Here is a 60,151-nt window from a genome sequence, read left to right on the forward strand (position 1 = left end):
CCCTTATTACATGGATGTTTATTCCAGGTCTGGCCACTTTAAGAAAAGCCAGATTCAAGATCAAATTAATACAATAGTCCTGGTTTTATAGAAAATTTCATGCTGGGTTTTTCACTAAAGCCACTTTCCCTGTTGAATGTAAGTGGATTTGATTTGCAAGTTTGAATTTCCACTGTTTTTGAAATATCAGCTGAATAAAGTTGAGATTTATTTTATTTAGAAAATCATACTTTGTAAAATAATTTGACATTGTTATCACTAATAACCTTTTTTATGGTTCCAGGACAGTTTCTTAAACACTGTTCCATGGCCTAGGACTGGGCTGGCTGGCTCAGAAGCAGTTGGGAACTTTTTTTTTTAAAGTACAGATTCCTGGGGCCTATTCCAGACCTGAATGAGAACATTTTTTAAGTCTCTGAGGTCATTCTTACATGTGTATTTTGGAACCACTGTCTTGCAGGAGGCTTTTGTCTTTATCAAAGGTGATAGCATTTGAAAGTGTAAACTCAGAATACATGTGTGAAGGAGCTGTGGGGTGGAGCTCGGTGGTAGTGCACCTGACTAGCATGAGTGAAGCCCAGCACCAAAGAATACATGTGTGAAGAGCAAGACCCATCAAGTCCAAGAATAAAGTTATTTATAGCCTCCTTTATTCCAGAAGAGAGTTGAAACAGGAAATAACTCAGGCTGGGGATGTAGCTTAGTGGAGTAATCCCCAGGACTGCTGGGGCAAATGTTGAACAAGAATATGGAAAAAAACAGTGGAAAAAAAAATGAGGATCACAAAGTCAAATCAGTGGAATGTAAGTACAGAGAAAACCTCAAATGCAAGTTGAAAATCCTTCAGATGCACTGGGGAATCCCTCTTGGGACTCTGAGCCTTGGTAGAACAGCACAATTCTTTACTGACTGGTGGGATGGGGGTGTCACCTGTTTTCAGGGAAAACCCAGAGCCTTACTACTACTGGCTTCCGCTGAATTCCCCATAGTCCCTACTGGAAGTCAGGCAAAGTTTTTTACCCTGCCTCCCCATTAATTTTCACAAACTAAAGTACGTCCTGCTACTCATATGTGCAAGCAAGAGGGCTGAATTTTAGTGACTTTCTAAGGGCCACGCAGAGTGGTGACTCCTTGTCTGGCTGTCCCACATCTCCCAAGATCTGCATCAGCTTGCCTACCACACTTCTTGGAGATGCTCAGCTGGGGTGTAGGAATCAACCACAAGTGTGTGGGGACTGAGGTGGCCTGCTGACACTACGTGCAGGTCAAGCATTTGTTGCAGACCATTTAGACTTCACATAGCAAATTCTTTGTTCTAGAACATTTTCCCAGTGGAAGGGGAAAGCAATTTGGGGGAACTTCTGAAGTGGGGGGGTGAAAGCTGTACCTGCACTTTGCCACCAGAGGGTGGCATAGCCCTTCTAATGGCTGGTCTGTCGGAGTCCTCGGGTACTTTTGACACTGACAGATTTGGATCCAACTTTTTAGATCCAGCTTTTCTTGCTGGGCAGTGGCTTTGGGCTACTCTTGGAGCTTTCAAGAGTACAGCCAAAAATGGCCTCCAAAACCCTAGCAAGATTTCATTTCCAGAACTCCCTTTTCAGTCCTTCCTTGGTTTGTGGACACTGCAAATGTGGGAAACGTTTCTCAAGGTGTGGTGGTCATTCCTCCCTGCCTTTCTGTGTCCTTTCATTTTGTGTGGTGCATGGGAAAAGAAGGAAATGGACCTCTGCAACACTTCCTCCCCACCTCATCCCTTTGTCCCTCTACTATCTGGCTGTACATTGGGTTCCCCTCAGGAGCTTTTAGAAATAGCCATGTGAGGGCATTTTACCTTGACCCCTTCTGATTAACTGGCCCAGAGTGGAGCCTGTGCATTGTGTGCTGCCCAAGTGATTGTAATGTGCAGGCATGACCTAGAGCAGAAAAGAACTTCAACCCAAGAGCAGGCCATCCCTGTGAGTTTCCCTCTGTCTACACTGGTGTGGTAGCCTTTTGTAATTGTGACCAAAATACTGACAGGAAAAACTTGGAGGAGGAAAGATTAATTTTGGCTCATGGTTTCAGGGGATTCAGTTTGTGGTCTGCCAGCTCCATTGTTTTCAGCCTGAGGTGAGGCAGAACATCATGGCAGAGGGCATGGTGGAGGAAAGCTACTCAGTTTCTGGTACCCAGGAAGCAGAAGATAAGCTTTTCCAGGGCATGGATCCTACCTCCCAGTGGTCCATCCAGCTATCAATGGGATAATTCACTGAGGAGGTCAGAGCCCTCAAGATCCAACTATTGTGTGAAGGCCCCACATCTGAACCTTGCTTCGTGGGGCATTAAGGTTTCAACACATGAGCTTTGTGTGTGTGGTGTGTGTGTGTGGGGGGAGGGGGTCAGATCCAAAAGATAATGATGGGGAATCACTGTTCAAGGCTAGCTGGAGGGGAGAATGGAGACCTAATTCTCTCAGCTGGTTTGGGGAGAAGCCAAATCTATCTTGGCCAGTGGGTGCCCCTCATTTTATAAGGCTGCTCTGTCTAAAGCAAAGCACCACAGTGTGACAGGCCAGCCCTTCCTGCCCTCCAGGGAACCTCCCAGCCTTCCCCACCATATCCTGCCTTGCTCCATGCTCCCCGATTGCTTGATCTTGGAACATGTCATGCTTTTCTGCATAGCTGCATCTTTGCACAAGATGTTTCCTTTGTCACATGTCAAGGACACTCCACAACCCCATGTCACCTCCACGAAATCCCTCCCCCAACCTCTAGCCTTGCTGTCTCCTGGAGAATGATAGTTGTTTCTCCCGCAGGGACCCTTGTGTATCCCCTACTTTGTGCACATAGTAGGTGGTCAGGAACATGGGGTAAATGGCCTTTGGGAGGGTGCTTGAGTCCAGCCTTTGTGGGTAACAGAAATGGATGCGAAGGTCCAGTGAAGTTGTTGTAATCGGACTCAGGAAGCCAGATAATTCAATGCCCCTAGTGTTCAAAGACTCAACAACAGCGATGGCTAAAGTAAAAGGGGGAGACCCCAGGAGGGAAAGTCAACCAGGATTGGAGAGAGGCAGGAGAGAGACCATCTTGTCTGAGATCTAAAGTGGAAAGGCCTGAATCCTGGGAACCCCTCAGTCTGGAGTAAACATAATGGCTGGATCATGCTAGGTAAGTGTCATAACTAATAAGTCATGATTAATGCAGGGTGCCCAGAGGGAGGGGACTGGCCTCAGAAGCTAACTCCTAACTCAGTCATTCCTTTGGTGTGATCTCACAGCCCCTCCTTACAGGTACCTGTGACATGAGACTCCTCCTGGAGAGCTGGTGGAGGCTGAGCAGGCCCAAGTAGGCAGTCCTCCAACCTTGAAAGAGGGCCATAGCACTAGGCAGGGTGTTTGCCTTTGTGTGTTCAGTGCTTTCGTGCCCTGCTCCCAGGGCTCTGCATGCCCAACACTGTGTGAGCTGCTCCCTGCAAACCTGCCCTCTGCAGTCTGCAGTGAGCACAGAGTGAGGCAGCACTGCAATCCCCAAACCCAGAAGACAGCCCTACCAGTTGCAGCCACGTGGCACATATCCCTCTCAGTCTCAGCTTCCTCCTCTTAGAATGGAGCAACCTGTCCCACATCCCTTTCCAGGTGGGCCTGGCTCAAATGACCTAGTGTTTGCAGCAGACTCCAGACCTCTGAAGAGGTGGTTCTCAGCTATGGCTGCTTCCTGGCATTACCTAGAGTTAAAAAAATTGACTTTGGTCTCACCCCAAGAGACGCTGGGCTACTTGGTCTGGGACCTGGGCTTCAAGACTTTTTTTTTTTTTTTTTTAACTTTCCAAGGAATCTCTTGCTCGAAATGCCTTCTAGGTGTGAGGGACTATTTTTCCTGTCCAGCTGGAGAGTTGATCCCTGTTCATATGAAACAAAGTAATGTGCTCCATCTCCACAGTTGAGGGACAATGGCTCAGAGCAACTGTCATGGTAGGGACATTGACTAGGAAGGGCTTTTCCAGTGACAGGCGCTGGCTGTGTTCAAAGGAAAGGAAGAGTGGGAGAAGCTGAGAAGAAGGGGTGAGGTGGAGAAGAAGCTCTTGTCAGCCTCTAGCTGCTGAAGGCGGTGAGAGAGGGCTTATGCCATCTGCCCATCGTCTCCATGGCTCACAGCTTCCTGGAACTAGCTCAGAGCCCATGGAAGAAATCGTTGCTGCTCAGAGGCCCAAGAAACCTGAAATGGAGCTAAATTTTTGGAGTGTGATAACTCATCAGAGTTATAGGCCTGAGTTATGCAGAAGGAAAGAAATTTCTCTCCTTGTTCTCTTTTCTGATCAGGGCAATGGGTGCCACTTGGACAAAGCCCACCCACTGGCTCTGCTTATCTCCTGGCACCTTTCTGCACCCTCTGCTAAGAATTTCCTGTGCCCAGGATATGTTCAGGGACTCAGGCAAGGGGTCAGGGAAGGGAGACTTCTGTGGGAGGGCAGAGTAATCACCACTCACCAGGGACCTCTGCAGATTATTGTGAATCTCAAGATAAAATGCTGGAAATGAAGCCCTGGTTGCTCCCAGGTGCTGTCCAAATTCCTGTTGCTATATGCATGGAGTGAGTGTCCATGGTGATTCCTTTCAGGAAACCATTTCTTTTTTCCCGCTTGTGGCAGAAGGCAGCCTCTTTTACCTCAGCCTGGGGATCCTGGGAGATCCTTCACGGGCAGCCCCAGGAGCTGAATTCCAGAATGGGAGCTGTAGCCATCTCCTTGGATGAAAAGACACTTTGGAATAAATATGTTAAGTTCACCCATTTGGAGGGAACTGCACTTGATTAATGATGGGGGAGGCCTGGAATATTCACTTAAGGAAAAAGTTTAAGCCTGGTTCACAGCTTTTTTTTTTTTTTTAATTGTAGATGGACACAATACCTTTATTTTATCCATTTATTTTTATGTGGTTCTGAGGATCGAACTCTGCCTCATACGTATAGGCAAGCGCTATACCATTGAGCTACAACCCCAATTACAAGCAATTGGGGCAGCAATTAGGTGCCAGGCAAGTGGGATAGATACTGGAGGGTTTTGTTCAGAGGGAAGAAACTCATCCAGGGCAGCAAGAGTGAGCAAGGAGGCTTCCTGGAGGGGAGGCTGGAGCAGGCTAGAGGGCAGAATGGACCCATGTTCCTGGGGAGTTTGGGGAGGGGAGCTGGATTGAGAAGAGGAGTGGGAGCTCAGTTCTTGGTAGGCTGGGTTTGGGATGAACTGTGCAGAGTAGGGAGTATTAGAGGGGAGTTGTAGAAGTGGGAGAAGGAAGGCTGGGAAGCCCTGGGGTGAATGCAGTGGAGGAATCCTTAGGTACCATCCTAAAACCAGAAGGGAAGAATCCTGACTCATGCCCTGCATTCCTTGGCCCCAGGAGAGCAGCCTCTTCTTTAGTGTAAACTTGCAAGGAAGAGGATGAACTGGGGTTCTACCAGTCTCCCCCAGGAGCACCCATTGACCCAGACTCTCCCCTTCCAGACTGGTGAAGTCCCGCTGGTCAGAGGCATGAGGGGGCAGAGGCTGGCACTGCCAGGTAAGCTGAGAACTCCCCACAGTTCACTTTCATGATGTTGACAAGCTGGTGAGACCTAGTGGAGAAGCTGTCAATCTGGTGTGAAGTGTGGACAAGCTCTGCTCTCCTGGGAAGACCTGACTACCAAGGACCCTGGACATCATCTTTTGCAATACTGCATAGTGAGATGGGAGTGGTGGGATGATGTTTGAAATAATGATAATGGCTTAGAATCCTGGTGTTACCACTTGTTAGCAGCTCAACCTTGGGCTTCATCACCCAAACCTCAGTGTCCTGCCTATATAATGGGGGATAATAATAACTACTTCATAATGCTGGTTCACGTGTCTGTATTTGAGTCAATGGGAGTGATTTTTGTAAGAGGGAAGAAGAGCTTAAATGATCTTAGTGTGACAATCAGCTCTGCCCCTTCTGTTCATGGAAACTTGAGCAAGTTACATCATATCTTACCTTCTGGGGATCCACAATGACCAAGTCACAAGGTGGCTATGGCCAAGCACTATAAAGTGCTTGCAGCACAGCTTGGGACATGAAAGGTATGGTAACTGAAGTTTGATGGTTGTTGTTAATTAGCATTGCATAAGACCTGGGTCTGATCCTTCTTATTCAGCTGGTATGATTTTTAGTCAAGGATCTGATATCCCCAAAGATACTTTGTACTCAAAGAAAGTATGGCAAGTGTCTGCCAGTTAGGATTTATTTGTTAAGAGCTTTAAGAATGTTGTTGACATGATATTGACTTGCATTGCAAGCTCACTTTACTACTTACGAGTATTCACCCGCTCTCTTTTTCTCTCAGCCTCAGTGTCGTTGTGTATGAAATGGGGATGCTCATAATGGCCTACTTGGCTGAACTGTTGTGAAGGCAAAAACAATCAAATGTATAAACCAATGCGGATGCTCTGGGCTGCAAGTATCAGAAATCCCAATTCCAACACTTTGGCATTAAGAATTTGTGGAACTGGGGCAGCTTGTAGGGTTGCTTGATTCAAGACTCAGTGATGTCATTAAAGGCAGGCCTGGGGCCCACCTAGCTTCCCTGCAAGCAGTGGAATTATGGAGAGAAAACATGAGAAAGATGACAATGGTGATTTAGGGGCTGGACTGGAATTGTCATCTCATAAATTTCATTTGTCCTTTCATTTTAGGAATGCCATTGAGCATGCACTAGGTAACAGTCAAAGGGTTGGGCCTTGAGGTACAAATATGATTCAACAAGACCCCATCCACATTAGTGACCTATTGTTGTGTGACAAATCACCCTCTCACACTGACACTTCAGACAACAATAGAGGAGCAGGATTTGGGCTATGATAATGCATTTCTGCTCTTTGACTTCAGGGTCCTCAGCTAGAAGATTCTGAGGCTGTTGGAGGAGAATCATCTTAAGGTCATGTCCAGTACTTGATATCTCTGAGCCCTGGAATACCTGCACATGCATGGCTTCTCCACGTGGCCAGGGCTTCCTTACAGCACAGTGGTTGTATCCCAAGGGAAGAACCAGATGGGATTTATATCCTTTTTTTTTTTTTTTTAATGATCAAGCCTTAGAAGTTACAGGGCGAATTCTGCCATATCCCTTGGGTGGTGGCAGTTACAAGCTTCCAGCCACCTTTTTCTCAGTGGGAAGTAGAAGAGCAGGTGGGATGGGCTGAACACATAGGTACAGCTGTCTTTGGGCAGTTTAATCTGGCACACTCCCCCAAAGAATCAACACTTCTGCCTGGGAACATGTACATAATTAGCCCAGAACAATAACATGCACAAACTCCATCATCATAGGTACAAGGTGCTTTCGGGAGTGGGACTCAGGCTGAAGCTTGGGGCTGAATCTCAGATGAATCAGACTTGACCAGAGTTGCTAAGGGCTAAGCAGGGGGACTATCTGAGCAGAGGGAAATCACTGGAAAGTGCTGGAGGATTCTGTGGTGGGAGCTCAGGTCCAGCCAGGGCCAGACGTGAGGTGCCTGAGAGTGAGCTCATTACTTTCTGTCCTCCTTTATTTCCAATCCTTCTGCACACAGAAGGCACTTAATAAATATTGATTGAAACTGGAGTGAGCAGCAAGTGTTGAAGAGAGAAAGCCGAATCCCAGAGGGATGCAGGGCGGCCTCCTGAAGGGGGCATGGGATAAAGACAAGCCAGAAATCACTTTCTTATTGTGGGGACTTGAGTCTTTTTTTCTTAGTTTTCTAATATTTTTCAATGCTTCTGAGAGTCCACAGGCGCTGGTGGCAGCCCCTGAGCCACGTCTCTTTCATTTCCCTGGCCCCCAGCAGGATTCTTGAGTCCTCACCCTTCCCTCTTGGCCCCCAGCCCATGCTCTCTTCTGCCTCTTGTAGGGTGGGGAGGAGGCTGCTGGCTGAGGAGGCACCAGAGGGAGAGCGACAGGGCCAGCGGGAACAGCAAGGAAGGAAAAGAAAAGAGGAGGAGCTGAGAGGGCAGAGTGAATAGAATCGTTGAGTGCGTGCTGGGCGCCAGAGTCAAGCCCATACTGAAAATTACTTTTCCCCTCATGCTTGTCCCAGGGAAAGAGCCAATTCAAATAGTACCTATTGGAAATGGAAGAGTAATGCCAACAGGCAGCTTCTTGCACCCATCTCTGGGAGCAACTGGGGACCTCTGTGTGCTTCAGGAACCTCCATGTATGATCACAGACATCCTGAGCTTGGGGGGCCAGATGTCCCCAAGCAGGATGGGGGCTGCCCCAGCATCTTGCATACTAAGTGGTACAGCCTGAGATGGGCCTGGACTGGTCTCTGAAGGACTCTGTGCTCTGATGGGTACAGTGGGCTGAGCCATGGTACTAACGAGATCAAATGGTCCAGTTCCAAATCCAAGAACAGAGAAGCAACAGGACTTGAAGCAATCTTAGGGACCACTAAGCCTGACTTTTCAGGGAAGGTGACTTGCCAAGGGCCATACAGCTAGTTGAGGATGACAGATCTGGAATCAGAGTGGAGGTCTCCTATGCCCAACCTGGTGCTCCTGCTGCTTTCCTCTGCTGCCAGGGATATTTTTGCCTTAGGACATTACACCATCCCAGCCCAAGTCTGTGTCCCCAGCCCAGCGGCAGTCCTGCGACCTGATACTGTATCATATTTCTGCCCACATACAGCTAACTCAGGGTGATAGGAGCCACCTGAAAACCAAGGTTTTCCTGGTTTGAGGGCATCACCCCAGATCCCTCAGATATTGACATAAACTGGCAGTCACACTGCCAGGCTGTGATGTCCCTAGGAGGAGGCAGACAGAGGTGGACAGAGCCCACACACTGGCTGGAACAAAGGGTTCCAGAGGTGCCTGCTGGCGGCTCACAGTGAAGCCAGGTGGTGGGTGGCATTCTCCCCACAGTTATCCATTAGGCCGTGTCTCATCCACCCATAGTCAGTTTCCATGACAACAGCAAGCTCCTTATCCATCGAATTCATCCTTATAGATTCCCACTCCAGCTGCCTGAGCCCAGGCTCCTCGCCCAGCTGCTGCATCAGCCCATGGGCTCTGGATTGCAGGTTTAGCAGTGAACTGTCAAGCTGCCAGATAGAGCCTCCCGGGAAGTGCCTGGAAACTGACTAGCCCTTGAAAACAACCACATAATCACTTCTTAATTGGATTAGAAGTGACTCTCTGCTCCCCTTTTAGAGCTCCCTCCCTCCTCTCCTCAGAGCTCAGCATTGGAGAGCCCCTTTCCTTTCTGCCCAACCTCCCAGGCCAAGAAAATGCTACAGGACTGCTGCTCCAAAGCCAATTACTAATCCCAGGGAAGTCTCTAGTCTGGGGGGACCTGGGGACCCACAGGGAGGAAAAATAGCCCCGTGTGGGAACACTGTCTCTCAGCCAGCCCTGCTCCTGGATCTGCCTGCTGCTTTTCCCTCTGGGTTTTGGCCTCCCTGTCCCTCCTCTCTAGACACCACCTCCTTCACAGCCCAGCTCCAAATTCACTCCCACCAGGAAGTCTTCCTTTCTGAACATTCTCTGCATCTTCTCGGAGTGGCTATATTTGGTTCCTGCAACACAACTTGGTATATGTTGCGTCAGAGAAGGGGGAGATCCCTAAAGCTATTTATTTTCTGAAGCTAATTTTTTTTGGGTATGTTTTCTTTCTTTGCAGGAAAATTCTTGTAGTGAACATATGTTGTTTATCTGCCCAACATCCCCTCTTTGGACTACAAACCCTTCTGCTGGTGACATTATATAATGTCTCTTTCTCATGGAAAACTTATTCCATGGGATTTAGGTGGGGCTGCCTCCTCCAACAGGGGTAAGTACCTAAAGGAGGCCCGGCCAGAGGACTGGTCAATTTGTAGGCCATGGTGGTTGGTTCCTGGATGACCCCATGACCATGCAGAGCCAATCAGAATCTTCCCTGATATTCCTGTACACTCTGCTAGTTCCCTCCCTGACCAATATTCATCCTGCCTCCCCACCCCCAGTCCTGATTCTCATGAACAAAGACAGTTGGAGATATCTGCCTTTTCACACTGTCTTACAGCTAGGGGTTGTCATGGCACTTGGTTCTGGTCAATAAGACATGGGACGAAGTTGCTGGGAGAGATGATGGGAAACGGTTTCAAAAGGAACAGACGCAGCTGCCAGGGCTGCTTTTGACCGAATTCTGACTAATCACTACCTCTAAAATCAAGACATCTTAACGTGGAGGCTGTTATTCCAGCCATATGGAGAGGAAAGCCCACCAAGAGACAGAGCCAGTGAAGCAGAGAAAGAGAGATGACAGTATCAGTAAAGTCCCTGCATTGAGCCATACCTGCAACTTTAGAACATCCCAGTTTGGGGAGTTGATAAATCCTTTTCCGACTAAGTAGGTTTGTATTGGATTTCTGTCTCTTTTCTGTGAAATATCCTTGAAACTGCTCTGTTTCTATTCTCTGCCCTCCTAAGCTGTCCTACATGAGATGCTGCACGCAAAGGTGACACACCATAAATATCAATGCAAATGATTTGGAACTCCCCAAATTCTTATTCAGATGCTACCTTTCCCCACATCAGACTAGGAACTGAACAATCATCTCCCTATGCCTCATGGAGCCTCACTGGCAATATAAGAAAATATGGAGTCTGAACTACTACTCTGGAGAGATGGAGAATGGGAAGGAGGGTTCATTCTAACCTTCAGGGGAAAACTGATCAAGGGCCCATAAGCTTAGTCCAGGATCACAATTTGTTATTTTAAAAGCTCTTGAAATAGTCTAACTTGGAACCTGCCTCCTCCAGAGTAGCAACATAAACAGAAACCCTCTCATATGGCCAGAATTCTGCCCTACAAACTCGTTTTTCTTGTTCTTGGTTGCTGTCCTTTGACTAATGAATCCCTTTATTGGGAAGCTTGTTAAATTTGAGTAGACACACATGGAGGGGGCGGTCAGCCATGTGTTCACTGTAGCACGGCTCCCATTGGCTGGGAGTAGCCTGCGTAGCTGACAGGCCAGTGGGAGAGGATGCCACCATTCTGCCCTCCTCAACACTCTGCCCTGGCTGTGGGTCTCCTGCCCCTGTTCAAAAATTAAAACCTTTTTAACAACAGCTACACCTTGAGCACTCATAGAGAAACGATGCTAATGTATGGTTTTGAAGAAGGGGACGTATCCCCAAAACAGTCAAGGAAAGCCCCATAGGAAGGATGAAATAGTCTGTGTAGAGGCAGCAGGTGTGAGGAGGCTAGGCTGCCCACCCAGAGCAGAGTTGGGGCCACAGAGTGCACAGAACAAAGGTGAGGCTGGTTTGCTTGTGGGAGAACAGGGAACTGATGGAAGGCTTTGAATGCAGGTTTAATCTGTATTTGGTGGAAAAATCAATGGGGAGACTGGCCAGATCTTGGACAAGAGGGAGACAAGATAAAAATAGTGCTAATGATCCAGACATCTGCACGTGGGAGGATGAGCACCCAGAGAGAAGGAGGCGAGGCGCTCACCCAGGATGCTGCGACAGGGATCAGCGTGCATGGTATGATTTTGCAAGTGGGAGGAATTGGTATTGATTGAGCAACTCCTCAACTCTAGACAAGGCTCCATCTCTTAAAGAAAGGCGGCTGGAGCTCTGGCTTAGAAATCCCACCCCAAGAGGCTGAGGGCTCCAGGAGTCCAGCTGCTGCTTTGGGATCCGTTGCTGCCAAATGTCATCACACATAACCCTTGGTGAGCAGGGTCCTCAGCTGTCCAGGACTTTCTTTCCATTGGCAGTGACCAACCAGGGAGCCTTGGAGCAGAAGAGAGTGGGGAGCAGGCTGCCGAGAGGCTTTGTCTCAGGTTAGCCAAGTTGAAAGACAAGGAAGAGAAGTGGAGAATCTTTAGTCTCCACATTTTCTGGGCATACAGATCCCAGACCAAATAAGGAGAAAGATGGGATGCATTTGCACAATAACTCAAGACAGGGTCTCCATAGCAACAATTACCCAAAAATCCACTCCCGACAGTCGCAACAGCAGGAGCTAGCAAAGAAGACTGGGGGTGGGAGACGTGCGTGGGGGCTCAGAGAATGGCTTCCTTTTATTCTTGAACTGAAGGAAGTGCTGATGGCAGGAACCAAGGCATCCCAGAGCCTTCTAAGCCAAGAGCCTTCAGCAGCAGAATCTGAAGAGAGCCTTAAGGGAGCGACTCAAGGCCTGGGCATGGGACACTGGCACTGTGCTCTCAGGCATATGATCAGGGATCATCAGGGAATCATCCCTCCCACCACCCACCTTGTGGAAAAGACTTCTCCATGGTCTCCAGAGGGTTTGGGGCAGGCTGGGCATGGACCTAGCTTCCAGAGAAGTCAAAGACTTGGGGGCAGTTTGAATCAGCCTGAAGACAGGGCACAGCCCAGAAATGGCTCAAACATGACATGGGATGGGAGACTTGAGTTCCAGCATACTCTTCCCCACCCCCAAACTTGCTGTAGAACTCCTGTTTCCCCACCACGCAATGTATAACCTAAGCCCAAGAACTGTCACCCGGTGGAGTGAACAGTATGAGATGGAAAATGCTGTTGGCAAAGTCAAGTCCAACACAAGGACAAGAGTTGTCCCTGTGGCCTTGCAGAGAAGCCTGAGAAAGTAAGCCACACCCAAGACTCTCCTCAACAGGTAGGGACATTCCCTAGGTTGGCGGAGAGCCATTGGAAGGAATGCATTGGGGACCTAGAGTGCCAGAGAGGTATCAGAGAGGGGGGTTGGTGGGTGGGGGTAACTTAGCAGCATAAGTGTCTTCTGTTCCTCCCAGCAGACAGATGGAGGGCTGGCAGAGTAAGCTTGAAGCAGGCAGGGAAATGTGTAACTTCCAGTTTTTATTTTATTTTTTTTAAAGAAGTTTGACTTAAAAAGGAAAAAACATTTTGGAGAAACCTAAATCCAACCTGCCCCACCCCCTACACACACTTTTCCATTTTTCTCCTTGTCTGGTGCTTAGGAGTCTCTGGCTATTTTTCAGCTTCTGGAGCTCAGGTTAATGTCTCTAGGGAAAAAAGCAAATTTTTTTTTCATCTTAATTTTAGGGATGAAGAAAGAAAAGGCAGTTTGACTTTCTCTTTAGAACAGAAAAAAAGGCTCTACTAGGTCTTACCTACACTTGAGAAGCCCAGGTTTTTGGAAGAAAGCAACTCTCAAGAGCTTATGAATATTATGAGTGTTCTCTAGTCATGTGATTGTGCCCCACTGCATGAGGCAGAGGACACCCAAGACTACCTACCAACTCCCCTAGAGAGTGACACCCTTATTCTGAGTTATGGTGGAAGGCATTAAGCTAGAGCATGTCTTGAGTTATTTTTGCTGTTCCAGGGTCTCTCCTTTGCTCTCCCTTCCTCCACCCCAAAATGTATCCCCCCTTTGGATTTTTTTCTCCCTTACCATAGAGAGTCCTCTCATTCCCAAAGGTCCTCAGTGGTCATTCTTTCCACCACTAGAGCTGAATTTCTTTCCCTTCCTACTGGACTGAGCAGGAAAAAACAGATCAAGAAAAAGGCTACCTGAGGAAAGCTGGCTGGACCATCGGGCAGGGCCTCCCAGGATGCTCCAGGTCTGGTCCTCAACACTAGAGTCAGCTTGACTAGGACACTTAAACGTGACTCTCAGGACTGACTCCTGCTGAACAAACTAAGTGATGAGCATCCAGAATGCCACTTCCTAAACCAGGCACATACCAAAAGATTTGTACCCAAAAAACATACCCAAAGAACTCTCGAAGTTCAATAGCAAGAAAACAAGCAACCCGTGTGTGTGTGTGTGTGTGTGTGTGTGTGTGTGTGTGTGTGTACTGGGGATTGAACTCAGGGGCATTCAACCGTTGAGCCACATCCCCAGCCCTGTTTTGTATTTTATTTAGAGACAGGGTCTCACTGAGTTGCTTAGTGCCTCACTTTTGCTGAAGCTGAATTTGAACTCGATCCTCCTATCTCAGCCTCCTGAACCGCTGGGATTACAGGCATGTGCCACCATACCTGGCGCAACCCAACTTTAAAAATGAGCAAAAAGCACTTCACCAAAGAAAATATAAAGATAGAAAATAAAAGCACAAGAAGATGTTCAACATCATCATTCATTAGGGAGAAAGCATCTTCAGCCCACAACGAGACACCACTACACATATACTAGAAAGTCACACATATAAGACAAACATAATACAAAACACTGACAATAGCTGGGCCCAGTGGAACAGGAGACTGAGACAGGAGGATTGCAAGTTCAAAGCCAGCTTCAGCAACTCAGTGCGGTCCTAAACAACCTAGCGAAACCCTGTCTCAATATAAAAAATAAAAAGGACTGGAGATGTGATTCAGTGGTTAAGTGCCTCTGGGTTCAAGCCCCAGTACAAAAACAAAAACAAAACACCAACAATACCAAGTGCTGATGAGGATGCAAAGCAAGCAGAACATTCAGACCTTGCTGGTGGGAGTGCGAAATGGAACAGCCACTAGAGAAAACAGTTTAGCAATTTCTTACACAGTAGGCACATACTTCCTGTATGACCCAGCAATCTCATTTCTAGGTATTTACCCAAGAGAAATGGAAACTTCTGTTCACGCATACATTAAGAGAAACACGCATGAATATTTATGTTGGCTTTATTCATAGTCACGAAAAACTGGATACACCCAAATATCCTCGAACTAGAGATAGATAAAAATGAAAATTTAAATTTAAAAACCTGTGATACAGCTGGGTGAGGTGGCATGCACCTGTAATACCAGTACTTGGGAGGCTGAGGCAAGAGGATCACTTAAGTCCAGGAGTTTTGAGACTAGCCTGGGAAATATAACAAGATCCCCCAAACAAAACAAAACATCCATTCAATGGAATATTACTCCTCAGCAATACAAAGGAACTACTGATAAATGAAATGACATTGGATGTGTTAAGCTAAGTCAAGGTGACATTGTATGATTCCATTTATTTGACATTTAGGAAAAGAAATATCATAGAGATAGAGAACAGATCAGTGGTCATCGGGGGTCAAGGGAAAGAGAGAAGGTGTGATCCCAAAGTGGCAGCAGGAGGGTGTCTTTGAAGGTAGAACTGTTCTGTGTCTTTGATTGTGTTAGTGATCTCACAACCCTAAGCATTTGTCAAAACTCATAGTATTGTACACCCAAAAAGAATTTTCCTATAAATTTTAAATAAAAATGAAAAAAACACAACAAACATATGCCACTTTAGAGGCAGTTTAAAAAAAACAAAGTGGAAATGAAAATATTAGAGAGTGTTAGACTGGTAGATTGGGGAGGTCATCAGAATTTAAACATTTACAATCCTGATTTTGTCCAGGATGAAGGAAGAGATATTGATAAATTTTATACTTCTTTTTTTGTATCAAGGATGCTCTTTAAAATGGAAGGTTAACTGCTAGAAAAAACAGATATAAAATGCTTAGCTTCTAAACCAGTAGAAGCCATAAGATGAAGAAGAAAATAAGCAAATAAGCCTAGCAAGGTGGCACAAGCCTGTAATCTCAGCAATTTGGGAGGCTGACGCAGTAGGATCGCAAGTTTGAGGCCAGCCTCAGTAACTTAGTAAGGCCCTGTTTCAAAATAGAAATAAAAAATAAAAAAGGGGTTTGGGATGTTAGCACAGTGGTAGAACACCCCTAGGTTTAATACGCAGTCTCTGTATCTCTCTCTGTCTCTTTCTCTCTCTCTCTCACACACACACACACACACACACACACACACACGTGGTTAAAAAGACACTAAACAAGATAGTGGAAATGAATCCAAATATACTTTTGATCACAATAATGAAATAGATGAAACACACCAATAAAGACTATTTTTTTAAAAAATTCAGCTATTTGCTATATGCCAAAATAGAATGACCTGAGAAACTTACAAGGAGAATTGATTGAAGACAACAGACACAAAGAAAATATTAACACAAATAAAATTGGCATAGAAATATTACTATCCAAAAATGTGCAGTCTTTATTTAATACCTCCTGTTTGCAGAGCCCTGTCATGGGCCTGTGAGGGTGATATGGAACAAACATGACTCTTAAGGGACTACAGTTAGAGTGGTAACTACATGATACTAAATTATTTAGTCAACAAATATTTGTTTGATAACTGTGCAAGCCAGCAAAAGATGGTTTCTAAAAGAGCGAAAAGGAGTGGCTCCTACCTGGAATTCCAACAATAGAAATATTTATTAACCCTTGTAGTAGTTGGTTTCTTTATGAAACATGCCTTCCTGTATTCATGCCCCCATATAGTTTCCTGCTTTGAATCTGGGCTGGACTGGTGACTCATTTAATAAATAGGATTTGGCAGAAGAGAAATTCCAATTCTGGGCCAATTATGAAGGCCCAGAAACTTCTGCTTTTGCAAATTGGTGAATAAATCTGCCATGTATTAAGTACAATTATATACTCCTGGGGATGTCGTGGGACTACAAAGAGAGGAAAGGTATCTGATCTAGCCATCCCAGCTGAGTTCAGCCTTCCAGCAATCCTTGCCAAAGTGCCAGCCTTGGACATTGTACCAGTTGACCCCCAGGCAGTGGCAACTCCAGTGACATCATATGCAGCAGAACTGCCTGCCAAGCCCAGTCAAACCTGCAGAATCATGAGAGATAATAAAACGGTTTTCATTTTAAATGGGAAAGTTTGGAAGGTGTTTGTTATGCAGCTATACAGAATAAAAACAATCATTTTCAATGTCTGTTAGACACTGTGCTTGCTAATTTTTTCCATTAATGCTTGGTTATTTAATGCTTTCAACTTAGAGATATGTGTAACTAACTCCCACCTTACCAATAGGGAAACTGAGACTTGGAAAGATGGTCACACAACTACTAAGGAATAGAAGCATGGTTTGAATCAAGAGCTTCTTGACCATGTTCTACACACATACATCCACTGCATTATGTGGCCAGGTGAGGGTGTCAAGGGGTGAAAGAATATTCCAGAGCAAATCACATTGCCTGTGTCCCTCCTACCATGACTTCCCTTTATGGTTTCCCGTTTCTTTTTTTAAAAAAATACTTTTATTTTATTTATTTAATTTTTCATGTGGTGCTGATGATGGAACCCAGTGCCTCACACATGCCAGGCAAGTGCTCTGCCACTGAGCTACAGCCCCAGCCCCTCCCCTCTTTCTTTTTTTCATCCTGTGCTACTAAGGAGGGAAGTGAATTCTGGAAACATGATCAGATTAGTAGGTGGATGACATAGTTGGGGATTTTATTATAGTTTCAACACATTTAACAACAAGCACTAATTACTCTCAGTGTTTGGTAGTCGTTTGAGAACATGTAAATGCTACATCTGCTCACTGCCTCTTTTTCCTTCCAGACAAAAGAACACATGTTCCTGACAAGGTGTACTTGTTTCCACCTGAAGTCACCTGAGCTTTGAGATAGATGGGGGAAGAGCTGAATTTTTAGGGCACTCTTCTCCCCCATGGCCCAGGAAAGTCTTCAGGACTTTTCTGGATGCATCAGGTGTTAGAGATCATCTATTCCCCACCTCATTTTCACAGATGAGAAAACAAAGAACCACAGAGAGGTATGGTTTCATCAAAAAACCCAGACAGTTTTGATCAGTCATGTTAGGACATCTTCAGAAGTCTCCTCTAGTCCTCTCTGAACTCTAAGGCCTGTGGATTCTCCTCTCCAGTTTAAAATAGGTTCCTGGGATTTGGCTTAGAGTGCTGAGAACAACCTGGATTTGTCAAGAGCAGAACATGGCAGAGGGGCTCAACATTTGGACATTCAGCACCATGGACAGCCCAACAATCCTACTACAGAGGCGGTAGGAGGCTGGTTGCTCAGCAAATCAGAGTATTGGAATAATCCCAGAGACCATCTAGTCCTGTCTCCTCAGTTTTCATGAGAGGAAGCCCAGGGAAAGAGACACATCTTGGGCAAGGTCACACAGCAAGTAGTGGAGAGCCAAAGATGGGAACTGGGAACCTACGCCTTAGTGGCACAGAGCTTGAGTCAAGTTCTCCAGAATCAAAATCTCCTCCTCTTGGAAATGACAAGGAAGAAAATAGAAGACAAGAAAACAAGAGAAATAAAAGAAACTGAAAGAGCACCTGGCCCTGATGGGAAGGTCTGTGATTTGACCTCTAATTGCCAATTCTTGACAGGATCTTCCTACTTCTCCAAAGTGATGTGGCCTTTCAGCTACAATTTAGTTACCGTGGCAACCTTATTCCAGGTTTCATCTCCATGGCAATTCATTAGAGTTTTTCACCCTCTGGTATGTGCACACGTGGCTGACCATATGTACATCCCCAAAATTTAATATAAAATCATGTTTTTGAAGTGAAGTTTCTCATTATCTAGCTCTGTACCCAGGAGCATAACAAGGCGCATTCTAGAACGGACAGGGCCCAGGGCATGGAAAAAGGTTCTGCATTGTTATTGCAAACCTCTCCTAATTATGACAGCTCAGCACATCGTAAGCTTACCATGGGCACAAATAATTTCTCCCTTCCCGTGATCTCCCTAGCTCCCTGTTCCATGGCAAAGGCTCTGTGTTGACTGTGCCAGTGAGAGGTGCCAGGGCAAAGAGACAGAAAGCTGGTCCTTCAGACTACAACCTCAGCCCCAACCCAGGGGTGCCCCTCCTGCTTCTCTTATCCACTACATCCCAGTTTGGGGCACCCTTGGAGCTGGCAGCCTAGGTGGCAAGGATGTCAATAAAGAAGGTAGCCATTGTTTGAATATTGGTTCCACCACCTCCTGTCACGGGCTTCAATTTCCTCTATTTCAAGTAAGCAAGCTACTTGGGGACTCCCCTGACCCCAACAAGCCCCATCCCGCAGGAGGGCCACAGCTGCTTTCCTGTGCCAGAGATGCTGTCAGAAGTGTCAGCTTCCCCTGCTTTGGGCTATTACCAGGCTCTGTCCTGATGATGAGAAGCTTAGTTTGGCAGTTGTTGATGGCAAACAATTCCATTCTATGAAAAGGAGAGTAAATAATGCCTTAAAATGGAATTGTTTATGGGACAAAAAATAGTGAAAGAGACTTGGTGGCAAATGATTTCGAAAGAGAAAGATGGGCCCTATTCTATGAGGTCTTCCAGGTTTGACCTAAGAACTTGAGCTTGTGGGCATGAGGCCTAGCCTCCTTTCCCAATATAAGAAAGATACTTGTTACCTTTCCTAACCCTTTCGCATGCTCGCTTGGCCAGCTCTTTCTCTAACCCCACCCCTGCCCCAAGCACCCTAGTGATTGTACATAGCAGAAGCAGACACATGGGGAGCAGATTCTAGGCTGCCATTGTCTGGCTATAACCTGACCTCTCTGAGCTTCCATGGTCTCATCTAAGAACCCCGATATACAGGGTTGCTGTGAGAATTAAATAACGAGCAGTACTGGTTGCTCCCCACCTTGCTCCCTCCTCATCTCTCCCATCACTTCTGTTAAATGGTTACAGCTTCCATCCTAGAGCATGAAGATGCTTTCTGCAAAAATGATCCCAAGACCACAGGGGCAGAGAAGCTGGGACACGAGGACTCCTGTTACCATGAGTCATAAGCTAAGCTTTTTCATCAGAGTTCATCTGTAAGGCAGGAGCACATGCTAGAGCCGTTCCACTCACCTGGAGAGAGGCTCAGAGACCTGGAGACAACATAATACCCAATAATAGGGGATCAGTTAGTTAAAGTATGATATGTGCACAAAAGAAAAGTGTACATCCCTTAAAATTATGGTGTATGTGGCTCTTAGTTTCTGACATGAAACTTCATCACCATTTATTATCAAGTGAAAAAATAATCTCACAATATATGTTCAAAACAGAACATATACTATAACATTTTTTGGAGAAAAATAATCTCAATTTTAACTCTTATCAATCCCTAAACATATGAAAAGATAAATGCCAAAGGATTCATGGCGATTCTTCCTCAGTTGAAAGATTGTGGCTTTTTGCCTGTTTTTCTTTCTTTGTTACTATAAGGATTAATAATTTTAAAAGCAAAACTACTCTGAGGATGACCTCTGTGGTTTTTGCAGTCTCCTCTGAGCTGGCATTCAACGACCTGGCACATCATGGCTCTCTCTCATGCTGGATTAGGGACTCTGTGATTGAGCATCTCATATTTCTCTGGCCTAACGAACTACATCCTTTTCTGACCTTGAAACTCACATGGATAGAGACAGAAATGCATCTATCCTTTAAAACATTTTTTCCACTTAATTCATTGCATTATCAAAAGCTTTTATCAAGCTTTTATAAAAACTGTTCTTGTTCTGCTGCTCAGTTAGGTTTTGGGGGTGGGGGACTCTCAGCAGTCACAGCCATGCACCCTCTGTGTGAACTTGGCTTGGACAAGCCAGTGGGAAAGTAAGCAGCATAGTGATGTAAGCCCTCTATCATTCCCGTTCCAGAGCACATCTTGCTGGTGGGGTACATCAGACCCTAGAAGTACACCCCTGACTCAGACGACGTGACATGGAAGACTTAAACTGGTCTCTGAGATGGATGGAACCAGCTACCCTCAACCCAGCCCTAGTGCCTGGGGCTTCAGCAGCTGCAGGCTGGGATTAATTTCTTGCTCACCCCACACAGTACCCAGCCCACAACAGAACCGAAGTTGACACTGGATAAACTTGGGCAATTCCATTAAACTGTAACTGCTTCCTCTTCTATAAAAGGAAACTAGGAGAATATCTGCTCCTCTTATTAACTCCCTAACTACATGACCTCAGGCAAACTTTTTGGGCCTCAGTTTCCTTATCTATAAAATGGAGGTAGTAATACAACTCTCCTCATGGGATGGGAGCTCTGTTTGGCATAATGGGTATTCAACACATTATTTCCACTCTGCTTATTAAAGTGCTTTAAAACTACAAAATGCCTTGCAAATATGAATTACTCTTTTTCTATCCAGGGATCCCATTTCAGAGAACCAACTCTATTTTATTGGTTGAGAGTTTGTGTAATACACAAAACTAACAATAATCATAATTATCTTTAGTGGGTGTCTATGAAATGCCAGCCCCTATGCCTATTTTACACATCTATCATGGGAGCTATAGACCTTATTGCTCCCATTTCATAGATGAGGAAACTGAGGCACAGAGAGGTTGAGCTTTTTCCAAATCATGGAGCTAGGACGTAGAACAGCCAGGATTTAACAGACAAAAGTCCAAGGCTTCTCTCCTGAATCCAGGACCCTCTGAAATTTGGCCTCTGCATTCTGGGCAGGCCTCTTAGGAAGGGCTTTGTTACCTAAAGATTGAGAGTGGGAGGGGGGATTCTTGAGATGAGGCCCCCTCCTCCATTCTTCACAGCACCCAAGTCTCAGGATTCTGATCCAGTGTGGCCCTTCTCTGAAGCTGTGTGCCTTTTGTTTTCCTCTCTTTCATAACTCAGTGTTCCCACCTCTGCCTGAAGTTCAGGTAGGCAGCTCAGCACATGTCGCAGGCCTTTAGGGCTCTGGGAAAACAAAAAAGGACTACATGTGTGATCCCTCACTCTCCACCCCTCTCCAGGACCTTGCTCCTTCTTGAGGTATGAGCACTGCCCTTGTGTGCCTGCACACATGAGCACACACCCATGCACATGTCCACTAGTGGACATCACATGGTGGGGGGTGTCAAACACACATGGTACTGTACAGATGTCTTCACTGTGTTTTTTAATTTTTCCTGTATAGGAAATTTAACTCTTGAATCACCCCCACTCCTGCCTCCGTCCCCAGCCACATTTAATAGAAGACCATTTTATGAGAGGGAAGATCTGGTAGTGTTCATTCTAACGTGTCAGGCAGAAAAGAGAAGCCCTTATTCCTCATGAAACTCATTTTCCAGTCTTTGGGGCTATACATGACTGCCTGAAGCTGTCTGAGTGGCGTTCTCCAGGTCAGGTCACTGGGTGGCCAGGCTTCAGGCACCTGTACTACTTGGAGCCAGGTGTCCCAGTTGCCTAAATCATCAAGGGTTGCACCCTCCATCAGGTTGGCTACCTGTGAGTCACACCAAATCATCATGGAACATTCTTTTACCTGGAGGATTTGTCTCAGATACTTAACAAAGAGTGTTTGGCCCCTGGCCTCACTGGCCTGCCCTGGCCCACTGAATAAACCTGTAAGCCCGAGATTGGGGCAACAGGACAAAGGGGAAAGAAATGCTCCACAATATTGATAATTCTGATGGCAGGAGCCACAAAAATTCCAGGTCCTTTAGTCAATGACTGTCTATGCTTTTGTTGAGATACTTCCCCTACCACCTCCTCCCTTAGGAGGAGACAGGAGAAGGTTCCCTATGCTTCTTGTTCCAAAGCCAGTGAAGGCGTCAGCCATCTTCTTTCTCATTCTTCATTTCCATTCCTGGCAAAAGAGGAGTGCGGAAGAAATCCATCAGAGCCTTCCCTGCCCAAATCTCCCCAAGTACAGGGGTTCTGAGTGGGGCCAGCACTGGGCCAAGGGGATATGCAGAGGCCCCAAAGTCCCTCTAGTCTCCCCAATTTCAGCTGCCCCCCCCCAGACCAAACACTTGCAGATCACAGAACTGTCTGTCCCCTCCTCTTGACCAGTGAACACCAAGGTTCTTACTGCTTAATACAGATCTTAGAGAAGCTGGCATCTCCAGGAGGCACTGGGTTTGGGGGTCAGCTGGGGCATCTCCTAATGGGTGGTTCTAATTCCTCCAAAGAGGACTGCAGTTGGAGGCCATTTTCTCATTTTAAATATGATGGGTCCCCTTCCCCCTCCGGGAAGCAACAAGGAGTCTTCTTTGAGGGCAACTCATCTACCATAAGGGTGTAGGCAAAACAAGACCTTAGATGGGAATTTGGGTCTTACTAAAATTTTAAGTAGCTCTAGTTTTCCCCACTCTCTCACCCGCGCAAGTGAATTCTACTTTTTCATTCTCCAAATATCCTGTTTTCCTCTTTTTGGATTCAGTTCACTGATCCCCTCCCCACATCCAGTCTCACGGAAGAGACAGATTTCCAAAGATTTAATTAATCGCACCAACTGTCAGGCCGCCCAAAAGGACCCGCCTCCGCTGTCGTTGTAGAAAACAGTTCCTTTATCCTTTCGTGGCTTGGTCTCCGGTGTGGAGCCCTGTATCTGCTCGCACCGCACCCCAGGAAGCCCTCAAAGGAGCTATATTTTTTCTGGACGGGCTTAAAGGGCTCCCCACTAGGGTACAAGCCTCCCTCCACCCCGCACATTCCAACCCCCAACACACACACCCACAGGCGCCGGTGGGAAGTCGCCGGATGTACGATGGCTGGGGTTTTATTACAAAAATTTCTTTTCAAATGCAAAATCAGACCAACAAGCTCGGAGACTCCCATTCTTCAACCTTTCTCCTGCGCCGCCCGTGTCCTGTCCCCAATTAACACGCACAAAACTCCCACGCGAGCGACCTCAGCCCCACACTGTATCCCACGCTCAAGTCCACCCAGCCCCGAACTTCTAAAAAAAAAAAAAAAAGTCTGTTAAGAAACCTTATCCCCCCGCTGAAGTGCACAGGACCGTGCAGGGCGTGGAAGTCCCTTTCCGCGCCGCCGCCGCGAGTCCCGCGGTGTCCAGGCACTGGTGCCCGGGGGCATGTCGCTGTCCCGGCGCTGCTGCGGCGGCCGAGCGGAGAGGGGGACGGGGGTCCGGGTCTCCCTTTTCTTAGTAGCTCTGTCGAAGGCGGCAGGCGTGGTGCTCAGTACAGCCCCAGGAGGGCGGCGCCCACGTCCTTGGAGGGCCGGCGCTCTTGCACCAGAAAGTTGATCATGCTCTCGGACTTGATGAGCAGGTTGCAGCCCAGGAAGAAAACGCCGAAGACCACGGTGAGCTACAGCACGTATACCACGGCGATCTGCGCCACGCGCGACACCCACAGGCTGCGTTCGTCTGGAGCCAGTCCCGCCGGGACCCCGTCGCTGGCGGCCAGCGGCGCGCCCCCGGAGCAGCAGTCTAGCCACGTGCCCAGCCCGTGACTGCGGTTCCCCAGGGCCGCCCCGGCGCCGCTGCCCACTCCGCCTACCTCATCCAAGCTGGTGTGGTTCAGGAAAGTCGCGTTCATCGCGGCGCTGCGCCCGGGGTCTTGGCGCGCGGTCCGGGGTGCACCAGGAGGCTGGCTCTGTTCGCGCTCTCCGGGACGCTCTGGCGCGGGGTGGGGGAGGAAGAGGGCTGCCTACGCGATGGCACCCTCTGGGGCCGCCTACCGCTGGGCACCGGGCAGGAAGCGGCACAGGGAGGGAGCAACAGGCGGCGCGGGAGCGGGAGCGGGAGCCGGAGAACCGAGAGCGTAGCGGTGGTCGGTGGAGCTCCCAGCGGCCCGGCCGTCCCTCCCCTCCAACAGCCCCGCCCCGCCCCGCCCCGCCGGGCGTCTAGAGGGCGGGAATCCAGGTGAGGGCTCGGCCTCCGGAGTCCCACCGCTGCCGGGGGCTAGGGTCCCGCGGCAGTCCCCAGTCCTAGGGCCAGCGAAGGTTGATCGCCTTTGGGCTAGAATATCTCCCCAAGGTGCTTATTCCAGGATTTGGTGCTCTTAGCGGTCAGGTTCTTCTGGAGTCTGCCCTAAATCTCGTCTTATCTTTTTCTTTAAACCAGGGTAGGCCTCAGGCAGTTCCGCATCGCCTCTGCGGGAACCTCCCAGCTTTTCCCGGACTGAAGGCTGAAGGAGTGTTGCATTGAGGAGTGTACCCTGCCTCCTTTCCTACATCTCCCCTACCCTGCCCCATTTAATTTTTTTAATTAAAAATAAGCTACTGGAGTTTTTCCTTTTACAAAAACGTAGTCATTGTAGACCGGTCATAAGGCATGGATGAGCAAAATGAAAAAAAAAAAAAATCTAAAACCTTATAATCTTACCATCCAACAAGGGTCGACGTCACCTTGGTACAAACTCTTCAGGCCTTTTCTATTGTGCGGCTCAGTATACACATATTCGAAGGGTGGGGGGGGTACAGTATTGGTGCATACTGTTTGGTGTAGCAGGTATCTGGCCTTTTGGCCAGTTGGATTTTTTTCTTAGAGAAGTGCTGGGCTATATCCTTTGCCCATCTCACTGCTGAGAACAGATCCTGACCTTTATGTACCCTGAAGTCTGGCTCCCTGCTGCAAAGAAATGGAGCAGGGAAGGGTGACTAGGGTATGGTAAGGGGACAACCTACTCCAGTGAGTCATGAGGAGCTGATCGTGATGGCTGGTCTTTGTTTTATTAAGTACCTACTATATGGTCAGTACACCAAATACATTACCTCGCTGGATGCTTGAACCAGCATTTGAGTTTCAGCTGGACTGTTCCCTTGACATGAGGAATCAGGGGCTAAGGTTGTTTAGTTGACTTACCCAGGACCACATAGCCAGGTAAATCTCGGCTCTCTCCTGTTCCAAAGCTACACTCTTAATTATTGCTGTTCCCCTTTCTTCCATTGTCCCTGAACTGATTTCTCTAGATACCTGGTGATCGGGGGAAGGGAGAGGTGTTGTCTTTGACCTGGAGCAGGAAGGGAGAGAGAACTTGGGTTTATGGGAGTAAATGAAGACTAGCCACAGAGAACAAGCCGAGGCAATTTAATCAGAGCTTGCTGAGAGTCTCTTGTAAGAGAGTTAGCCATTGTCACTTGTGTTTTGCAGAGACTCAAAGGCCAGTGGATAAGTGGGAAGCTTTATAATAGGAAAAAAGGGACAGCTTCAGGCATGCCCTGGTTGGGGCCTGTTGGCATGGGGAAGCTGTAGGGGGACTCCCTAGAAGAGGGGCATCCATGACATTGGTTAGGGGAACATACTTGCTTTCTCCAATTTATGCTAATTTTGGAATTAGGGACAAAATTAGGCAAGCTGTCCATGATTGACCAAGTTCGAGCCATTTGGGACTAGTAGCTGTTTGGCTTCCCAGACTTTTATTGCAGGTTCCTGGTCCATGCTCTGTTTTCACATGTGATCTGGTCACTGTTTGTAGACTTGGTGTCTCATGCTCCTCCACATCAGGAGTGGGCACCCTGCCTGGCTTGAACCCAGCCACCTGCTCCCCGTCCAGTGCTCCCTCCTTCTACTGCTCCCTTCTGCCGTTTCTGGAACCACCGGTCCCAGCAGGTGCGCTTGCAGTTTGACGTATATTAACTCTTCACTCTTACAATTTCCCTGAAAGGCAAGTGTGTGTTAGTTGTTGACTGCTGCGGCTCAGATTTCCCCAAACCAAGCAAACGTTTACCCTCGCTCATAGTTTCTGGGGCCAGGAAGCTGAAAGCAGTTTAGTTGGGGGCTCTGGCTCAGGGTCCCTCATGGGGCTGTGGTCAAGGTGTTGACCAGGTCCACAGTCATCTGAAGGCTTGGCTGGTGATGAGGATGGGTTTTTGAGATCACTCCCTTGCTGGGTGTTGGCAGTAGGCCTCCGTGACTAGTTGGCCATTGGCAGAGGGAAACCTAGGTCCTTGTCATTGTACTTCTTCATGGTGTTACTTCAGTGTCCCTATCACATGGCAGCTGCCTTGCCTCAGAAACACTTTTTTCACTTTCCTTCTCTTCCTTCTCCTCCTCCTCTTCCTTCTCCTCCTTCCTCCCCTCCCCTCCCCCCTCCCTCTCCCTTCCCCCTCCTTCTTTCTCCTTCTCCTTCTTCTTCTCCAGTACTGGGGATTGAATTCAGGGGTACTCTACCACTGACCCACACCCCCAGCCCTTCCTTTACTTTGTATTTTAATATAGGGTCTCACTAAGTTGCCAAGACTGGCCTTGAACTTGCTATCCTTTTTCCTCAGCAACATCCCCCACCTCCGTATCACTTTTTTTAAACTTTATTTTATTTATTTATTTCAATGTGGTGCTGAGAATCGAACCCAGGGCCTCACACGTGCTAGGCAAGGGCTCTACTGCTGAGCTACAACCCCTGCCCTCCCCGACCCCATGTCACTCTTGAAGAATGTGCTAGAATGTGAGGAAAGGAGAGGGACGGAACAGTAAGGCTGCAGAATGAAATATGTTAGCTGTAGTTGTTATTTAATCTTTATAGAAAGCCTTGTAAAAGGAAATCCTCAGTCCCATTTGACAGTCAAGAAAAATGGAGACTCAGAAAGGAAAAAAATTCTTGCCCGAAGTCACAGAGAGCCAGTAAAGGGCACAGCCAGGATTTAAACCATCAGATATCTTACAACCAAGCCCAAACTCTTCAGTGCTTGGTGTGTGGGGGTAGGTATATGTGTGGGGGGAGTACTTCATGGTTAGGGAAATACTAGAAGCCCCTGAGGCCAGGGGTGGGGAGTCTCAGGAACCCAATGAAACGTCTCATAACTGGGTTGCCTCTCCTTCTCTAGAGCCAAGAAAGCAGGTGCCTCTGGGCTCAGCTGCCACCCACACGGGACTATTTTTACCCTCTACCTTAGTGACAGTCTGCGTCCCCAGGCTCTGGAAGGGCCATCTGGGCAGTCTGACTCCCCGGGAGGGCCTGCCACCCAGAGGCTGTACGCCCTGCTGTCTCTGCAGCTGTTTCTAAATGAACCTTTAGCCCTGTGGCATGGCTGGGCCATCAGGGTCAACATGACATCTCCCTGTCCCAGAACCAGAGGTTGGTAAAACCTCCCTAATTAGTACCAATGGCTGGATGGACCTATGGAAACTAAAAAGTCTTCATCCACAGCTTTAAAAAGAAATACTCTTTGTGTGTGTGGTATTAGAGATTGAACTCAGGACTTCACACATGCTAGGTAAATGCTCTATCTCTGAACTACATCCCCAACCCACCTTACTTTTTAAAAATTTGAAACAGAGTCTTGCAAAGTTACCAAGGCTGACCTTGAATTTGTGATCCTCCTGCCCCGGCCCCTGAATAGCTGGGATTACAGGTGTGTGCCACTGTACCTGGCTCATTCACAGATATTTGAAATTTTGTTCACATTTTAAACAAGGTTAATAAAGTGCTATTTTCATGAGCCCTTTTAATGAAGAGGTAAGAATGATTTTACTTGCGTGTTCCACAGTAACTCCCTCCACTCATTAGAAAAATGTAAATGGACATTCATCTTATGACAGTGTGCGGCAGGGATGCCCCAGAGCCCTTGAACAGAATTTATTTTGTGAAGTGGTTTCCAACAACCCCCCTCGGTTCCTGTTTACGCTGCTCATTTTTTGGCAAGCTCTTCCTGGAACAGGCAAAGGTTGCCTTCTGCCCAGTTCCTGTCCAAATGGTCTCACGTTTCACATTGGCAGAGGGGGAGTTAATGACATTTTACTGCATCTGGTTACAGAATTAAAATAAACACAAGTTGCCCTGTTCAGCCTTTGCCCCCAGTGAGATTGCCACTGCGGGCTCGGCCAGGCTTTGTGTACGGAGAGTGAGTGGAAGGCAGAGGGAGGCCGCCAGGCTATTTGGGCCCTTTGACCTTATCCAAATTGGCAGGAGAAATGCGTGTGAGGGGATCTCTTCAGGAGTGGAAAGAGGACAATGCAGGTTAAGTACCACAGAGTGGGGAGCAGAGACAAGTATCACAGGTATAGTGGGACTTCATACCCCAACCTCCTGCCACCTGTCTGATGTGTGTTTTAGAGGATATTTGGATTTCAGTGAGCTGGGATCTATTTCTTCCTCTACCCCTAGTTGGCCGTGTGATCTTGGACAGGTCAACCGTCCATTAATCAAGGGAACTTGATCAGAAAATCTTCAGTAAGACATAATTTCCCCAAACAGATCAATGGGCCAAATGGGCCATAGTCTGCCTTCACCAACCCCATGCACAGGAAACCATGAGGCAGAGTCCTCTCCTGGTCTGTCCCTAAAGTTCTACGTGGGTCTCATTACCCCAAATGAGGAGGTTGGCCACTCTCTGCGCTCCCCAAGCTGTGCTTCTTGGATCAGAAGTTCTGTGAAGCCCACAATAGAGGAGACAATGGCCTAGATAGGTTTCTTTACTGCAGGACCCTCAGGATGTTTGTATGTGGATATGTCTCATGAAGTCCCTATGGGAGATACAGGATGATACAGGAGATACTCAGGCTTTGATGATGGAACTTTTTCTTTCCCTAACACCAACTGATATTTTGTGCCACTATTCACCACTCAGCACAATTTGGGAAATCTCCTATAGTTTCCCTTAAGCCTCAGTTTCCTTCCCTGTAGAACAGGTACCTGCCTCCTAGAAGTGTTGGAAAGGTTAAATCAGGTAAAGTCTGGAAACAGGCCTGGAGCAGCGCCTGGCACAGAGTAAGTGCTCAATAAATGCTGGTAGCGCTTATTTATAACACGATCCTTTCCTTTCCAGCTCTGACATTCTGGGCTTCCAACTGCAGTGTGTAATTAAACTCCAGAGCATCTGGCTTCCCAAGTTGAAAGAACAAGCTTGGACGAATGAAAAAGGAAGAGAAAGATCCTTCTGGGTTGCCCATTTGTGCTTCAGCCTCATTGCCAGCCGTCACGCCAGGGGGATGCAGCAAGATGCAGCCCCTGACAGCAGGGCTCAGGCCAGCAGGTGCTTCCCAGCAGGGTTCAGACACTGTGGGGAGTATTTGAGACTGTGGAGGGGTGAGAGGTCAAGTCATACTGCTTTATGGTTACTGTGATTTGGATATGGTCTGAGTGTCCCTAAAGGTCCACGTTTTAAAGGTTTGATCTCAGTGTGGTGGTGCTGGGAGGTGTTTGAACCTTTAAGAGGTGGGGCCTAGTGGGGGTCCTTGGGCTAGTGGAGGCTTACCCTCAGAAGGTATTAACAGTTCCGTGAGATGGTGGCAGTCCACCTGATCTTGAATTTTAAACCTCCAACACTAGGAGCTAAGTAAATTTATTTACTTATAAGTTAACCTGCCTCGTGTATTTCATTATAGTAACAAAACTGACTGATACAATGGTCAAACAATAGATCATGTCCTGGACACAATGATCCTGGCCACTTTCAAGTACATGTGACAGATTGGGGAGCAGTGCCAGGGAGAACTAAATTGGAAAAGGTGAAATCGAACACTGTGTTATGTGAGAAGCAAGACAGTATAGCTCACATATTGTGTGATGCTATTTATATAAAATATCTAGAATAGGTAAATTATATTCAAAGAGACAGACTGCAGATTGGTAGATGCCAGGGGTTGGGGAGAGAGGTACATGCAGCGTACCTCTTCATAGGACATTTCCTTTTGGAGGGATGAGGTGTTTTGGAACTAGCTGAAAGTAGTAGTTGTACAACACTGTGAATATACTAGTTGCCATTAACTTATTAACTTTAAAATAGTTAATTTTATGTTATATGAACTTTTGTGGCTGTAGCACAGTAGCTTGCACACTGAAACTACCTGGGGAGTTTTAAAATCCCAAAACCCAGCCCCACCCTTGATTAATTAAACTTGACTCTGGGAACAATATTTTTAAAGTTTCCCTGGGAGGATCTAATGTAGAGTCACTGTGGTAGATAAATATTCAATGACATAGAAAGATGTCTGCTATATACTACTATAAAGTGAAGAAAAGCAATTATCTAAGTGTGTACTATATCACTTCTTGTGGTAAATTTCTCATGCATGTCATACACAGACTCACACATACGAACAATAAATGCAGAAGCAATGACAGTGGTCAGTTTTGCCAGCTGAGACTATGAGAAATTTGGAATTTATTTCTTTTTGCTTATCTGTATATTCTATTCTCTCTCTCTCTTTTTTTTTTTTTTGGTACTGAGAGTTGAATCCAGTGGTACTTAACCACTGAGCCACATCTCCAGTCCTTTTTTTATGTTTTGAGACAGGCTCTAAGTTACTTAGGGCCTCTCTAAGTTGCTGAGGCTGGCCTCCACTTTGTGATCCTCCTGTCTTAGCCTCCGAAGCCACTGGGGTTACAGGCATGCGTCCCTTGCAGTGCTATCCTATTATTTATATTTTTGTAATTTTGAGATGGGATCTCACGGTATTGCTCCAGCTGGTCCAACCTCAAGTGATCCTCCCGTTTCAGACTCCCGAGTAGCTGAGACTCCAGGTGGGTGCCACTGTGCTCATCTTAAATTATTTTATAGCAAAGGAAAAAAGGCAGCTGTCACCAGCCACTTCACTGCCTCCTGGGAAAAGACGGTCTTGTCCCTGACTCATCATCCTAGGGATGCTTTCCACAGCGTCAAGTAGCTCTTGGCCTCTGAGTCTGTGCCTGTCCTTGACAATGAAGCAGACCAACCCTGCTGACACTTCTTCCTGAGCTGAGGCTGTGCTTAGTTAGCTACAGAATGCGCGCTGGGGCCGCAGGAGCAGGTTCTGTGAACAGCTGTGCCCCTGGCTAGGCGGCAGCTCCTCCCTTGCTGCATTTGTTGGGAGTCCCATGGCCTCATCCTGCCCAAATCCAAGCCCCAGGACCTAGGACAGCAGGGATGGAGAGAGCGGCAGCTTCCCCTGTTGACCTCTGCCTTGAATCATACTTGGAGTCCCTGGAGGTATGTTCTCTGAGCTTCAGTGTCAGACTCTTGATTTGGGGGTAGGTTCATGGTTGTGTGAAATGAAAACATTTCCCATCCTCCCAACTTGCAGTCAAGTGTGGCCATGTGACTCAGTTCCAGCCAATAAAATGTAAGTAGAGTAGTTTGTATAATTCTGGAAATTGCCCTAGAGCAAGAAGAGTGTTCTTCTCCTTCTGCGACTCCTTCTTCAACCTGGAATATGTCACAGCAAGGCTGAGTTCCAGCAGCCACATTATACCGTGGAATAGAATCATGTCTGTGCATGGCCGAGCAACAAGATAGAGTGGCTAATGTTCTCTCTGTTGTTTCCTTTGGTAGCCTGTTGGCTCGAGATTGACTCTTGGGATGAAGAACGAGATGAGCATTAGCCTGTTTAAGTCAGTGATAACTGGGATTTTCCATTCCTTTCAACCCAGCTCAATTCTAACTAACACACAGGGCTTCTCACTTGATCCTTGGACCTGAGTCCTGCAGTGGTCACCTACCCAGTGTGAGGCTAAGGGGCCTGGCTTCCTCCATTCCGACACTAGGGTCTGAGCCTGCCCCAGCTCAGTGTAGACCTTGCCACCTTCTGGTGTCCTTCACCCCTCTGCCTGTCACCTTGCAGGACTTTGTGTTATTGGGCTTGCCCCTTGCCAGGGTGGAGCACAGGCCTGGATCTGGTTCCTGGAGTCCCTGCCCTTCCTACTCATCCCTATACCCTTGGCTCCTATCCTGGCTCTGGCAGGTTGGCTGATCTTTGGACATCCAGAGCAGGGTTCATGCCTGTGGTATCTTCCCTAGCTCGTGGTGTGGGAGCAGCCTGTTCCTGACGTCCAAAAACATTGACGTCATCATTAATTACTCATTCCAACATGTATTCATCAAGTGTCTATTGTAGTCATTGGGGACACACAGGAAATAAGAATGGGATGAGCGGTAGGCCTGGTGCAGAACTTCCAGCACAAGCTGTAGGACAAGAGTGTCAGGCACAGCCACCAAATATGGGAGCTGTTCACGGGGAATTGGGGGGAGTTTCCTTTAAGGATGTGCCCATGATCCTTTTGTGATGTCACCAAAGGAAGCCACTAGCCATATGCCTTCTGGAGAACACACCTACCCTGAACGAGTGTTGCCAAAATTAAAATCTTCATCTGATCAGGCCTCTAGATGCAACTAACAATTGCCAAGCAATGCAAAAGACAGAAATATGTGAAGCCACACGTTTGCAATCCTCAAAATCCAGATGGCAGATAATCAACAAGATACGTGACGTGGCTACTTCAATAATACATTGTAGGTGGCACTTACCTGTAATCCCAGCATCTCCAGAGGCTAAGGCAGGAGGATCCTCAGCAATGGCAAGGTACTTAGCAGCTTAGTCAGACGCTGTCTCTAAATAAAATGCAAAATAGGGCTGGGGATGTGGCTCAGTGACTGAGTGCTCCTGAATTGAATCCCCAGTACCCCAAAATAACTAAATAAATAACACATTGTAAGGAAAAAGAGAAAGATGAAAGAGAAATTTGTGGATTAAAAGAGTTTTAAGGTACAATCAACCAATCATAATGTGTGCTTCTTATTTGGATCTTCATTTAAGCAATCTGTAAAAAAAAAAATGCTCTTTGGCAAAAAAAAAAAAAAACAAAAAAACAAAAACAAAAACAAAAAATAAAACCCACTGACTGAATATGTGATAAAGTTGCCCACGGTGGGGGCCTTTGCCAACTCCCTTCCTTGCCCAGGCCTTGGTCTTCCCATCTATGAAAGGAAGAAAGGGTCTGTGAGGATGTCTTTTCATTCTGGCCTCCTTTTTACTTTGTCTTCCCACTTGAGCCCAGGAGCCTTAATTTGGTAGCTGTAACAACCCAATCAGTGTCTACTGGGAATAAAATGGCCCAGAGAGGGCATGGTGGGCACCAGCCCAGGGCCCTTGGCTTTGGCAGAATCCAGACTAGGAGGGGACACTTTCCTGGAGCACTTGGCCTGGAGCATCAAACTGCATGATCTCAGGGGGACTGTTCCAAAGTTGAGGAAGGAAGGAGAGAATCGGCTGGAGGACTCACCCACCCATGGACTGTGGGCCAGTTAACAGCTCACCAGGATGCTCAAATTTGTTCTGATACCCAAGGGGCATTCCCTGGGCCTGCATCCTAGCCTGGTCTGGTCTTATTAGGTTAAGCTGCTTTTCACAAATTCCTTTTTTTAAAAAAAAATTTTTTTAAGAGAGAGATGAGAGAGAGAATTTTTAAATATTTATTTATTTTAATTCTCGGCGGACACAACATCTTTGTTTGTATGTGGTGCTGAGGATCGAACCCGGGCCACACGCATGCCAGGCGAGCGCGCTACCACTTGAGCCACATCCCCAGCCCTCACAAATTCCTGTGAGCACAAATGAACAATATCACTACATAGCTGCATGTCACCTGTCCCTTAACTCCTTGTTGCTGGCCTTGGCCCACCTGCCTTTCAATTATTATCACTGTAAAAGTATCAACCTTAGCATGGAACCTCACACATTGTAAATGTTCAACACAAACAGGGGCAAGGGGGTGGAAAGGGGGACCTCCTTCCTGGACCATCACAGGCTCTTAACCTTCTCTTGAAGCATTACAGGCTTTATCTTCAGAAGGCTAAACTAGAACCTCCACCATCTGCGACCAACACCAACCAGTTTAACACATGAACCAAAGAACTGAGAAGGACCATTCCATTTAAGTGTGTACTATATTATAGTAGCTAAGTTGACAAATCAGTGTAAAACCTGGATTCAAATTCTCCTGAAGCCTCCTACTAGCTCTATTTGAGTGAGTTACTTAACCTCCGTGCAGCTTACTTGACAAGAGCACTGTGAAGGTAAAATGACTCCCTGTGTCCAGCACTGGTGTCCAGTGTTAGCAAGTGCTTTCATTGGAAGGCTTCCATTGCCGATCCCATCTCCCCTGCCCCCACTAAATTTTCTCTCCTTTCTCCTTCCCTTTTAAAAATGAATTTTAGGTTGCAGCATCTGATCCTGGAAATTGCCCTGCTTCACAATCGTGGGTTTCAGGTCAACTGAGGAGTGTTGCCAAAGGCACCTGGAGAATCACAACCCCCTGGTGCCATCTCCAACTGCTCCCTGCCGGCCCTGTGGGTAACAGACCCAGGGCTATAACGGCTACCCCACTGGAGCACAGGGAGGTCTCCTGGTGCTGAGGGATTAATATGGTGGAATCAGGACCAAAGAGACGATGGTTCAAATTCCAGCTCTACTAAGAGTAAAGGGGGTGTTTAACCACCACCTCCAAAGTTAGGGAGCCCAGAGGAACGAATTTTAAAATTTGAAGCCCTGCAGCCCCTGCTTCCTGTACAAGGACCACTTCTGCCCTCTAGCAGTCTCTCAGTGAACTGCACAGCAGATATCAATCCAAAGATAGGGCACGGGGAGGAGCTTGTTCCCACTTCTCAATCTACCTGATGCTGGGTTCTCAACTCTGCCCAACCCTTAACTTCCTTTTCACAAGATTCATTTTGTGTAACAATACTAATTTTTAAATATTTTAAGTACCTTTTCTGAGGTGTTGATACACAGTAAACTGCATAACTTACAGAGTACAATTTGATAACTTGGGACATATAGACATGCCTGGAATTATTATCAAAATCAAGATAGTGAACATATCCATTTCTTCCCAAGTTTCCTTTTGCTCCTTGATGACCCCCTCCTTTCCCTTCCTACTTCCCCAATTCCCAAGTACCTACAGCTCTGCTCTCTGTCATTATAGATCAGTTTACACATTCTAGTTTTGTTCAAATGGAATCATATAGATTGTGTTAGCTTTTTCTGACAAGAACAAGTACCTGAGACATGAATGAAATATCATTTTCTAATAGTGCTGAGATTATCATTTCTGCATGTTTTTGTGCTCCTATTCATGATTTGAAGGTACTAAAAAAATTAGTATAGTTTTGCCTCAGTTGTAAACGTAAGCTGAGGAAAACTTTGTAACATTAAATAAATTACACATTATTCTTCTTTTTCCCTTTCCCTTTTTGGTACTGAGGATTGAACCCAGAGGTGCTTTCCCACTGAGCTACATCACCAGCTTTTTTTCATTTTTTGAGATAGGGTCTCACTAAGTTGTTGAGGCTGGTCTCGAACTCGTGATCCTCCTGCCTCAGCCTTCCGAGTTGCTGGTTACAGGCATGCCTGCTGTGCCCAGCTTATGGAATAGTTTTAATATTGATGAATTACATATATCTTCATTTTATTGCTTATCCCAACACAGTCAGCTCATAAAAGAGCACTCAGACATGTGCAATAAAAACTAAATCCATGCTGGGGGGTATAGCTCAGTGGCAGAGCACTTTCCTAGCACATGTGAAGCACTAGGTTCGATCCTCAGCACTGCATAAAAATAAATAAAATGAAGTTATTAAAAAAACCTAAATCCAGTCATCTGACATTTTGCTAACTATGTCATTTGCAAACAGCTTGATACACAATTACAATTTGTATCCTTTTAAAGATCCCTTCAGAATCCATCAGGGTATGAACATTGAATATATTTTATTTATTGGTCCCTTAGTTTGATGTATAACTTGTAAATATTTAGACAGATGGCCTGGGGCCTGCATTTGTCCTTTTACCCCAGGCTACACATCCAGAATTGATCTTTGTGTGCCAGCTTGGATTTTCCACTTCTCTGAAGGTATAGGACTCCACCCAGGGCTCATGTATGTCACAGATGCTGGGCCTTGGGGTGGGGTGGGGCCCTCTGGTCCCTCTTCAAGTGCTGACATCATCACTCCCAAGATTTTAAGCTGCAGAGAGGCCTGACAGCAGATAGCCTGGGCCCTATGAGTTGTCCCTCTTGATAGGGGATCTAATTTTACAAGGATAAATTTATCTGGGTCATCTGAGGCACCTGCAGAATTCTGACCATAAACAGTACCTCATAAAATGATACCCATCTTCCCCAGGGTTCTGCCTCTGCCTTGCTTCCCCTGACTTCCTACCCCAGGATAAAGGGGCTGCTGCCCTGCTGAGAAGGGAAGTGAGTGTTACAGTCTAGGGGTGCTGAGTCCATTGTCTCCACTCAGCAAAGAACTGAAGAACAGGACACAGAGATAGCAAGCGAGCAGCAGGTTTATTGCAAAAGTGACCATAGGGGACTTCTCCAGAGAACGGGTCCCGGAACTAGGAGTCTGGTGGGGAAGTTTTGGCCTATTCTTTTTATGGTCTCTGGAATTTCCTCCTTTCCATATCCCTTCCATGTTCATACTCTCCTCACTATTACTGATTGGTGCCGTCTCTGTCCACGCATCTATTTTCTTTTTTTTTTTTTTGATCCCCCCGCTTAGGGACACAAGTACAGAAATATCTGTCTGCTTGGGTCCCCAGCTTGTGTCCACAAGCAGTTAGTTGACCAGGAAGTTTTTGTTTTATTTATTTATTTTTGGTACTGGGGATTGAACCCAGGGTGCTTAACCACCAAGCCACATCCCCAGCCCTTTTTTATATTTTATTTAAAGACAGTGTCTCCCCAAGTTGCTAAGTGCCTCACTAATCTGCTGAGGTCCTTTTGCCTTTTGCCCCAGACTGCACAACAGAAGTGATCTTTTTGGCTTTGAACTCGCCGTCCTCCTACCTGAGCCTCCCGAGTTGCTGGGATCACAGGCATGCGGGAAGTTGACCTCATTAGAAGACCCTCTCCATGCTCTTTTGTTTTGGCCCTGACCCTGACTTCCTCACTCACCATCTTGCCCTGGCTGCCTTTGCCCTTCCCCCTATGGGGAGCACTAGGAAGATGGCCACTGAGAAGCCCACGTTACTCTACATAAATCCTAACATTCTGTTGGTAAATTCTGCATAAATGAACTACTGTGGTCTCATGTTGCACATCTGGCCTCCTCTAGCTCTCCCTCAGCTTCCATTTGGGCACTTTCTTAGACCTTCTCAGTGCAGCCCCCAACTGGGGCAGCTCCCAGCCTCCCTCAATTCTGCCTACTTCGGGCTGAATCTCATTGGGTCCCCACATTTGGCCTCTTCCCAGGTCTGGCACCAGCAGTTTTCTTATGTTCCCACCTCACCCCTAGACAGCCGACCACCCTTTCACTGCAAGCCCAGCCCTTGACCTCAAGCTCCTCTGTCTCACTCCACCCTCTTCCTTTTGTCTCCTCTAAGGCCACCTGTCCTTCAAATTGGTTCCCATAACCCCCTCCAGACTCAGCTACCTCCCAGTAATTCTCTCTCCCAGGCCCGTGCTTCTAAACATCATGGAACAAAGCAGACTTCCAGAGCTAGCCAAGGTCACGATCAAATCTATTTATACTCTTCCCCCAGCTGTGTCCCTGAGGGACTTTCTCCCCTCTCTTATCCTGAGAGCTTTCCCTACAAAATATACTCACTTTCATCTCAGTGACACTGTGGGCCTTGGGAACTTGAACAGGCTTCTCTGGCTGAGAAACTAGGGAGTCTGCCAAAAGTGACCCTGCCCCATGTTCCCTGGGGAGGGGGCCCTGAGTCAGAGCCTTGAAGAGCAGAGGAAGAAGCAGCAGTCAAGCAAGTGTGCCACTCTCTCGGTGTTAAGGAGGCCCCAGCTAAGGGGTTGACCTTTGCTCTCTGCCCCTTTCCTCTCCCAGTTGGCCTCACCCTTGGCATTGCTGCCCTGCCAGGCTCAAATGGAGCAGGGGAAGATCCTGAGATGCAGCCAGGCCCAGGATGCCCAGTTACCAAGATTCCTTTCACCCAGAGACCCCTCCAATCCCCAAAAAGCAAACAGGGCAAGCAACCCCCAGGACACAGGGTACCCATCAGCTTCCCTGTCTCACTGCCCACCCAAGCCTCCGTGCTCCACGCTCACCACCCACCACTGCACACCACCTGAGAACCAGCAGCAGCAGGAGCACCAGGGCTGGGCCGGGGAGGGGAGCCCAGCCCTCACTGCAGCCCCACCACCTCAGTGATCAGCGGGGCCTGCACCATGAGCTCCTCGTAGCGGTTGAGGAACAGTCGGAATCGAGCCAAGTACGAGTCCTCATGGTATGGCAGCTGCTTCTCGTGGAGGAACCGGGACACCACAGGCTTCACCTGTTGGAAGATGGCAGGAGGAGGGGCTGTGAGCAGGGACTGCCGCAGCCTGTCCATCCCAGGAGCTGTCTCCTCTTCCTAGCCCCGGCTCCCATCTGCCTTGTCCAGAATGCTCAGGGCAGGGAGGGCGGGGCGTTGGCTGAGGGCTGAGGTGTTGGAAAACTCCTGCCTCTCTGAACTTTACTCGCAGGCAAGGGAAGGAGGATTTCTCCCCCAAATCTTCCCTTGAGGTCCCAACCATGCAACAGCCCCTCTTGGCACAGGGAAATGAAAAGCATGGCTCCCTTTGCCAAGCACCTGCTTGGTGTCAAGTATTTCAGGTCTGTTTCTTCAGTCCATCCTCAAGTCCTGTAGGTAAGCAGTTTCATCCCATTTTACAGATGGGGAAGCTGAGGCTCAATTAACTTGTCCAGAGTCCCATTGCTGGTAAGAAACCCAGGTGTCTCTGACCTACAACCCATGTTGCTGCTTGTCAGTTAGGGTGCCCCTCCTGGGTGACTTCTGACCAGGCCAGTTGGGGAACCCAGGGTTCAGCTGAACCCTAGAGGTTACCACTACCCACCACCAGCCAGGCATGTCCTCCCAGCCCCTCCAGCCCAGCCCTCGTCTACCTTCAGACACATGTTGTCAGAGAGCTTGGGGAACAGGTGGTGTTCTACATGGCAACTGATGAGCGAGTGGCCAAACGCCCAGTCCAACACCGGCAGCCGGGGCAGGTTGAGAACCCCCAGGGTCATCATGTGGATCCGTTGGGGCTTCTTGTCCCGGGAGAACATGGGCAGCCCTATGTGCTGTGACAGACATGTGGTCATGTCCTGGGGTGGGGCCTGGACCTCCCCCTTGCCTCAGGTGTCCTCACCAAGCACTCAGAGGCCCAGTGTGCTCTGCCCCTCAAGTCCTAACCCAGAAGGACCTGGTGGAGGCAGGAGGGGGTGGGGCTCCGGCCCAGCTCTGATGCCAATCCAATCTGGGCCCTGAGCTGAGTCTCTCCCATCTCTGGGCCTCCTCCCATCTGGACAACGAGAGGCCTGGCTTGGGACCTCTGCACCCTTGGTACTTGAAAGCCTGAGACTGCCCACATGGCACCGTGCCTTCGCCTCGTCCTGGAGAGACCTTCCCTGTTCTCTTCACCAGTCAAAACCCCACTCATTGTTCAAGTTCAAGTCTGTGCATCCTCTTGTGCCTTTTCCTTCACTGAGTACGTGCAGGTACCTCCTTTTTCAGGCACGGTCCTGGGAACTTGGAGGGGAGCAGAAACCTCCATTTGAGAAGGACAAGCAGATGGGACACAGTTATGGGAGTAAGTAATTGATGGCAGTTGTACTGAGTGCCAGGTGAGTGTACAGGGAACTCCAACCTGCAGTCTCCACTGATGGGGATGCAGGGAGACACCCCAGTGGAAATGCACCAGAACTGAATGCGGAGTCCCCAGCCTCCCACCAAGACTCCCATCTCCAGTTCCCTCCTCTGCCTGCCTCGTGGCATTGACAGGGACCCTCGCTTCACCTCACATGGAAATCCACCTGCAGATGAGGCAGGGCAGCTGGCTGAGGGCAAGCAAACTCTTCACCTAAAACTCAAGCCACCGAGAGGGGACCCCAGAAAGGGGCTGCTTCCTCTTGTGCCCTCCCTCTCCCAGCCTGAGTCACCTCCCTGGAGAGTGCTCCCCATAACTCCCCAGTGCCAGGGGTGGGGAGGCCTCACCTGGAAGATGTTGACGTGGAGGAAGGGGTGGGCCAGCAGGGCCCTGATGAGCAGCATGCAGGCCATGGCCGAGCTGGGGCTCCTGAAGCCGGACACGTTCAGGAGCAGCCAGTACTGAGAGTAAAGGCCCAGGGAAATCAGGCCCAGCGTCCGCAGAGCTATCCGCAGCTCTACCTTCCACAGCCGCTCTGCCAGAGGGCAAGACAGGGAATGAGGGCAGGCGAGGTTTGGAGTCCTCACCAGCTGACTTCCTGGTGGCCAAGGGGGGTGGCCTGAGTGTTCATCCATTGTTTGGATGAGGAAGGGAGCCACTAATCAACATGACCAACTTAAGGCCACCATCCCCCTGTTCCTTCTACCCCGTGGTGTGCTCCCGTGATGCCAACTATTACGATGATCAGTGTGCATCTACAAAGCTCTGGCTGTGGCCTCATTATGCTTTCACACCATCCTTGAGGAACCCGAGGCTCAGAGAAGTCAGGTTGTCTGCGCAAGTTCACCAGCCAGTAGGTGGCAGACCTAGAGTTGGACACGTGTCCTGCTGTCCGGTTGTCTGGCTCAGAAAGTCTAGCAGAGACCAAAACGTCTGAACCCAAGGCTTCTGGCTTCCACCAAGCCAGGAGGGAAAGGAAGGAAGTGGGACAGGCCTCTGCAGGGCACTTAGACCCAGGCCATCAAGGTACTCACCAAGAGCCACCAGCGGGGTGATGATGGGGATGAGGAAGGGCACGAGGAACATGTAGACGTAGCGGTTGAGGCAAGGCAGCTTCCACGTGCTGGAGTCCCCCAAACCCACCACGTTGGTGTAGCCGTGGTGCATGTTGACGTGGCTGAACTTCCCGAACTCCGCAGTGAAGGCCGTGCACACCTAGAGGAGGAGCCAGAGAGCACACCAATTTGTGTTAGGCGCGGCTGAGTGGGGTGAGACCTGGGGGAACCTCGAGAACGCCCCTACCCTCCTCAAACCCTGTAATTCCAGGGCCTTCCTCTCTGCACCCCAAGCTGATTAGCCTGGATCATCAACTCTCAGGTACAGGTGACCCAAAACGACATCATCCTCTTGATGTGGCTCTGTAAAGAATCTGGGGACAGAGAGGTCAGGCTCCTAGACGGCCACTCTGCTGTGACCACCACCCAGACAACCTCCAGAGTCTCAGAGGTGGGCAAAGTGGGCAGCCATGGCAATTCTCTTGCCTGTGTTTATCTCGCAGCCACCTGCTCCTTCGTGACATCACTTTGCATTCTGAGCCCACAGCAGCAAGGACAGGGGTGTAGGAGTGGCGTGGGGTCAAAGGAGGCACCTCCAGAGCAGCACAATGTGAGGTGGGGTGCCTCAAGTGGAGGCTGAGTTAGCTTCTCCCTAGAGGTGACTTCTGGCGTGGGTTCTGGATGGGATTCAACCACGGGGAGCAGCATGCAAGCCCCAACTCCAGCTCCAACAGTCTTTCTAAATGCAAAAGAGGTGCTAGTGGTGGTGTTTCTTATGTAGATATATGCAAATGAGTATGCAGATATATGCCTCTTCCAATATTTTATCCCGACCAGAAGATTTTGCTGATTTCATTGAAGACACTGCCTGCCTGTTTCCAGGAGAACGTGAAGGGTTTCCCAATACCACTGTGTGGGCTGGTCAAAGACAGACAACTGAACACATCGTACCTTGCTCAGTGTTCTGTACTTCACATACCCCTAACCTAGGGTCAGCTGCGCTCTTCCCCACAACACACACAAGAAAACCGAGGTAGAGAGAGGCCACACAACCCCAAGTCATACAGCTGAGGTGGCAGAGAGGGGATTTGGACCCTGAAGTCCAGTTTCAACCAAGATAAGCTGCTCTGGAGATGAGGTGCTCACCGCAATCAACCCAAAGCCTGGCTCTGGGTCCAGGCAGCAGAGGCAGAAGCCGGAGAAAGATAAGGAAAATGAGCAGCCTTTCATCTGGAACGAAACTGAAGCCGAAACGTAGCCAGAAGCCCTATCTAAAGGACACCGTGGGGCATGTATGCAGTTTTACAGAAGACACAGGCAGATAAGGTCGAACCAGCAATACCTGTTGGGTCCCTGTGAAGGAGAGGACCCCAAGGTGAGGGAGTCCCCAGCAACAGGATGGGCACCTTGCTCAAGTGACGCCATGCACCAGGGGCAGGTCTGCCTCTCTGCTTCTGTAACCTCACCAAGGACAGATTCTGCAGGAGGCTGCAGAGGGCAGGCGGTCACTCAAGTAACAGTGTCTTTCAGTCCCGCTGGTCTCAGTGGGGCCCGCCTACTCCTAGGCCTCACCCAGGGGGTCGCACAGCTGGTTTAAGTTCCTTGGTCAGGAAAGGTCAGCTGCACTCAGCTGCCTTCCTGGTGACAGTTGATCTTCTTCCCGGCACCAGCTCCCTGTCTCCCGGTAGAACAGTAGCTGACCACACTTTGAGTGGCATTGCCACAATGGCCTGGAGCCTGATCCAGACTGAGCATCTTGAGAATGCCACCCTCAGGGCCCTCAGCCACATGCCCAGGCCTGCAGATGCAGGGGAGACAGGTGACAGCGAGGTGCCTGACATGTGATTTGTGACTCAGCACACACTTCAGAGCTGATGAATGATTTTGCCTTTTGATGTGAATAAAAACAGCTTTGAGGCTATTTCCATAACAGTGGACTTCTCACTCCGACTCAGATGCTTCCTCCTGAGAGGGAGAGAAAGGGGTGAGCTGGGGTAGCCAGGGAAGATGGACACCGTGCACCTCAATCTGTCTGCCATTCACTGGGGGCACGGGCAAACAACTACATCCTGCTGAGTTAGTTGGAAAATGAGCTGTTTTCATGCTATAAAGGGTCATTTAAATGTCTTGCCCAAGAGGATTCCACATCCAGACCCAAGAAAGTTCCAGAAGCCTCAAGTTTGGTGCTTCCACTTCTTTCTTTTTTTTTTTTAATAATTTTTTTAAAAAATTTTAGTTGTAGTTGGACACAATACCTTTATTTTATTTACTTATTTTTATGTGGTACTGAGGATCAAGCCCAGCACCTCGCTACCACTGAGCCACAACCCCAACCCTACTTTTTTTTTTTTTTTTTTGAGACAGGGTCTCACCAAGTTGCTGAGGCTGGCCTCAAATTTGTGGTCCTCCTGCCTCAGCCTTCTGAGTTGCTAGAATTTCAGGTGTGGTCACCACACCCAACTGGTGCTGCTTCTTGATATCAACCACCACCCTCTTTGTCCCTAGGAAGTCTTAAGAGCTCCCCTCTGAAGCATGCAGGCTCTGAAAGGCCAGAATGTTCAGAGGGCTAATGTCAGTTTAATTCCTCTTGACATCTTCAGCTAAACTTAGGGGGCACCAAAACTCTCCTTTATTTACCTTTCATACAGTTGTTTGTTCCCTTAAGCATCCTCACCCCTGACCAGTGCTGTGCACCATGCTAGAACACCAGGGTCAAGACCTGGAAGGGGAGAGAACCCTGATGGGCTCGTTCCAACCACAGCAAGCCCAGGGCCGTCAGGACAAGTACTCAAGGGGCTCTCCTCGGTGGCCCTCATCACTGATCCTCTGTCCTTCCAGGAGTGGCATGACTATGCATGTCAATCCTGCTGGGGAGCTACCCTGAGGACTCATGCTAGGGGACCTGTATTTCACTAAATAGGGCTGTCACATGCAGCAATTGAAAATGTGAATCTGAACTTCGGATAAACACCCATGTGTGTGACATTTGGGATATACATGTACAAAAAATACTGGTTACTTACCCGAAATTCAAATTTATCCTAGCATCCTGTGTTTGATCTGATAAACCCACTGCTGAGGCCCACAGACTCCCAGAGGCCCCTACCCCTCTGAAGCCACCTGAGAAGGAGCTGCTGCTCCCCTGGGAATCAGCAAGAGGGTCTGCAGGGAAGAATGGGAGCTGGACAGACCACAGCCCAGAGCCCCTCCAGTCTGAGGCAAGCTGCCCCTGCAACTTCCCACCACCCCTTTCTCATCCTGCCTATGTCTGAAAGACTCATGCTGACCACCAAGTCAGTGCCCACCATCTGCTCTTCATGTCTGAGTCCGTCTCAGGAGTGGCTCACTGCTGGAAACCTGGCCTTCACCCTTGACTCTTCCTCCTCCTCCTCCTCCACCTTCCTCCTCCCCCATCCCAGCCAAGCAACCCCCTCCTGCACCCCCTCCTGCACCCCCTCCTGCACCCCCTCCTGCACCTCCTCCTGCACCCCCTCCTGCACCCCCTCCTGCACCTCCTCCTGCACCCCCTCCTGCACCCCCTCCTGCACCTCCTCCTGCACCCCCTCCTGCACCTCCTCCTGCACCCCCTCCTGCACCTCCTCCTGCACCCCCTCCTGCACCTCCTCCTGCACCTCCTCCTGCACCTCCTCCTGCACCTCCTCCTGCACCCCCTCCTGCACCTCCTCCTGCACCTCCTCCTGCACCCCCTCCTGCACCTCCTCCTGCACCTCCTCCTGCACCCCCTCCTGCACCTCCTCCTGCACCTCCTCCTGCACCCCCTCCTGCACCCCAGCCTCACCTTGCCATTCCTCATCATCTCTCTGCTGGCCTGTACCAACACCCTCCAGCCCTCACTGCCTCATCTACCTCGAACCCAGTACAGTGACAGTCACAACCCAGCTTTGATTATGCCGTAATTTTATAATTATGTTTTTAAATTCTGTAAGGTACTATTTACTTAACAAATAAACCATAGAGGTCAGTCACTGTGGCACATACCTGTAATCCCAGTTACTAGGGAGGCTGAGGAAAGAAGATCACGAGTTTAAGTTGCCTCAGCAACTTAGGGGCTGGGATGTGCCTCAATGGTCGAGTACCCCTGGGTTCAATCCTCAGTACTGCAAAAGGTGGGGGGGGGCTGGGATGTAGCTCAGAGGTAGAGCATCAGTGGGTTCAATCTCAAGTACAAACAAACAAACAAACAAATAAATAAAGAGGGAAATATCAGAGGTCACAAAAAAGACTGGCAACTTCCATCTCCCATCATTTCCCAAGAGGAAAATGGGGCAGCCATGGAATGTGAGAGGAAGACTTATCCCTGCACCTTTAAAATTCTGAATTCTAGAATCATGTTAGCTATTCACAAAATCAATTAAATCAGTTTTTAAACTACTAATGGAGACAACTAGCTTTGGTCACAGGACAAAGTCCCAGATGCTCTGCCTGGCACGTGGGCCTCCTTGACCTCTTTTCTCCAAGATCCCCACTAGATTCTAGTGACCCCAGATTTCTGTGGGTCCCTCAAGCACTGTGCTATTTCTCATACCCATCCCTGGTCCCTGTATCAGCTTTGTCTGAAATCACCATCTGGCTTCTGAGGCCAGCTGGTGTCTCTTCGGGAAATTCCCTAGGGTTCTGAGCTTCTGCCCTCTGACGCTTGGGGCTGGGCCATGTTTTCTTGTGGGCCTGTCCTTGCTTTGTATGATGTTTACAAGCACCCGCGGCCTCGGCCACACATTCTTATGCTCACACACGTCCACACACCCGGTCATGACTGTCAGAAGCATCTCCAGATGTTGCCCAGCATCCCTACCACGCTCCCCCCAGTGCAGAGGGTCCTCACAGCACCCCTGGCACTTTCAACACAATCTGCTGCTCCTCCTGCTTGAATGTCAGCTGCACCACATATCAGCTGTGCAGCCCTGAGCAAGGGACTTACCATCCCAGGTAAGTGTCCCCTAACGTCCAAAGTAAGGGTGCGAATAGCTCTGACTTCTTGGAAAGGCATGACTGTTAAATGAGATGATTCAGACAAGAACACAGCAAGCAGTGAGCGAGTGTCAGCTGTATCATCGGGGCTCTCACTGGGTTGAGCACTTAGGGAACTGGAGGTCTTACTCACCTTGGTCCCTGGCACCTAGCAGAGCATGGCCGGGGATGGACACTCAGATCCAGGGTGCCATCGCAGGCTGCTGCAGCTGCTCCAGAGCCCTGCTGTCTGTCTCCCCCAGCCTCCTGTCTCAGACTTCTTCTTCTTCTCCTTCTCCTTCTTTTTTTTTTGTTTGTTTGTTTTGTTTGTAACTGGGAATTGAACCCAGGGGCTCTTTACCACTGAGATATGTTCCAAACATTTTTATTTTTTATTTTGAGGCAGAGCCTCACTAAGTGCTGAGGTTGGCCTCCAACTTTTGATCCTCCAGCCTCTGCCTCCTGAGTTACTGGGAACATAAGTGTGCATCACCGTGCTGGGCCTCAGGCTTCTTAAGGAAGCCACGCCAAGGTCGTTAAGAGTGCATTTTGAGAAGCTACATGTGATAAGATGGCCTAGAACTAACACACACACACACACACACACACACACACACACACACACTGTACCAATGACAGCTTCCTCGGTTTCACCATCAAATGACACTTATATAAATATAACCCTGGGGGAAACGACTCTATAATAATTTTTAAAATAAAAAGTTTATATAAAAATTGTATTTTGTACTGAAGATCCGTGTTGGCCCTCTAATTTTTTTTTAATTTTTAATTTTTAAAAATTTTTTGTTGTAGATGGACAGAATGCCTTTATTTATTTATTTATTTATTTATTTATTTTCATTTTTATGTGGTGCTGAGGATTGAACCCAGTGCCTCACACATGCTAGGCAAGTTGTCTGCCACTGAGATATAGCCCCAGCCCCCCACCAAGTGAATTTTAAAAAATAAAACAATAAGAAGTCATAGTGGAGGCTGGGGTGTGGCTCAGTGGCAGAGTGAGTGCCCAGCATGTGTGAGACCGAGGTTCCATCTCCAGCACCAAGAAAAAATAGCCCAGTTGCTCCTCCTCAAACAGGAGTCCTTGGGGCTCGGATGGAGACCATGTCTAGGCTGGGAGTTCTCAGCGGTTCTCACCATCACAAGGGACCTGCAGACGGTGACAGGCATTCTCCTGTGTGACACTCCTCCCTGCAGGGCACAGTCTGCTGTGCAGGGCTCCCTGTGGACCAGCTGTGACTCCATCCCGAAGCACAAAGCCAACTTTACAAGGAGGATTTGAAGCTGAGACACAATAAAGAGCTTAGTAACTGGTCCGGCCTGTTCCCTCCCACTCAGGGGGGCATCCTGGATTATTGAACAACTTGTAGGAGAGTCCCTAAAACCCTCTGGTTTCAGGAGTTAATCCAGTCCTTTGGACTGAAGTCATGGCAGCCTGCTCACCCCACCTTGCCCCCACCCCCTGACAGCCAACTGAGTGTGGTACCCTCTCTGGCAGTCCCAGTGGCATAACCCAGGGCAGGGAGAGCCAGGTGCTGTGCTGGGTGAGGCCAGGGCTGGAGAATGGGCTATGCTACTAGGAGGGATGAGGAATTTTCCCAGGTGAGCCAGAGAGAGGTCTTCTGGGGGAGCTCACCTGGCATGGGAATTGGAGTAGAAGCCCCCATTCCTCCAGCCTGCTTCCCCACTCCCCAGGGGGGTCATAGAGGTCCTGGTTCCACCCGGGTTAGGGGTGGTCAATCCTGAGGCAACCACAGCAAAAGCTGGTGCTCAGCAAAGCCAGTGGTGCTTGGCGGATGCCTGAGGTGGCAGAATTTGCAGGAACCTGGGCCAAGATTCCCTACAGTCATGGTGCCTCCCGAAGGTCAAAGTCCGGGAAGAACATGGGCCCCATCAGTAAAAGGATGACAGGGAAGAGACACAGGTATGCAGGAGAAGTGACAGTCAGGGATCCAGGAAAGGTCCCGGATATCCTCTGAGGTCCCAGACCTCCAGAGCTTGTCCTCTGTGCCATGCAACCCAGTCCCCAACACAGTGCGAGCCCTGCAAGCTGTGAGTGAGCAAAATCAAAACAAGGAGTGGAACAAACCCCTTCCCTTGCAGCTGATCACCTCTCCCCGCCAGGGGGAGAGACAGGTCAGGACCTGGCCCTGGTCGAGGCCTGGGTGGGCTCTCTGCAGCCACCTGCCTGCTTCAGGAAGGAGGCCAGGCCTTCCCTCCAGCTGACTCCAGGAGGAACTAACACTGGCTGCTGGACCAAGCCAACTTGCCCAAGCTCAGGGCAGCCCAGTGGGCTGGGATTCCAACCAAGGCTCGAGGCTGCAAAGGATGTGCCCCTAACCCTGGCCCCCTGCCTGGCCATAAGACCAGCAACCTTTCTGAGGACTGCTGTGGCCTCACCATGTCAGCTAGAAGGTCTGATCCATCCCTCCCCTGCACAGGGACTGGACCTTCCCCAGGGGGTAGCCAGAGCCACACCCTGGGGTCCGAAAATCTCCGTTACTGACTCCACCTCATCCCCATGACTTGAGAGCCCGAGTGCAAGTCACTGTGCCTTGCCTGGTGGTCCATCACAGCGAATCAGCCAGTGCCACACGCTGAGTGGGTAGCCAAGCCTTCCCTCTCCAGCATTGAGGGGACATAGGCTGTGACCCTCCAGGGCATAACCTTCTGTCAATCAGCTTTTCCAGGGACCTTGACCCCAAGTGAATTGCATGGTCATGGTCCACAAATATTGATGGAAGTCCTGCCAAGAGCTCAGTCAGGCCTGAACAGACAAAAGGCAAAGATGATGCTACTGGTCTGGGGCTCCTGGGGACAAGACGGTGGACAGCAAGCAGAACCCAGCCCCAGGGCTGCCTGGCTCCCGAACAGCTCTCCAGTGGGACAGTGTCCTTGGCTCCTGGCTTTACTCATATGACAGCCTGAGGCCCTGGGAAGTCAGGGTCAGGAGTTCTCATGTTTTAGTGCATATCAGGGTCACTGAGGCTTCTCCAACTCGTCTGGACCTCCCGGTCACCTAGCTATTCACTCAAGTGTGAGAACCCTGAGGCCAAATCTGTACAAGAAGTCCCTTGCTGTCTGCTCCAGTCCACAGACCACAAAAACTGCTCACCCTCAGCCGCCTCCAGGTTCCTGGCACTCAGTGCAGCTTTGAAAACTCAAAACAGCCAATCCTACCCCTTGGGTCCCGGCACTGTGACACTGCCGTGTCGCAACACAGCCAACATTGCCCCTGCCTCCTTTGGCAGGTTACAAACTCAGTGAGGCTCTGAGCCAGACCCCAGGGTCCAGTCTTGCCTTGAGTCTGGCTGAGACCACATCCAGGGGTCCGTGAAAAGGGAAACATTTTGAAATTGACCTTGAGGATGGGGAACCTGTGGATTCCTCTTGACCTCAGCCTTTCAGAAAACGTGCTGGTGGGAAGAGGAGGGGGAAAAACAAGGGATAGAGAAAGCCAGGTGAGAAATGTCCCCTCCACTCAGTGGGTGAAATTAGAAGACCTATGTGTGTGTCATATAAAGTTTTATAAGAGTACATGACTTTATAAAAAGTTAATGATTGAGTTAAAGGTCATGGCAACCAGTCCCTGCCAGAAAAGGACTCCTTCTGTTACGAGCTTCCTGATTTATTCATAAAGGACCTGAGTGGTTAGGGGAGGGTTCCCCTGGAAGCAAAGACAGTACAAGTTTGGGAGAGGCTCTGGAGAGGCTGCTGGAAGCCCCATTGTGAGAGGACAGTCTGTCCACCTTTGCCTTCCTGGGCTGGCCCCCAGGTAAGAAGGCAGAACAGTGAGGAGATGGAAGACAGGGGAGCCAGAGTCAGGAGAGAGGAGGATCCATCAGAGACGTGGAGGAACAGGGAGCCTCTCAGGATGGCTCAGCCTTGCCCAGGAGTCAGCAGGGCACAATCTAGTTCCACAAACTGGAACGCCCCTACCCCTTCTGTGTGGGTCACATTTTAAACTCTGATTGCAAAACCCAGAGGCTCTAGTGATTGCAGCCATGGGCCAAGACAGTCACAAAACTGGACTTGCCAGCCACAGGTGTCCTCATAGGAGGAAGAAGCCCTGGTCATACTTGGCCTGGTGCTGCAGAGAGGTGAGTGAACATCCTCAGGAGAAAGAAAGGTGCCCAGGCCAAGTTCACTGTCATAGCTAGACACTCAGATGTGCATCACACAGTTCTCTACCCACCAGGTGCAAACTCCCTTTTGAGGGCTCGGAAACCTGTGCATGGCTGTGCACACATGCACACACACACACACACACACACACACACACACACACACATGCCTGTACACATCTGCATGCTTGCACCAAGTGAGACTGCTTGCCTGGTGACAGCAGCCCTCCCCTGTCCAAGGCTCACCTCTACAAAGAAGAGCAACCAGATCTTGCTCCAGCGTTTGGACTTGGTGAGGGCACCATGAGTGGCCAGGTGGCTGCCCTTGACAGTGAGCGTGGAGTGGCACATGCCCAAGATGGTGATGCCAATGGCAAAGACCAGGACATTCTCAGAGGACAGGCACAGGAACCCTGCACAGAGGAGGGGACAAGGGAACAGGGTCTTCCTCCAGTTCCTGAAGATCTGGGCCTAAATACTCCACCCCAGAATCCCTGGCCACAGGGGGCCCAGCCCTGGGGCTGCCACAGACAGGAGTGAGGCAGGACCTTCCATGACCTGAGGGGGATGGATTGGCTCTCCCTACAGGATTTGGAATGAAATAGAGCCCCAAGATCTTGCCAAGGAAACTTCAGGGGTCCTGAATCTGCTGAGGTTTCCCTGCTGAGCTCTCAAACAGAGCAGAGATGGGGGTCAGGTAGCACAGAGTTCCAGACCATGAGAGCTCCAGGGAACCCTCCAAGCGCTCTCCCCACTCCTCTCACCCATTCCCTGGTGTCCCCAGTAGAACATTCTTCCCTTTTGCATGGCCACCTCTTCCCTCCCCACCCCTCCCTGACTCCTCTCCACTTTTCCCTCCACCACGTTCAAGCTATCAGACTTTCTCCCACCTCTGAGTCCAGTTCCTCTGGAGTCATAGGACAGGACACTCTAAGCCACACTTTGGGGCTTAAAGTGTGACCCACAGGTCCGACTTCCCCTCCCCACTGCAGGCCAGCTGCAGCACCGCCTGCAAGCACAACCATCCTCCGCCGCAACCTACCCCCACCCGCAGCCCGTCCCTGTCCCTCTGTCCCGACCCCGTGTCCCTCACCGGCTGGCAAGGCGAGGAGGCTGAGTGCGAGGATGGCACAATCCACGCCGTGGAGCTCCCACCAGGAACTTGCCCTCACCACGTCCTGTACCAGCCCCTCCAGCTCACCCAGCAGCGCCTCGGCCCCGCCATCCCCCTTGGACGCGCCGCGCGCCAGCTCCATGGGCTCCCTGGGCGCGCCAGGTCGGGGACGCTAGGGGAGGACGGGAGGACTTGGGCGTGTGCGCTGCAGCACAGGCGAGGCGGGAGCACGGGCGGGGGCGGGCTGGGGCGGAGTCACCCGCGGAACCGGGGACACCCACAGCCCCCAGGGTCGGAGTGTGGGCACTCCAGCGCCTCCTGGCGCGCGTAATGGAGACCCGGCCCGGCCAATGCGGCACCAGAACGGCCTCGGGAGGAGCCCAGGTGATGCGCCGGCTGGGGAGGTGACCCTGCAGCGAGAACCAGCCTGGGGTAGAGGGGGGCAGGGCTGGGGGAGGGCAGAGACCTCAGTGGAGACTCCCGAATGCCTTCCCTGACCACCGGTCTCAACTCCCTCCCTTTCTTGGTGTTTGGTGCCCAGAAGGTGAAGATTTCTCTTAATCGCACTTAACAGCCCACCCCACCCCCACAGGACAGGGGTCTTTGTCTTCCTTCCTGTGTCTGCCAACAGGGGATGCTGGATGCCAAAGGGCTTTCCTTGCCTACGCTTTGGCTCCAGCGGCATCTCCAGAAGCTGGAACAGTGATTAGCGCATAAATATTTATGAATTTGTGAAGTAGAAAGTACAAGGACTCCCTCCTCCCAGGATAGGGAGTGGGGTCCCCTCTGAATGTGGCTGTGGTAGAGGTGACCCATGGAAAGTTGACTGCCCAGGCTGGTCATGTGTTGGGAGAGGGGATGAATCGCTATGAAGAAAACCTATTCAAAGGTCAGTTCCCCGGTGGGTGGACAGACCCGCTGGGATTCTGGGGCAGTTAGACTCACCCGGAGGTGCTCAGATCTGAACCCAGGACCTCCACAATGCCCCTGAGACTTGAAATCACCTGTCCTAGCCCTTCCCAGCGGGCCAGGGCCAGCCATCGCCTGGCAGAGCTGGAGCCGACCTGGGTCTTCAGCGGATAAGCCTCTGACTTCTACAGACTTCCCTCTGTACATCACCGAGCCCTCTGCATTTTTTCTTCTTTGTTACACTTTCCCCCCAGTTTAATATTGAAGCCTTTTTAAAAATAAAGTCTGGCGGGAGAGGACAGCAGCGTGTTCAGCAGGAGGCAATTGGGGAGGTGATTTTGCTTCCTTCCCTGGCTTCTTCCTCCAGCTCCTCATAAAAGACAAGGTTCCTTCACCAGGTCGGTGTGCCAAGGGCTCCTAAGTAAACCCATTCTGAATGCAAACATGGGCTCCTTAGGGTTTGCCCTTGACTTTCACATGGGAAGATCTTGCCTATTCCCCACAGTTCTGGAAGGATGACCTCTCCCCATTTATTTTTTAACTTAATTCATCCTCCCTAGTCAACGAACTGATCCCCTGACACCCAGTTACAAAAGGATAGGCCTACAGCTCAAATCTAAGACATCTCCTTCAAATCCAATAATCTTTGGTGCACATCAAAGATTCTTAGGGGGGAAAGCCCCCCTTCTCCTTCCCTATCTCCCCCCACAACATGCTAGAATTTTTGAGGAGATATGTGTGATTTTATAAGCGTATTCATATACAATATTGGTGCCAAACATTTATAAGGAGAAGCCCACACTTTTATCATGTGTATGAGGAACTTCCTGGCACCAACAGGCCCCTCTCCAGGCCCTGGACATCTAGCTTGTACTGTGAGGGGGCAAAGTTTCCATTCCTGCACCAGAAAAAAAGTAAATAAATATGGGCTGGGGTTGTAACTCAGTAGCAGAGCGCTTTCGTAGCATATGTGAGGGACTGAGTTCAATCCTTAGCACCCCATAAAAATAAAAAAAATAAAATAAAGGCATGCTGTCCAACTAAAACTAAATTTTTTTTAATAAATAAAGGGCACGGTGGCACAGGTCTGTAATCCCAGCTACCAGGGAGGCCGAGGCAGGAGGATCTTAGGTTCGATGCCAGCCTGGACAACTTAGCAAAATCCTGTGGCAAAATAAAATAAGAGCCAGGGCTGTAGCTTAGTGATAGAGCACTTGCCCAATACTGAAGAAAAAGAAGAAGGAGAAAGAGTGAGTGCCAACCAGCAGCAGAGCAGGAGAGATGCTCAGAGGAACCAGGAAGCCCCGTGGGGTGGGGCTCACAGGCAGCCTCCCTGGAGAGAAGCAGACTTGATTTAGAGCAGACTTAACCCTGGGGGAGAAAGTAGCGGACAAGATATTCTACTGATCAGTAGAAAAGGCAACATGGAAGGAAGGCGGCAGAGACAGGCTGAGGCCAGGGGCTGGAGTTGTCTTGAATGGCAGATGGGGAAGTGGAGCTGGCCCGGAAGACTTGGGGAGCTGAGCAGGTTTTAGAGCAAGGGAGTGACGTGTGTACTGTGATGTTTAGGAAGGTTTGTCTGGCTCAACCGAGAAGTCCCTGGAATGAGGAAGGCAAATTTGAAGAATTTTTTAGTTACTCCAAACGAAAAAATGCTGAGGTTGTAGATGGCAGAGGCAGCGGCTATGAAACATATGATGGGGACATAAAATAAGGAAGGCTTGAACAGACCATCCCCAGAGAAAAGGCTCAGATGGCCAAGAAGCACAGAAAAACATGCAAATGCAAATTAAAGCCCCAATAATGCCGGGCACAGTGGCATACACTTATTATCCCAGCGATTCAGGAGGCTGAGGCAGAAGGATTGAGAGTTCAGAGCCAGCCTCAGCAACTCAGCGAGGCTCTAAGCAACTCAGTGAGACCCTGTCTTTAAATAAAATACAAAAGAGGGCTGGGGATGTGCTTCAGTGGTTAAGCGCATGTGCCATATACACACACACACACACAAGCTTCCATAAGCTAGCTAGCCCTTCAGACCCACTGGGATGGCTAAACTGAAATAAATGGCAAAATTAAGTGCTGGCGTGGCTGGGAAGCAGCTGGCCTCTCATCCATTGCTGATGAGAGGTTGAAGTGGCCCAAGGCTTTGGAAAACAGTCTGACCATTTCTTATAAAGTTGACTATACACCTACCTTACGACCCAGCAATCACTCGCAGGTATTTGCCCAGGAGCAGTGAATACACATGCCCAACACCAGGTCTGGTACAGGAATGATGGAGTGACCGTCATGGCGTTGTTTATTATAGCCAAACTGGAAACACTCTAAACATCTGTCCACAGGGAAATGAATAAATGAGCCATGATGCATTCGCATAATGTGTACCATAAAAAGGAGCAATAACTACAGGCCAGGATGCAGATGGCATGGTAGGTGCCAAGGAGAGATGCCAGACAGAGAGCCCACTTACCCTACAGTCCCTTCATAGGAAGCTCAGGAATAAGCCAAATGAATGCTCAAGGAGAGAAACCACATCAGTGGTTGCCAGGGGTACAGTTAAAATGGGTGCATTTTATTATATCTGACTACACCTCAATAAAGCTGATTAAGCAAAAACAAACAGCAAGGAAGGTTTTCTTTTAAAACAGAGAGAGGTATGTACTCAAACAGAAAGGCAGAGAAACACAACCGTTTCAAAGCAGCTGTCCCTGGACAGGCAAAAACTGGGACCGACTCAAACGTCCACCGTCAGTAGAACAGATAAATAAAACATAGTGTGTGCACTCCCCGGAGTACTACACGGCCCAGACCTAGTGTGCAGCAAGGTGAACCTGGCACAGAAGAGCACAGGCCGGATGGTTCCACTTACATGAAGTTCAAAACCAGACCCAGCCGGGACAGGGGGTGCCCCTTAGGGTAGAGCACGTGCCTACCATGCGCAAGGCCCTGGCTTCACGCCTCCCCAACAACCAGGCAAAACTAGTTAGTGACTAATGACTAATTCTAATGACCTGGAAATCAGGTGCCTGCTGCTGATTAAGGGTAGTGACTAGAAAAGGACAGGAGGGGGCTGGCAAATATTTTGTTCCTGGTTCTGAGTTCTAGTTACACTTGGATGTGTTGGTTTGTAAAAAGTCACCAAACTCTACTTATGGATGCATTTTTCTTTTTTTTAATATGTATTTTTTAGCTTTAGGTGGACACAATATCTTTATTTTATTTTTATGTGGTGCTGAGGATGGAACCCGGGCCTCACGCATGCCAGGCAAGCGCGCTACTACTTGAGCCGTATCCCCAGCCCCTGGGATGCATTTTTCTGTAGGCATATTTTAATTACAATTGTTGTTGTTGTTGTTGTTATTATGTTTGGGATAGAAACACAATAATAGGGCCTTGTGAATGCTGGACAAGCTCTCTACCATGAAGCTACACCCGCTGCCTACAATCTTGAACCCAGGGGCCTTCTGCCACTGAGCTACCCCCGCCCAAGCCCTTTTTTAGTTTGTTTAAGAGAGGGTCTGGCCAAGTTGCCCACACTGGCCTTGAACTTGTGATCCTCCTACCTCAATCTCTCTAGTCTCTGGGATGTCACACATGCACCTCAGCACCTGGCTACAATTTTATTTCTGAAAAATAAAATTAGAAAAATAAAGTTCTTTTAGTAGTATGAATCAGAGGCATAAATTGTGAACACAGCACAAAGAAGCACGGGAAAGTGAGACACCTGGGTTCCCTAGGCCACAGGGGTTGGCAGCTGAGTTGTGTAGATGGCAGAGAAGCCACTTTATCCCTGCCAGCTGCCACCTGTCACCAGAGTCTGGGTGACACCTTGTCCCCCTCCCACTCTGTCACCCCACTCTGACCTCTCAGCCCCCTGTCCTACCCTTTCTGCTCACAGAGGTAAGGATGAATTTCCCAAGGCCAGCTAAGAGGCTTTGGGTGGCTGGCCACAGGCCAGGACTGATCTAATCTGTCTGGCTCCTCATGACAGGCCCCGAGGTGCAGGGGAGCAGGCTGGGGTGGGCTTCTCGACCTCTGCTCACAATGGGCTACAGAAGAGGCTTCCAGAGACGCCAGGTATCTACTCCTCCAAGGCCCCTCTTTAGGCCTGCCTCTGTCCCCATCCAACCCCTAAACCTGTCTGCACAGGACTCTGCATGTGAAGAGCATGGCTGGACTTTGGAGTCAGGCACCCTTACTAGCTGTGGACCTTGGATGAGTTACTTAATCTGTCTGAGCCTCAGTAGTATCATATACACCAGAGAACAAGCACTTAAAGGCACAAGAGGAATGTCAATAGGAATTTTATTATTTCTACATATATCCCAATAGATTGTTACGCGCACACACACACCCCTTTGGAGCCACTCCAAAGGTTGTGATGGTTGCTACTTTTGACAAACATAAGGTCATTTAGGCTGGGGTGCTGTTCAGTGTAGAGCACTTGCCTAGCATGTGTTAGGCCCTGGGGCCCACCCCTATCACTGCAAAGAAAACACTTTTTAGGGCTGGGGTTGTGGTTCAGCAGTAGAGCACTCGCCTAGCGTGCGTGAGGCCCTGGGTTTGATCCTCAACACCATGTAAAAATAAATAAACAAAATAAAAGTATTGTGTCTAACCAAAAAATAGAGAAGAAGAAGGAGGAGGAGGAGGAGGAGGAGGAGGAGGAGGAGGAGGAGGAGGAGAAGGAGAAGAAGAAGAAGAAAACACTTTTTAGACCTCAGACTGCAGTATTCAGCTTGGCCTTGGAAAGCCTCCAAGTTCCAGCTTCATCTCCACTACTCTAGTGCGCCAGTGACTGCTCACTCACCTCGGACCCATGGACAGGGCCTGCCCTTTCTCACTTGTAGGTATGGGTTCCCAGGCTAATTGAGGCTAATTGTCTCTACTCCCACCCCACCCGAACCCTGCTCATCTTCTGGGCCTCCGGCAACATTGGCCACCACTACAAAGCTCTTCTAATGTTCTCGTGTATTTTGCTCATGCCCCCAGTTTTACTGAACACCTACTGTATTTGGGCTTTGGGTATCTTTTCCCTTCTCTGACTTCATGCCATCTCCCAGCTAGTATTAGGCATCAGTGGTCACATACTGCCTGGCAATAAGCCCTCTCGACGCTGTGACCCAGCCACAGAAGTCAAGGTGCTCCTTTTGCCTGTATTAGGATAAGTAAAAAGCATCCCAGCTGTTGTAACAAACATCCCCAGCTTTTCAGTGGCTAAATACAATACAGGTAATTTCTTTTCTTTCTTCCTCCCTCCTCCTCCTTCTCCTCCTCCTCTTTCTTCTTTCTTGTAGTGCTGGGGATCAAACCCAGGGCCTTGAGCTGCTAGGCAGGGCCCCACATCTGAGCTATATCCTCAGCCCTCTTGTTCTTTGTCCCCCCCAGCATTGAAGACTGAGAGAAGGCCCCACAGATGTTCTCTACCCCTGGCCTACGTCCCCGGCTCCCAGGATACTTTCTTGCTCAAGTCACACAGTGCAATATGGGTCAGGTGGCTCTCCTCCAGGTGGGACCAGGACGTTCAGACCTTTTCAGCTTGTAGTGACTCCGTCTTTCACACAAAGCCACTGTGGTTGCCATGGCAGTGGAAGGGAGAGGGTGAAACCATGTGGTTTGAGCTCCAGATCTGGAAGGGGCACATCACGGCCACCCTCGCTCCGTCAGCCAAAACCCAGGCAGGGAGCCCCAACAGATCCTCAGGCAACTGGGAATGGGGGACTCCCTGGGAGCTTCCTGAGACGAGGAGTCTGCGCCCGCCTTCCTGTAGGGCTCATCAGGCATTCAGTGAATGGAGGGATCCACGGGAAGAGGGGAACAGGCTCCAGGGGATGAAGGAGGAGGTCAAAGACTTTTAAAAGACATTAGATGGAGAGACGCGGTCCAAACCCAAGACCATCAGGTACCATCCAATGTACCTGAATGGGGAGGTGGCACCCTCCTCCCAGCCCCAGTGGACTGGGCAGCTCTGGATGCACCTAGGCAATGGAGGAAGGGTGGATGAACTGGGTTCACCTGCCGGGGCCCTCAGGAGGTCCCCATCCCAGGGCAGCGATGATTCCTCTCTGCTGTGATTTGGATCTTTATGTGTTGGGTTTGTTGGGGTTAATTACTGCTGTGGCTGGGGTGGGGTGGAAGGAGTCCTGCCCTGGCCCAGGGCCTAGCAAGGGATCTTGAGAGTCAGATGGGCATGGAGCCCTGAGAGGCGGGTACTGGGCTGGGGGACTGCACAAAGTGGGTTAGGGGAGCACCTCCTAGCAGCAATTTCTATGCCCTAAGCCTAGTTGGCTGGGTCTCTGACCATTCCTTGTCCCCTACCCATTTGTGCCACCCCCCAAAACGTCAAATCCCCAGTGAGGCCCAGCAGCTCCTAGAGGCAAGTGGCATTATTCACAGGGGTGGGGCTGGGTGAGCTGGGAGAGAAATAGCCTGGCCCCTGGCTCAGATCCTGGCCAGCTGAGGGTGGGACTGGCACCCCAAGCTCCACTGGTTCCAGCAGGACAGGGCCACATCCACAGCATCTCAGCATCAGCCTCACCTTCGAGGGGCCTGGCCCTGGCCCTTGTGCTCTCTGCCTCCAGGAAGCCTTCCCAGGCTGCCAGCTGTCCTGCGGGGAGGAGCCAGGTGAGTGGTGGCCTGGAAAGGGAGGTAGGGAAGGGGAGGAAGGAGAGAGGGAGCAGAACAGAGCTGGCAGGACTCTGCCTCTCGAGGCGCCAGGGTGTCGGCATTTCCTGCCTTACAGGAAGGGAAACTGAGGCCCAGGGCACGACTCCAAGTTAGACGGCAAGTCAGGTCCTTGCAAACCTAGAGCTGGGGCTGTCGGCAGTGCAGGTCCCCTCTAGGGAGGTTTTTCGGGTCCCTTCACTTGCATCAGGGCAGCACCGCTGCCCGTGAGGTACAGAGCAGCCTGAAGAGTGTGTGTTGGGCCAGGCGCAGTGGCGCACGCCTGTAACACCAGTAGCTGGGGAGGCTGGGGCAGGAGGATGGCAAGTTCAAAGCCAGCTTCAGGAACTTAATGAGGCCCTAAGCAATGCAGCAAGACCCTGTCTCTAAATAAAAACTAAAATAAATAAGTAAAGGGCTGGGGATGTGGCTCAGTGGTTGAGCACCCTGGGTTCAATCCCCAGCACCAAAGAAAAAAAGAGAGAGAGAGTGTGTTGGGCCTTGTGGGACCAGTGCCAGGCAGGGAAGGAAAGCGATGACTACAATTTGGGGGCAGGGTAAAGGCAGACTAAGGACAGCATCTGGAGCCAGGACCTGGACTCAGACACGTGGGTTCCAGTCCTTGTCGTGTGACCTTAGGTGAGTTGTCTAACCTCTCTGAGCCATGGTTTTGTGAGAGGGCCAGTTGGAGGAGATGAGGTGATGCCACCCCTCCTTGCTGGGTCCCTGAGGAGAGCAGTGAGGCATCTGATCTGTGGCCATCAGTGGCCATCCAGGCATATGCTCCATTGAGATACTGTTGTCACTGCTGCTGCTTCTTATGCTGTTGTGATCATGTGATCATGACATTATTGTCATATTGTAAAACTGACACTTTTTTTGCGTGTTTCACTGGGATTGAACCCAGGGCACTCTACCACTGAGCTACATCCCCAGCCCTTTTTCTTTTCTTTGAGACAGGGTCTAAGCTGCCCAGACTGGCCTTGAACTTGTGATCTTCCTGCCTTGACAGGATTTAAATCTAGCCTGTTGGTATTGATAATGGTGCGAATAAAAGGTTTCCATTTCCTGAAAAGGAGCACGTACACACTCCCTCAATGCCCCTCTCCCCGCTTGCCCAAGTTTTCCTGTGTGTTGGGGGTGGAGAGGGCTGGGGGTGACACCAACCAGCTCTGCTCTGTAAACCTAAACGGGCAGCACAGAAGGTGTGGTAGCCCCAGAAAGGTGAGCTTGGGGACAACTCAGCATGTCAGGTCTCCCTGCCACTGTCACAGTGATGCCAGGCCTGGCTGATGCCTGTGAGCCTCCTCCACCCCCAGGTCCTGTCCTCCAGGCCCCTGGGCTGGTCCTCCACCTGCTGGGTGCTGGTGCCTGAGCTAAGTGCTTCCCATTACCTCACAGCCGACCTGCAGAGTGGGTATGATTTTCCCCACTTACAGAGGGGACACTGAGGAACAGGGCAGGACAGAGGCAGGGTGCCAGAAGTTTAGAAGTTTCAACCTTCCAGTGGGAAGGAGGTGGGACCCTAAAAATAGAAAAAAGGCAGGAGGAGGAGTC

At 49.4% G+C, this 60,151-nt stretch overlaps 1 protein-coding gene and 1 pseudogene across 3 annotated transcripts; both read right to left on the reverse strand.

The window, feature by feature from the left end:
* Window positions 1-22,916: 22,916 nt before the first annotated feature.
* Window positions 22,917-24,354, reverse strand: LOC308636319 (reprimo-like protein; annotated as a pseudogene). Its single transcript has one exon. The product of its transcript is annotated as a reprimo-like protein (transcript).
* A 12,804-nt stretch (window positions 24,355-37,158) lies between these two features.
* On the reverse strand, window positions 37,159-51,202 carry FADS6 (fatty acid desaturase 6). 2 transcript variants are annotated; one of them, XM_081271830.1, is made up of 6 exons: window positions 51,002-51,202; window positions 50,155-50,321; window positions 40,778-40,958; window positions 40,091-40,278; window positions 38,998-39,177; window positions 37,159-38,386 (listed from the first exon to the last, which is right to left on the reverse strand). In XM_081271830.1, the coding sequence occupies exons 1-6, from the start codon at window positions 51,162-51,164 to the stop codon at window positions 38,237-38,239; spliced, it is 1,029 nt and encodes a 342-aa protein (XP_081127956.1). In that variant the 5' UTR covers window positions 51,165-51,202; the 3' UTR covers window positions 37,159-38,236. The 2 variants fall into 2 exon arrangements, with proteins under 2 accessions (XP_081127956.1, XP_081127957.1); XM_081271831.1 differs by lacking the exon at window positions 38,998-39,177.
* Between the last annotated feature and the right edge of the window lie 8,949 nt (window positions 51,203-60,151).

This window comes from Spermophilus citellus (genome assembly GCF_964194105.1).
Source record: "Spermophilus citellus genome assembly, chromosome: 17".
Lineage (NCBI taxonomy): Eukaryota > Metazoa > Chordata > Mammalia > Rodentia > Sciuridae > Spermophilus > Spermophilus citellus.

Excerpts from the sequence above, each read along its gene's own strand:
- FADS6 (XM_081271830.1), bottom strand. The coding sequence starts at position 51,164 with ATGGAGCTGGCGCGCGGCGCGTCCAAGGGGGATGGCGGGGCCGAGGCG. Across the intron at positions 50,322-51,001 it reads CCTCCTCGCCTTGCCAGCCG|GGTTCCTGTGCCTGTCCTCT; the intron begins GTGAGGGACACG and ends TCCTCTGTGCAG. Across the intron at positions 40,279-40,777 it reads CACCCCGCTGGTGGCTCTTG|AGCGGCTGTGGAAGGTAGAG; the intron begins GTGAGTACCTTG and ends GCCCTCTGGCAG.